The 72,089-nt window shown below is 45.9% G+C and overlaps 1 protein-coding gene across 1 annotated transcript; it reads left to right on the top strand.

Moving 5' to 3' along the window:
* The first annotated feature begins 40,209 nt into the window (after window positions 1-40,209).
* Window positions 40,210-70,245, top strand: LOC129707359 (potassium channel subfamily K member 9-like). Its single transcript, XM_055652339.1, has 2 exons — window positions 40,210-40,492; window positions 63,030-70,245. The coding sequence occupies exons 1-2, from the start codon at window positions 40,210-40,212 to the stop codon at window positions 63,935-63,937; spliced, it is 1,191 nt and encodes a 396-aa protein (XP_055508314.1). The 3' UTR covers window positions 63,938-70,245.
* Window positions 70,246-72,089: the final 1,844 nt, after the last annotated feature.

Here is a 72,089-nt window from a genome sequence, read left to right as displayed (position 1 = left end):
GGGTAGGTTGACCATCGTGAGCAAGGTGGACAGTCGTCAGCGTATGTGAACCGTCACCAGAATGTGAGGAGGGGCCGACGAGAGCTATCCAGCAGCGGGATGTTGAGAACAAAGGGGGAGGGGAAGGGGCAGACAGGGTGGGGGGGAGGGGTCGCCGAGAATGAGGGGGGGCCCGGGGAGGGGGGGCTTTTTAGAAGGATGAGGGGGATCTTATAGAAACATATAAAATTATAAAAGGACTGGACAAGCTAGATGCAGGAAATATGTTCCCAATGTTGGGCAAGTCCAGAACCAGGGGCCACAGTCTTAGAATAAAGGGGAGGTCATTTAAGACTGAGTTGAGAAAATACTTTTTCTCCCAGAGAGTTGTGAATTTATGGAATTCCCTGCGACAGAGGGCAGTGGAGGCCAAATCACTGGGTGGATTTTAGAGAGAGTTAGATAGAGCTCTAGGGGCTAGTGGAGTCAAGGGATATGGGGAGAAGGCAGGCACAGGTTATTGATAGAGGACGATCAGCCATGATCACAATGAATGGCGGTGCTGGCTCGAAGGGCCGAATGGCCTCCTCCTGCACCTATTTTCTATGTTTCTATGGGGGGGCTGCTGCCATGAACAGGCAGAAGATAGGACCGTCTAGTGAACTTTTGTAACATTGTTGGCATCAGAAACATGGCGACACTTGTGTACTGCCAAGGTGAGGTCTGCTGTACGACTTTAGCAGGTTGTGTCCAAAGCAAAGCATTTCACTGTACCCAAGTACATGCGACAATAAAGTATCATTGAATCATTGTAGGTTCCAGCATCTGCAGGTCCTTATTCCTCCCATCCAGTCCAGTATCCTGCCTTCACCCCTCAAGGGTCTCTCTCAGATTCAGAATCCTATACCTTGTCTTCGACTTCCTCCACTGGTTGAGCTGTTTTCACCCTGCCTGCTCCAAGGTGTTGAGTTCGATTACCAGTCAACCTTCTGAGCTCTAGTATACATACTAGGTTTAGGCATTGTGCTTGATTTAAAGAGCACAGGGAAGACGCAAAAATTATTAAAGTATACAGAGAGAAAATGATAAGTAGAAAATAATTCCATGGAGGCAGAAATGAATTAAAGATGAGAACACCAAAATCAGATTTAAAAGCAGGATCAGATTGAGAGATATTTAATGAGCAAGATTTCAGAATGCCTGAATATGAATGTAATATTTAGTAAAGCACATGGAGTGTGTGTAGGTTTAACAAGGAATATATTTAAATAGCACAGCCAGAGACCATGAGGAATTGGTTCCTCTGTGTGTTATCTGTAACAGCACAATACCGTCAGTAACTACCATGTGGCTTCTGGATATAGTCCTGCATTGGGACAATGGTTTGTCCCCTGGTCAGATACAGAGACACCTGGATTTATCCCGAGATCGATATCAAGAAGTGGTTTTCCATTTGTTTCCTACAGTCACTGGACAAGTAGAACAACAACAATTTGCTCCTCTACTGTATATCTCAATATATTTTACAGGGGTTATGGGGAGAAGGCAGGAGAATAGGGTTAGGAGGGATATATAGATCAGCCATGATTGAGCGGTGGGGTAGACTTGATGGGCCGAACGGCCTAATTCTGCTCCTATCACTTATGGCCTCGTGACCTTACCCCACTACAATCAGTCTGAAGAAGAGCCCCAACACAGAACGTCACCAATCCATGTTCTCCAGAGATGCTGCCTGACCAGCTGAGCTACTCCGGCACTTTGTGCCTGACTTCGGAAGAAGTTGTTCCTGAGTCTGAGTGTTTGCAGTGACTATTGACCTATTATTCAGTTGTTCAGTCACTATACAATCCATGGTGTAGTAACATGGTTGGAATGGCAGCCTGATAACAGAGGGGAAGAAGCTGTTTTAGGAAGGAATTGCTCTCCGGACAATTTCATCCGTAGACACAAGTTCAAATTCCATCAAGCCAGCCAGCGTGGACGTATTGAATTCAACTACTCAAATCAGGCAAGAATGTTTTTTATTGTAAGACATAATTCTCAGTAATGACAAATGAAACTACCAGATTGTTATAAAAACCCATCAGGTTCATGGATGTAATTTGTAGAATGTTGCCATGGTTTATAGGTTTCATAAATGCCAGAGTTTCCAGTGATAGCCACCTATCAAGTAGTGACATGGCGCACAGCGGTAGAGGTGCTGCCTTACAATGCCAGAGTCCCGGGGTTGATCCTGACCATAAGTGCCATCTGTATAGAGTTTCTGCGTTCTGCCTGTGATCACGTGGGTTTTCTCCGGTGCTCCGATTTCATTCCACACTCCAAAGATGCACAGGTTTGTAGATGAATTTGCTTCGGTAGAATTGGAAATTTTTCCTAGTGCGTAGGATAGTGCTAGTGTACCGGGATCGTTGGTCGGCATGGACCCGGTGGGCCGATGGGCCTGTTTCAGCGCCGTATCTAAAGGTGCAAATAAAGCAAAGTTCAACGTTACCTCTTTAAACCCAAATTTAGCTTCAACCAGTGAGAGGAAGAGTAACAATATGTTTCTGCAGGCTATTCTGTGCAAATTTCCCCAAAGTATCTCACACCACTGGATGTTCTGAATAATTTAACACCAAACAACATCAGAAGAAGTGATCAAAACGTTTGCAGGAAGTAGGAAGTGTTTTCTTGAAAAAGGGAGATAGACTTGGCAATTGGGATACTCCAATGGTGGAGATATTAAATGTGAGAACAAGGAAAAGGCCAGATACATGGATAGGAAGGATTTAGATGGCTATGGGCCAAATACAGGAATGTGGGTCCAGCCCAGAATGCTAATGTGGTCGGCATGGATAAGGTGGACTGAAGATCCTGTTTCTGTGCCTATGGCTCCAAGCCAGGAGGCCTAGGGACACTTAATGCCCCTGTCCCACTTAGGAAACCTGAACGGAAACCTCTGGAGACTTTGCGCCCCACCCAAGGTTTCCATGCAGTTCCCGGAGGTTTTTGCCAGTCTCCCTACCAGCTTCCACTACCTGCAACCTACGGCAACCACCTGCAACCTCCGGGAACCGCACAGAAACCTTGGGTGGGGCGCAAAGTCTCCAGAGGTTTCCGTTCAGGTTTCCTAAGTGGGACAGGGGCATAATAAGGCAGCAACTCTGCCGCTGCACCACTGTGTCACCCTTCTGCACCACTGAAGCACCCTCAAGCCTCAGTTCACCATTACCAATGTGCTAAAGAGCCTCGAACAACTGCTAAGCGCAATCCCTGCTGAAATGTAGATCCTGAACCGTAATTTACCCTTTGGGTTTGTGAGTTATTGGCAGCGCGCAGGTCCGCCTGCCGCTTGAAAGGGCATTGATCATAAGTGGAACGTTTCTCACATAATGAAACAGGCAGCTGGGATCAGGGATCACCACCTGCTGCAACATTCAATGCTGAGCATTGCATTCCATTGCCTCCAGCCACGTGCAATGTGAATAATCAAGGTTTACGAATCTTGTGACTAGCATTGCATCGAGATAGTTAACACCCCGGTCTGGGAATGTGCGATGGGAGAGGCGTTGGTGTATACTCAACATTTGTTTATTTGTTCTGTAAATGAGGAAAGTCCATACTCTTCCCCGTTTCAGTAAATGTACATATTCTAATACTCCTTGGATTACCATTTTCTATTTATAAACAAAAAAGTCAGCAAATTAAGCAGCCTATAAGTACATGCAGCCAACATTTTTGGGCCGATAAGCACGTAGCAACCGAAAGGAACTACTCACAGTCAGAGTTACGCAGTTTGATAACCTTTGGCCCACCATGTCTAAGCTAACCTTTTTTTGTCCCGCTATACTAAATCTCGTTTGCCTGCTTTAGGTCCATGAGGATTGGAGGCAAAACAGCAAAGAAGGCTGTCAAAGGATACAGCGGGATATGGATCCAATATATCATATGAGATAATATATATCACATCAGATCAGATCAGATATATCACACATAGATATTATAGAGGGTGGCACAGTGGTGCAACGGTAAAGTCATGGCTTGATCCTGACTGTGATAACAGGTTTATCCCTGTTCCCATCCGGCAGATGGTGCAGAAGCTTGAAAACGAGCACTACCAGTCTCAGGAACAGTTTCTTCCCCTATGTTATCAGGTTTCTGAATGGCCCTTTAATAAGCTAGGGTGCTGTCTGATTTACCTTAACCCTAATGTGGGTATTTGAATTTGTCTCTGGAATTGATGTGCGACAATGCTGAAAACAATATTCTGCACTCTGCATCTTCCCCTTTGCTCCACCTATTATGCTTGAGTTTGAATTGATTGTATTTATGTATGGTATATCTGATCTGAATGGATAGTATGGAAAAGAATGCTTTTCACTGTAGATAGACACAAAGTGCTGGATAACTCAGTGGGTCAGGCATCTCTGGAGAAAAAGGACGAGTGACGTTTCAGGTCGGGACCTTTCTTCAGACTGAAAGTAGAGGGTGGGGGGAGGGCGGGGGTTAGGCGTGGTGGAGATGAAGAGCTGGAGGCGAGGAAAGACCAGGGCCGGCAACAAATGACCTCAGGCAGGGAGGTACCTGGTAGGTCCACTGTTGAGTAGGGATGGTGTGATCTCAAGAGAAACAATGTGGAGAACAGTGTGGAACTGGTAACACTGCCAGGTGGAGTATCTCAATACAGGTGACAATAATAAACCTAAACATAAACCTAAATGAAAACTAGGTAACTTAGAACAAGTCCCTTCTCAGGAAATTTTATTCTGGCAATAACTACATTTATCATTCACCCCTCGCTGACAAAGTTTCAGTTTTTGAGTTTGAGTTTTGTTTACTGTCACGTGTACCAAAGTACATTGAAAAAGCTTTTTTGTTGCGTGCAAAAGGGCAACAGTATGAAGGAATCGACGGATCAGTTGCTCTAAGCGGACCTCATCAATGGTTGGAGAGAACAATTAAAACAGTCTGAAAGAAGAGGTGTTAACTTCCGCCAAGTCCACATCACTGTGTTGACCTTTAGAAGAGGGGACATGTGCAGCAGCCTTGGCGAGAAGGTGTGATCTGACTTGCTGTGTGACATTAGCTGGATTGTCACACACAAGTATGTGGTTCCAATGCAAATTGTGAAACCAGGCAGTAACTTCTTCAAATATTTTGGTGTAAAGCTGCGAGTGAACTGGTTGTTTACACAGTTGAACGTGCCCGTAGACGGCACAGTGTCATTTACACACATAACATTTCTTCATTATTCTGTGCAAGGCTAATTACTGAAGCAGAGTGAGTCACCGCGGTGCTTTCTGCACCAGGGCCCTTACAACCTGAGGCAATATCTGCAGGTGTGTCTGGCCGAGGAAGCTTAAAACATTCTGGCAGTGGGCTTGATAGTGGTGCAAGCAGGCATGAGTGTGTGTGCGCGCGCGCGAGTGTGTGTGTGCGTATGAGTTTGTGTGAGAGTGTGTGCCTGTGTGTGTGTGTGTGTGTGTGTGTCTGTGTGTGGTGCATGTGTGTGTCTGTGTTGGTGTAAGTATATATGTGTGTGTGTCTGTGGGTGTAGGTATATGTGCGTGTGCATGTGTGTGTATGTGTGTGTGTCAGTGTGGGTGTCGGTAGGTGTTTATAGGTGTGTGCCTGTGTATGTTGCTTTGGGAGTGTGCATAGGCATGTATCAAACTGTATGTTTGTGTAATGTCTGTGTGTGTGGGTGTAGCTGTATATGTATAGATGTGTGTCTGTGTGTTTGTATGTCTGTGTGTGTGGGTATAGGTGTGTATCTGTTTATATATATGTGTGTATGAGAGTACGTTATATGTACGTAGGTATATGCAAGTATGCCTGTGCGTGTTTTTGTGTGGATACATGTGTGTCTGTGCATGTAGGCCTGTGTGTGTGTCTGTGCATGTAAGTATGTGTGTGTATCTACGCATATATATGTGAGTGTGTGTGTGTAGGTGTGTATGTTGTAGGTGTGCATGTAAGTGTGCAAGTGTGTGCATAGGTATGTGTGTATGTGTGTCTCAGTGTCTGTGTGTGTGGGAACATGATAGAGAATGAGAGAGAATATTAGCCAGGATTCCTGCTCCTGGAATGAAAGCAGAAAATGCTGTAAATTCCTAGCATGTAGGGCAGCATCATTGGAGAGTGAAACAAAGTTAACGATTTAGGTGAAAGAATCATCGGCTGGAAAACTTGATTCGTTCTCCATCCACAGATGCTGCCTGACCTGCTGAGTGTTTTCAGCCACTCCTGGTTTTGTTTCAGATTTCCAGCATGTGCCGTGTTTGTTTTTGCTTTTCACCCCTTGCTGCTTGCTGTTGGGACAGTTGCATCAGTATGCAGGCACTGGGAGAGGGAGAAAGTGGTGGGGTTAGCATTGTGGATCTCGATGGCCAAACATCCCAACACAGCCTGAGAGTAGGATGTAGAGTAGGCTGAAGATAGACACAAAATGCTGGAGTAACTCAGTGAGACAGGCTGCATCTCTGGGGAAGAATGGGTGACGTTTCAGGGTCGGGATCTTTCTTCAGACTGATGTCAGGGCAAAGGGAGAAAAGGCTGGTTGGTTGTTACTGGAGGGCTGTGGGCTTTGTGATGTGAATCTTACCCCAGACAATGGTTTTATTGTCACATGTGCAAAGTGCAAACACACGGTGAAATTATTTTCTTACAAATGAAGTACATGTAACCGGTAAACTTTTATGGAGTGTCTTTGTTGGACTAAGGACTTTGGGTTATTTGCACAACACCAGAGAACCGGGTCCAATCCTGACCTCGGGTGCTGCTTGTGTAGAGTTTACACGTTCTCCCTGTGACTGCGTGGGTTTCTTCCAGGTGTTCCAGTTTCCTCCCACTTACCAAAGACGTGCCAGTTTGTAGGTTAATTGTTGTGCTTATAGGCTTGTGCCCCTGTCCCACTTAGGAAACCTGAACGGAAACCTCTGGAGACTTTGCGCCCCACCCAAGGTTTCCGTGCGGTTCCCGGAGGTTGCAGGTGGTTGCCGAAGGTTGCAGGTAGTGGAAGCAGGTAGGGAGACTGACAAAAACCTCCGGGATCCGCACGGAAACCGTGGGTGGGGTGCAAAGTCTCCAGAGGTTTCTGTTCAGGTTTCCTAAGTGGGTCAGGGGCCTTACTATGCTGCTGCAAGTAAGAATTTCATCGTTCCGTTGTCGGTACATATGACGATTAAATACTCTTGACCCTTGCACAGAACAAAATAGAGCAATGAATATGACAGAAACACAAGATTGGAGGAAACACAGAGTGAATTCTTTTTGACAGAAAAATCAGTAAAAAAAAAACAAGAACTCCTCCAAGGCTTTCCTGCAACTTGGTTTAAGCAAGATTAAATTATTGATGTGGAAGAAATTTGGCCGAACCCTGGGGCTGGAAGAACCAAGAGTGTACCGGGAACAAGTGAGTAATTGAAATCATCAAGTATAAAAAGGGGAAATAAAACAATAAATTTAAAAGTTAGAGGAAAAATTGAAGCAATAAATCAAAATAAAAGTCGAGAAGAAGAGCACAAAGCGGAGCGGCACAGTGGAGCAGCGGTAGAGTTGGTGCCTCACAGCGCAACAGACCCGGGTTCAATCCTGGGACGACAGATGGCGCAATGGGCTAAGTGTTCGGCTGGCGACCGGAAGGTAGCCGGTTCGAATCCCGCTTGGAGTGCATACTGTCGTTGTGTCCTTGGGCAAGACACTTCACCCACCTCTGCCTGCGTGTGAACGTGTGTGAGTGACTGGTGGTGGTCGGAGGGGCCGTAGGCTCAGATTAGCAGCCACGCTTCCGTCAGTCTGCCCCAGGGCAGCTGTGGCTACAGAAGTAGCTCACCACCACCGAGTGTGACTGAGGAGTGAATGAATAATGCGATGCAAAGCGCCTTGAGTATCTAGAAAGGCGCTATATAAATCCCATCCATTATTATTATTATTATTAATCCTGACTACGGGTGCTGTCTGTACAGAGTTTGTACGTTCTGCCGATGAGTTTTCCGCATGGGTTTTCTCCAGGCGCTGCGCTTTACTCCCACACTTATTAATCCTGACTAAACGGGCTGCTGTCTGTACAGAGTTTGTACGTTCTGCCGATGAGTTTTCCGCATGGATCGAATTTGTCCCCTGGTCGAATTTGTCCCCTGCTGCCAGAGCTCTGGAACTCTGGCCCAGCCGCAGCCGACACAGATGCATTCTCATAGCAGACTTTCACGGCCAACTTTGTGGACAGGTATCTCAGCTCCTCAGCGGCCTAGGCAGACCATTCCGGTACCGTTGGACTCCTCTCGGAGCCCGTGATTTCTATTCATCTGGTAACACGGATCATCCAGAAAGGCTCTGGAACAATGGATGCCGGAAAATCGCTGGTGGAGCTGTACATTTATCATGTCAACTCTCAACATCCTTCACTCCAGGGAAAACACATCAAACCTATTTAGCTCTTAGGGCTAAAGGAATCAAGAGATATGGGGGAAAAGCAGGAATGGGGTACTGATTTTAGATGATCAGCCATGATCATATTGAATGGAGGTGCTAGCTCGAAGGGCCGAAGGGCGAACGGCCTACTCCTGCAACTATTTTTCCATGTTTCTATGTTTCTCTCCGAGCTCTTACATTCATCATAAAACAGTGCAGCACAGGACAGGCCCTTCAGCCCACAATGTTTGCACCAAACATGATGCCAAGTTAAACTGATCTCATCTGCCTACACATGATCCATATCCCTCTATTTCCTGCACTTCCATGTGACCATCTAAAGACCTCAAATGCTACTATTGTATCTGCCTTCACCACCACCCCTGGCAGCGTGCTACTGGCCCCCATCACCCTCTGTGTAAAGAACTTGCCGCACACATTTCCCAACTTTCCCCTCTCACTTCATAGCTATGCCCTCTAGTGTTGGACATTTCTACCCTGGGTATAATGTTCTGACTGTCTACCCTATCTATACCTCTCATAATTTTGAATACCTACCAACTCAAGTTCTCAAATCCAGGTAACATCCTACACATTTTCTACACATCTTGATTAATCACATCCTTGCTCAGGTTCTCCATGTTCTCCGTGAGCTGCTAAATTACTCCAGCACTTTGTGTCCTTCCCTGCACTGCGGTGACCACAACTACACATAATACTACAACTGCAGCATAGGCAGCTTAGTACAAGTGTAACGTGATATCCCTGATCCCTAACGTGATATCTTACTGTCCATGCATCGTATTTGCATTCTCTGGTTTGTTTTATGTGGGTGGTAGGCGGGAGGGGTCGGGGGAAACTTGTTTTCAATCTCTTACCTTTCCGGAAATGCAATTGTTTTCCGGATCGTATCTCCAGTCGCTCTGCGGCCGAACATCGTGGAGCTCGGGACTGACTTTGAGCCCCACCATGAGGTGTAGACTTACCATCAGAGCCGACTCCTTGCCTGGGATCGACGCTCCAACCGGGGACTTTAACATCAAGGAGCTGTCAGTCTCGGGTTGAGACCGACGTCGGGAAGTCCAAAAGCCGCACGACGTTCAACTAGCCCCGACCCGGGGGCGATCGGCAGGCGCGGGGGAGCTGAGAATCCCCCCTGATGCAGGTGCTTGATCGCCCCAACGAGGAGGCCTGCCACCGGATCGTGCCGTCAACGCAAGGTTGGAGGCCCCCGTCCACTGGAAGACAAAGAAGGGAGAGATTTACCTTTTTTTCGCCTTCCATCACAGTGAGGAATGTATTTTGTGTGTTCTGTTGCTTTTTATTGGTATGACTGTATGGTAAATGAAATTCCTCGTATATGTTGCAAAACATACTTGGCTAATAAAGTATGATTATGATTATAATTATGAAGGGAAACAGACCATCCCACCTCCTCACAACCTTGTGTCTGTGTTGCCACTTTCAGGGAACTATGTACTTGGACCCAAGGCTCTCTCTTCATCAAGGACCAAGGACCAAGGACCAAGGACCAAGAACCAAGAACCAAGAACACTCCCCCGGAACCTGCCATTCACTAGGTATCCCCTGCCCTGGTTTAAGTTCAAAAGGCACAGCATCTCACACTTGTTGAGTTAAATTCCATCTGCCATCCCTTTGCCCACTTTCCCAATTGATCTAGATCCTGTTGTAACCTTCTTCACCATCCACTAGACCACCAATGTTTGGAATCATCTGCAAATTTATCAATCATGTCACCTCTCATCCAAATCAACATCATAGATGACAAGCGACAGTGGACCCAGTACTGACCCCTGCGGCACATCACAAGTCACAGGCCACCGATCTGAAAAAACAATCTTCCAGTAACCCTTTACCTCCTAGCTCCAAACCAATTTGGCATCCAAATGGTTAGTTACACATGTAATCTAACCTTCCGTACCAGCCGATCATAGCGGATCTTGTCAAAGAAAGAAGAAGCACAGTGGCGCAGCGCCAGAGACCCGGGTTTGATCGCAACCACGGATGTTGTCTCTACAGAGTTTATATGTTCTCCCTGCGACCACGTGGGTTTTCACCGGGCGCTCCGCTTTCCTTCCACACTCCAAAGACTTGCACGTTTGTAGGTTAGTTGTCTTTGGTGAAAATGTAAATTGTCCCAAGTGTGTTGAATAGTATTAATGTACGGGGTAATGGCTGGTTGGCGGGGACTCAGTGGGATTTATGCCCCTGTCCCACTTAGGAAACCTGAACAGTCTCCCTACCTGCTTCCACTACCTGCAACCTCCAGCAACCACCTGCAACCTCCAGGAACCGCACGGAAACCTTTGGTGGGGCCCAAAGTCTCCAGAGGTTTCCGTTCAGGTTTCCTAAGTGGAACAGGGGCATTTAGGGCCTGTTACCACACTGTATCTCTGGTCTAAAATATTGCTAAAATCCATGTAGATAATATTTACTGCCCTGCCCTCATCAATCCTCTTGGTCACCTCTTCAGATGTCTGCTGCCCTTGTCCTCTGCAGTTTTGTGAGCCCAAGGGCTTTCTATTAATGTTTTGCCATTGAACTGAGATCTGCTAATGGCATTTATGGAGAATTTATGCTGAGGTTATTTACCGTCAGTAAATCAGCCGTAAAATATTTTCTTTTCTCAATGTATTCAAAACAAATTCATCTATTGTGCGACAAAGTGTATTTATTGTAATAGCTTGGCTCAGGAGAATTGGCCAGCAGAATATGATCAAAGTCAAACGTCCTAACTCTCTGTTCTTCTTTACATACCAGCTAATGGAACAGCAGTGAAACCTCATCACTGAGGTGAAAATGTTCTTCTTTCTTTTCTAATCCATTGAATTATGTTTCCACCACAAGCAGCCATTTTTGGCTCTCCCCACCTTGAGATCTGTTCCATTCATTTTAACTCTCCCTCTTCATCAGTGTAAGAGATGATGATGTCCTTTCAACTGCATACAAAGAAACTTCAGCTTATAAATCACTCAAAGAACCACCTCATGCCTCCCTCCTCACAGTCAAGTGATAGAGTGGTCTCTTGGACATAGAGTCATACAGTATGGAAACAGGCCCCTAGGCCCAACTCATCTACCCATTGTGCAGGAAAGTACTGCAGACACTGGTTTAAATCGAAGGTAAACACAAAATGCTGGAGTAACAGCGGGACCGGCAGCATCTCTGTCAGCATTCTTCAGTCTGAAGAAGGGTCTCGGCCTGAAACGTCAGGCAATCCTTCTCTCCAGAGATGCTGCCTGTCCACGGAGTCATCTACCCATTCATGGGTTATGTACAGTTAGAAAAGTAATGGACTTGGCATTATATTTGGCACAGACATTGTGGGTTGAAGAGTCTGTTCTTGTGCTGTACTGTTCTCTGTTTAAGAAGGAACTGCAGATGCTGGTTTACACCAAAGATGGACACAAAATGCTGGAGTAACTCAGCAGGTCAGGCAGCATCTCTGGAGAAAAGGAATAGATGACGTTTTTCGGGTAGAGACCCTTCATCAGACTGTTCTGTTCTATGTTCATCCATGCCGACCAAGATGCCCCGTCCAAGCCAGAACCATTTACCAATGTTTGGCCCATACATCTCTACGCCTCAGTCATTTACTCTCACTCGTTCAATGTTATCTCTTACACATCCATTCCTTACACACTAGGGGCAACTTACAGAAGGCCAATTATCCAACAAACCGCACGTCTTTGGCATGTGGGAGGAAACCGGAGCACCCGGGGGAAACCCACAGGGTTACAGGGAGAATGTGCAAACTCCACACGAACAGCACCCGAGTTCGGGATCGAACCCGAGTCTCTGGCGCTGTAAGGCAGCAACTCTACCAGCTGTGCCACTTTGCCACAATGTCATCTTGGGCTTCCAGGACTTTTCTGGCAAGCTTGCAATCGATAAATGGCTGAACCCCCAATAAAAAGTCACACCCAGGTGCCATGGAAAGACTGGACACACAAGAAGCCTCTTCAGACTTTCTATCCTTTGATATTCTAATCGAGTCTCCGCATTTTGAGATGAAATATCTACAGCTGCTTTGCATTCTATTTGAAATGAACTATTTTATGTGACCATAAAAGAGTTACAATCAACCTAGAAGTCCATCTCCTTCACTGATTTTTTATTTCAATTTTCGACCCGTAATGAGCGCCCACTTTTACATTAATCTTCACAAGGTGTTGTGTGGGTTTAAGTTAATTGATGAGAGTATCAAGGATTTTAAGGCTTGGTTATTTTGAAACATGTGGTATGTAAATTACAGTATCATGATAAAGCAACACCCTCTAATTCAATAAAGATAAAGGGAAAGGAAACATCTTGAATCACTGGGTTGTTACAGCACAGAAGAAAGCCATTCGGCCCATTGAGTTAATGCTAGCGAAGTCCCATCAGTCGCATTCCCCACACATGAAAAATGCCTCACCATCCACCACCTAGCCAAGGGCCTGATTCCACGTTGCATCTTTAGACTTTACTTTAGAGATACAGCGTGGAAACAGGCCCTTTGGCCCACTGAGTCTGCGCCGACCAGCGATCACCCCCGTACACTAGCACTATCCTACACACTGGAGACAATTTACAATTTATAGAAGCCAATTATGCTACAAACCTGGACATCTTTGGAGTGTGGGGGGAAACTGGAGCATCCAGAGGAAATCCACTCGATCACAGTGGGGGGACGTGCAAACCTCACACAGACAGCACCCGAGGTCAGGATCGAACATGGTTCTCTGGTGCTGTGAGGCAGCAGCTCTACCAGCTGCGCCACTGTGCTGTCCCAATAACGTACCCGACCGAAGCTGCGCCAAAGGCTTTGTAGCGCACATTATTCATTGGTCATTTCACATTATTCATTTCACCAAAGGATCAAGTGTACAATACTTGTAAAAGCAAATGTGCAGCAGGATTCTGTAAAATGCATTACCCTGCAATACTGTCTAGAGACTAATGATTCTAGGAACCTATCTGTTGTGATCTGCTCCCTATATCCGACTTAATTATTCCATAAGTATGGGTTGCGTATTTCAACATAGCGTAATTCAATTTATCTGAAAATAGCTGCTTTAAAAGAATCCAGGGAACAACCAGTTTAAAATTCCAGATAGTAGCTCGAGCGAGAATTCAGCTTGAGTCTTGCTAGTGTGGGATTTGACAGGGTAAAGATCACTGTGACAATACATTCTACAAGGTGCAACCAATTACATTTTCTGTGCCAATGCTTTGAGTTCTAAAACTAACATGTTTTATAAGCAGCAGGACTGCTGTGAAGATTCACTTATTAGAGAGTGCCTGATACATATTTAGATGTACAATTTGCTTCAATTTTCACGGTAAATGTTGGTTGTTTTATTTGGTCATACAATTATGCAGTTGACTTTTGATGTACGGCACGGAAATAGGCCCTTTGGCCCACTGAGTCCACACTGACCAGCGATCACACTGTACACTAACACTATCCTACACACTAGGACCAATTTACAATTTTTTTACCAAAGCCAATTAACTTACGAACCAGAGCACCTGAAGAAAACCCATGCATGTCACAGGGCGAATGTACAAATTCTGTACAGACAGCACCCTTAGTCAGGATTGAACCTGGGTCTCTGGCGCTGGAAGCCCACTTTGCCATTGCCCCACTGTGCCGCCCTTAGTCTATGTGAAATACCTGACAAAATAGTGTGGTGCAGCTGGTAAACCGAGGTTCAATCCTGACCTTGGGTACTGAGTGTGTGGAGATTTGACCAGGCACATTCTCCCTGTGACCATGTGGATTTCCTTTGGGTGTTCCAGTTTCCTTCCCACATCCGAAAGACATGCAGGTTCGTACGTAGATTAAGCTCTGTAAATTGCCCCTTAGCGTGAAGGGAGTGGGTGAGAAATTGGGATAGCATAGAACAAGTGTGAACGGGTGATCAATGGTCAGTGTGAAGTCAGTGGGCCAAAGGGCCTGTTTCCATGCTGTATCTTTCAATTCAATTCAAATATCTCCCAATATGAAGAATGCCGTGATGCTGTTTATCATCCATATGTATGGTTGTTGACCCCATGGTTAGAGAGATTTCTTTGGTTACCAGGGTCACAAACTGCAGAGGTGCCTTCACAAGAATGACCAGTGTGAGGATAGGTCTGCTTACCATCCTCCTGAAAGAGAGATGTGTTAGTGAGATTCACTGGAGTGGTAGAATTTTGAACCTTTGATCCACGGGCAATAAGTTCACATCTCACCATGGCAACCGGGGAACTCAAGCTGAAATAATCGTGATTTTGTTCTGGGAAGCTAATGTCAGCATCAGGGACCATAATGCCACATGGAGCATTGTTACAAAGCACCTGGTTCACCAGGTGCAGGGAACTCTGCAGGTTCTGCAGGGAACTCTACCATCTATCTCCAGTATGGCCTATATGTGACTCCAGACCCACCAATGTGGTTGACTGTTTGGTTCAGATGCAGTTAGGGGTAGCCAATACATGCTACTGTAGCCTGTAATGTCTTCATCATATTAACTGTGTAAATTAAACACCTATACGATGCCATCTTTATATCCTGAATCCCTGGTTTATAAGAATGAGGGAAGAAGTGATTGAAAACATATAAAATCCATGCGTTTGACAGGATTGATGTTGAGATGTTTTCACTAGTTACAAGATAAGGGGCCTGACATTTAAAACTGAGGTGAGTAGCTTTAGACTTTAGACTTAAAAGATAATGTGGAAACAGACCCTTCGGCCCACCGAGTCCATGTTGACCAACAATCATCCCATACACTAACACTAACCTACACACTAGGAACAATTTTACATCTTACCGAAACCAATTAACCTACAAACCTATACACCTATAGAGTGTAGGAGAAAACCAGAACACCCAGAGGAAACACACGCGGTCACAGGAAGAACATACAAACTCTGTACAGGCAGCGACTGTAGTCAGGATCGAACCCGGGTCTCCGGTGCTGCTCTATTGCTACGCCAATGTGCAGCATTTTTTTTTTAGAGCTATTTTTTTCTGAGAGGCTGGTGAATTTCTCAAATTCTCTTTCCCAAAGGGTGGTGGATGCCAGATAATTGGATAGAAGTTAGAGATAGATAAATATTTGACAGATGTTATCATACTATACATGAGTACAGTCAACCCATATACAATTACAACAGGTAGAGCAAAGATAAAACTACCAGAGTGAAGAATATAGTGTTACAGAATTATAGCATTACAGTTCCAGAAAGAAGTGCAAGGTCTGCAATAAGGTAGGTTGGAAGATTGGGACTGCACCATTTTGTAGTCTGATAGCAGTAGAAATAAGCTGTTCCTGGCGGTGCATTCTTTCAACTTTTGTATCTTCTGCCTTATGGGAGCTGGGGGAAGATGGAATGATCGGGATGAAAAAGGTCCTTGATTATCTTACCTTTACGAGCCATACACAACTATATCCGGTAGTGCAAAGAGAAACATATCAGAGTGTGGAATATAGTGTTTACAGTGTTATAGTGTTACAGTTTGAAAGAAAATGTCTAAGGTCTACAATAAGATTGAGACTACACCTTAGCTTATGGGACTGACACAGATGAGGCCAGCGTAGATCAGCCATGCTAACTCATGGGACAGGCTTGATGGGCCGAGGGGCCTTCTCCTGCTCCTGTAGTCTAGTTTAGTTTAGTATAGAGATACAGCATGGAAACAGTATTTAAGAAGGAACTGCAGATGCTGGAAAATCGAAGGTACACAAAAATGCTGGAGAAACTCAGCGGGTGCTGATGATGCTGCACCAGCATGGAAACAGCATCTTCGGCCCACCGAGTCCATGCTGTCCAGCGTTCCCTGCACATTAACACTATCCGACACACACTAGGAACCATATATATTCATAGAAAGTCAATTAACCTACAAACTACGTCTTTGGAGTGTGGGAGGAAACCGACGATCTTGGAGAAAACCCACGCGGTCACGGGGAGAAGGTACCAACTCCGCTGTCGGGATCGAACCTGGGTCTCTGGTGCTGAAAGCGCTATAAGGCAGCAACTCTGCCACCTTGCCGACCCCTTCTGACACTCCTCTGCCTTGTGTTCTTCTGATCTTGTGGAAAGAAGAATTACTCCAATCATGGAAATTGTTCTTGAGTGGTGACAATAAGAGTTGATTGAACAATTTTTGGGGTGGAGTTCGGAGTCTAGTTTTGCATAATTTTGAGTTGCATTTTCTCATCGCAGAGTCGGTTATGGAATGGCAGCACTTGAGCCAATTCCCTGGCACAATGTGATCCCCTAACCAGCCAACTCTGCCCTGGGAACGAGGTGGAGGGGAGCTCGTCTAACTCCAGTGACGTGCCAAGTAAAACACCAACTTTTGGATCTCTCAATGCTTGGCCACTAATTTTATTGAGTCATTCTTATCTTGGCAGCTGGAATAAGTTATGGACTGATGTTGTTGCTTGAATTTCAAGTGATAAATCCCCAACTAAGGAGAAGGAGAAATCATTAAAAGAAGCAACGCAGGTTAACAAGGGCATAAAAAATGCAAACAAAGTGCTGAGGAGAATTTTACCGAGAAATAACATTTCGGAAGCGGTGGGATAATTGTAAGCTTGGTAAGACTGCATTTGATGTAGTCGGAAAAGTTGAATTTAGTTACGTTTAGCTTAGTTTAGTTTAATTTAACTTAGTTTGATTTAGTTTCATTTAGTTTAGAGTATGGGGCGGCACAGAGATCGATGGTCAGCGTGGTCTCGGTGGGCCAAAGGGCCTATTTCCATGCTGTGTCTCTAAATTTAAAACTGACTGTATTCGAGGCTTATACAGTTTCAAGAGATTTATGATTTTCGGTGAACCAGGGAACTTGGGGAATGGGACAGAAATTATTTTGAGATGATCCTATGCAATGGTGGAGCAGGTTTAAGGACATGAATAGACACTCCTTCTCCCATCCTTTATGACAACAGCCTCATGTTTCATTTACAATGTGAATTAAAGAGGGAAGAAGAGTTATTTGGGTTTGTTTAGAGATACAGCATGGAAACAGGCGCTTCAGCCCACCGAGTCCACGCCAACCAGCGATCAACCGGTTACTCGAGTTCTTTGTTATCCCACTTTCCCTACACACCAGGGGCAGTTTACAGAGGGCCAATTCACCTACAAACCTGCACATTTTTGGGTTGTGGGAGGAAACCGGAGCAACTGGAGGAAACCCACACAGTCACAGGGAGATCGTGCAAATTCCATACAGACAGCATCGGAGGTCAGGATTGAACCTGGATCTCTGGCGCTGTGAGGCAGTGGCCTATGCATCACTGCCATGTCACCCAGAGAGACAAGAGGAGGAGGAGGGGAAATGGAGCGAAGGAAGGGATGGCGGAGACAAGAGAGGAGATGAGTAGAGAGCAAAAAGTGAAAAGGAGAAGAATGAGAAGAGTTAAAGAGGAAGAGCAGAAAAAGAAATAGGTAGGAGCCTGAAAACTCGAATATCCAGTGTCCGAAACATCAACTATTGATGTTCTCCAGAAATGCTGCCTGACCTGCTGAGTTATTCCAACACTTTATTTAACCAGAAAAAATCAACACATTGTGGTTGATTTCTCTTTGCTAGGTTCTATTAAGTTTGTAGAATCCCTTCGCTTAGACTCCCACTATAAGGTCACCTCACATTACCGCTGGGTGGTCATGGATTTATTGAATTGGAACGGTTCTAATGAATCCAATGTTTATTTAAAGTAGATCCAGCCACAACATGGACATATGGTTCAGCAGAAATCCATTGGTGAAAGTTCAAAAAATTAATTAGTTTTGAAACAAATGCTGCAGCTACAGAGAGGTTGGAATGAAAGTGAGTGCAGAACACAGTGCCAAGGAGTCAGGAGAATTTACTTAACAGTGCTCTGGGGATTGCGGATGAATAGTGTGGAATTTCAGACCCATGAGGACAGTTGACATTGATTGGGTAACCTCTCTCTTGCCAACTGAACGAGTTCTCAATTTTAATCCACTCCACAGCACAACAAGAGAAGAGGGAGGATCCTTCTTTACAGGATGTACTTGCAGGTTGGATGGGCAGTACTGAGGGAGCGAGCACTGTGGGAGGGGCAGTAGTGAGGGAGAACCACTCTATGGTGGAGCAGTACTGACAGAGGAGCGCTGCACTGTTGCCAAACCAAGCTGTGTTGCATCCCGATAGGATACTCCCTACAGTATATCTGTAGAGGTTGATAAGACATGGTAAACTTCCTAAAGGGCCTGTCCCAGTTTCCCGAGTTACTCACAAATTCTCCCCTTGATTCAAACACGGAGATGCCAGCTGTACGTACTCGGGGCTATTTATTTTGACTCATGGACATTTTTCAACATGCTGAAAAAACGTCCCGACTTACCTGATGCTCCGAGTACCTACGACTGGCATTACGAGCTACTACGAAATATCTAAGGACTCCTACGACCTCATACGGACTCGCTACGGACATTCCCCGAGTTTGAATCAAGGGGAAAACTCGGGAGAATTCGTGAGTAACTCGGGAAAGTGGGACAGGGGCTTAAGTCTTCTGAGAAAGTAGATGTGTTGGTGTGCTCTCTTGACCATAGCGGTTGGTCCAGGACATATAATGGATGATATTTACCTTAGGTACTTGAAGTTCTCCACCATCTCCACTTCAGTACCATTGATACTGATCAGGGCATGTGCATTACCTTGCTTCCTGAAGCCACAAACTAGCTCATTTTGCCTTGCAGGTGTTGAGGGAGAGGTTGAAGGTGATATTCACCACAATTACTCCAGGGAGGAAGTGTTTTGTTGTGGCTGGGCTTGGGAGATGTGGGGTGTTCTCCTTGGGCCGGGAAGGGTTGCTAGGGATCTGATCAAGGGATGTAACGTTGGGAATGATTTCTACTGAGTAACCAGTTTCAGGATGGAGGCATCAAGAACATACAGGCCCCAGAATGATGTGATGAGAATGTAATTTACGCTGTGAGGGGTTAGGGTCAGTAGTGAACTGATGATAAAATCAAAAGGGGTATGTACTGTATAGACTGGATAAATTCTCCGGGAGAGAAGTGGGGCAGATCAGGTGGGTATCTAAATAAAAAGTATTTGCAACGTCTGAGAAGGAGGGGTGGGACTCGGGAATGACCTGGATTACTACAGCTGACAACCAGTACGAACCCAATGGGTTAAATGGTCTCTTTCTGAGCTGTAGTTATTCTGGGATTCAGTGAAGAATATAATGGATTATGTGCAGAGGGATGATTGCTGAAATCTCATCCAGTGCCTTTTTGACAGCGTAGAGCATACTGCAGTAAATGGGTGAGTTGATACAGGCACTGTATATCTGGGAACGAGAGAGCAAGTGTGTTTACTTGTTGTATGCTCCAGATATGAACCGGAACTATGACATTCTTACTTGCTGCAAAGTTACAGCAACATTAGACACAACAACAGCAGTACGTACACATTCAATGACCAGCAAATCTAAATAAACCACAGCATGGTCGTGGAAAACCAAAGTACATTGGTCAGGCAGTCAAAATCTTTCTCCTAATATGGAAAAGTGCCATATCAAAGAGTATTGCTTTATGGTGAGAGGGGCAAAGTTAAACAAGAGCCACAAAATGTTGGACTAACTCAGTGGGTCAGGCAGCATCTTGGGAGAAGAAGGATAGGTGACGTTTCGGGTTGGGACCCTTCGAGAATAATCCAGCACCTTGTGCTTATCTTTGGTATAAACCAGCATCTGCAATTTTTTGTATCTGAAGTTTAAAGGAGTTGTGTGGGGAAGCGTTTTACACAGAGGGCGGTGAATGGCTGGAACGTGCTGCCTTGGAGTGTTGGTGGAGGCAGGTAAGTTAGTGGTGTTATATGCAGGGAATGGAGGGATATGGGCTATATGAAGATAGATAAGTGATAGTCTTGGCAACATGTTCAGCACTGACGTTGCGGGCTGAAGCACCTGTTCTTGTGTTTTACTGTTGTGGAGCCTTCACGCCTACGTTGGTTTTGCATACACCGTTGGCGACTCGCCAGCAGCCACACGCGAAGGTCCAGCCACAAGACCTCAATAACAACTCCAAGGTCAAAAGGTAATTGGCCTTATCTGCACATTGGTTATGATTGGTGAGAATATAGGTAAAAGGAGCTTTTGGAATAAACGTGACACAAGGTGTCTGGCTCAGCTAATGTCATTTGGCCTTTGCTTTCTGTTGTGGGATTCAGTAGATCCTACAACTGGTGACCCTGTTGCTACACGTTACCTTCCAACTTAGGTTTGGAAAATCGTCTTCAAAGAAACCATTGTGTTTACCCAAGGATGCAGTGCAAGCCTTCAACGCCTCTATACAAATATGCTGGTCTATCAGAAGCCCAATGGCTTATTTTCACTCACCACTGATGCTTCCGTCAACACAGTGGGAGCCGTCGTGGAACAGCGAGCCAATGGCAGGTGGAGCCTTGGCCATTCTTTTCAGCAAAGTTATCACCCACTCAGATGAGGTTCGTTCGGGCGAGAACTTTTGGCTATGTACCTCGACGTCAAGCATTTCCGCCATCTGTTGGAAGGTCGTGCCTTCACTATTTATATGGAGCACCAATCGCTCACATACATTACTCGTACAAGTGTGGGGAGCTGTTCACCGTGGGAAATCCGCCACTTGGACTTTGTTCTGCAATTCTCCAGTGACATCAGGCACATTCAAGGAAAAGCAATTCCAGTTGCCGAGGCCCTATCAAGACAGAGGTGGATGCTCTGAATGCGACCACACTCATCGATCTTTATGCCATGGCCCGCACGCAGCATACTGATCCCGATCTCAACGATTACCACCGGATGACTCCAGGACTAAAATTGGAAGAAGTACCTAATGGTGACACGAGAGAAACCATCATATGTGACACTTCTACTGGCAAACCAAGGCCGTTTGAGCCGAGGATAATGTGTCGAGAAGTTTCAGCGCACAGTACAACTTATCACATCCGGGCAAGAAGGCTACGATAAAACTATTCTCCAAACGTTTCATCTGGCCTTTCATCAAGCATGACATTGGATTATGGGCGAAGACCTGTCTATCTTGCCAACAATCCAAGATCTCCAGGCACACCAGGACCCCTTTCGGTGAGTTTCCTGCACCGAATACCATTTCCAGCACGTGGACCAGGACTTGGTCGGCCCCCTCCCACCGTCAAGAAACTACACGTATCTGCTCACTTGTGAAGACCAGTTCACAAGATGGCAAGATGCTGTCCCAGTCATCAACATCAGTGGAAACAATAGCCTGCGCTTTTGTTGACCGATGGATTTCGGCCTTTGGTACGATCATCACAACAGACCGTGGACCTCAATTCAAGTCTGAGCTGTTTCAAACACTAACCGACCTCTTGGGTACGAACCGGATCGGAATGATTGCGTATCAACCACAAGCGAACGGCCTGAGTGAACGGTTCCATCGCCATTTGAAGCCGCTCAGGCAGCCGGAGGAGACGCATCGCACTGGAGTGAACGGTTGTTCCCGGTTCTGTTTGGCATTCGTACGGCGGTGAAAGCAGAACTAGGATGTTCGTTGGCGGAAATGGTTTATGGCACAACTCTGAAGCTGCCCGGCGAAATTGTTGAACCAATCCCCACAGACTGATCCAAGCAGGTATGTCGATCGATTACGCAAACTATGCAGCCCCTCAGGCCAACACCAACACGTCGAACACGCCGACCTCTTCAGCAAGCATTCGATGGCTTCATACCAAGTCATCCAACGCCTAACTAAATGTTTCATGATCTATCAGAACAAAAAAACTGACACCGTATCCGTCGACCGGTTAAAGCCAGCATACGTCGAGAACCAACCGTCTACCTCAACCACCGAACCGGCAAAGTCACAAAACCCCAACACTTCCTGTCAAAGACCTCCCACACTGCAGTACCAAACACGATCAGGCCTTAAAATCATCCCGCCAGACCGGAGCGGGGCAGGTCAAAGCCAGGTAGTCGCCACCTTGTATGACTCGGTGGCTGAGGGAAGGAGCTGTTGTGCCTTCACGCCCACGTTAATTTTGCATACAACCTGTCCCCATTGGCGACTCGCCAGCAACCCCATGAAAAGGTGCAGCCACAAGAGCTCAATAACAGCCCCAAGGTCAGACGCACTAATTGGCCTTTTCTGCACACAGCTAAACGTTGTTTGTCCTTTGCTTTCTTTCGTGGGATTCATTAGATCCTACACTGTTCAATGTGACAATGGGCCCTCCTGATTCCTGGCTTTTTAAACTTTACTTTATACTTTAAAGATACAGCATGGATACAGGCCCTTCAGCCCATCGAGTTTGCGCTGACCACCAATCACCCCGTACACTAGCACTATCCTACAAACTAGGGACAATTTACAATTTGACAGAAGGCAATTATGCTACAAACCTGTACATCTTTGGAGCGTGGGAGGAAACCGAAGCACCCAAAGAAAACCCACGCGGTCACAGGAAGAAAATACAAACTCCGTACAGACAGCGCCCGTAGTTAGGACTGTACTGCTGCACCGCTGTGTCGCCCTTCCACTCTTCCACAGTCTCCTACTCCCTGGTATTTAACAGTCATTGTGGGCTGAAGGGCCTGTTTTTGTGCTGTATTTTGTTCAATGTTCTATGTACATAGAGCAACCATACTGCCCTACTTTCACAAAAGGAAGCCACTGACTGAGGCGTTTTCTTGTAAATGAGGAAAACGTGTTTTTCTTTCAGCTCTCTGTGATGGAATTTCTTACTTCTCTGGTATGAATATTTTCAAATTGTACTCAGAGAAGAACTTATTGTGTTCACCATTGTGTCGAGCATATCTCAAATACCCTAAAACAAGCAATGACTCAATTTTGACAAAATTGTCAGTTGCTTCCTTCCAAATTAGGGCAGCATAGCAGTGCAAAGTCTGTAGTAATTTGGTGCTGAGGTAGGGTTGTGGTTGGCGTTTGCAGGGTGGTTCAAGATTGATTGATTGCTTGAAAGATGCAGCATGAAAAATGTTATTGGACTTTTGTAAATGGAGCCAAAATATGGCGACTTATGCAAAAAGATTTCACTGTGCTGTGCAAACTTGACAATTAAAAAGCATTGGAAATGGGCTCTTCAGCTCCCGCCGACTATCAATCACCCGTTCACACAAGTTCTATGTTATCCTATTTTCTTACTCACTCCCTTCACACTAGGGCCAATTTAATGAGGGCTAATTAACCTACAAATCTACAAGTCTTTGGCGTGTGGGAGGAAACCGGAGCACCTGGAGGAAACCCACATGGTCACAGGGAGAACATGCAAACTCTACACAGAGAGTAGCAGCAAGAGGCCATGTTGTGGGCCTTTGATGGTATCAGCTGCCTTTTTGATGGGTGCCTTCTTGATCCATGTAAGAAGGCAGTCTCTCCAAGGCATGCAGTGACTGTGTCATAAAGGCAATTTATTTTTACAAAATGCTTGCTTACAGATCCGTGCAGAGTAAGCTGATAACAGACTACAAGTGCCAATTGGCTCCAGCTTCACGGGCAGACTTATTGCTGTTAATCTGTCAGCACAGAGCCTTGCTTTAAACTGATAGTCAAAGCATGGAAACAGGCCCTTCGACCCAACTCCTTCATGCCGACCAAGACTCCCCATTTAAGCTCCATCCCCGCCTGGCCACATTTGGCCCATATCCGTCCAAACCTTTCCTATCCATGTACCTGTCCAAGTGTCTTTTAAATGTTGTTATTGTACCTGCCTCAACTACACCTCAGGCAGCTTGTTCCATATAGCCAGTGTCATACAGCGAGGAAACAAGCCCTTCGGCTCAACTTAAAGTGAAAAAGTTGTCCTTCAGGTTCTTATTAAATCTGTCCCCTCTCACCTTAAATCTATGCCCTCTGGTTCTTGATTCCCCTACCCTGGATAAAAGACTATGTCCATTCACCCTATCTATTCCCCTCATGATTTTATACACCTCTATAAGATCACTCCTCAGCCTCCTGCACTCCAAGGAATAACGTCCTAGCCTGCCCAACCAAATGCTGTCATATTATCTGCCTCAACTGCCTCCTTTGGAAGTTCATTCCATATACCTCCCACCTCCTGACTGAAAAGTTGCTTCTCTGGTTCCTGTTAAATCTTTTTCCTCTCACCTTAAACCTATGTCTCTGGTTCTTGATGTCTCTACTCTGGGTATAAGTCTCTGTGCATTCTCCCCATCAATTCCTCTCATGTGTTCATGTGTGGGTCAGGCTCCGGGTATGATGCAGTGTTTGCTTAGTCACCCTTGGACAACGACCCAGGCAGGAAAGGAGAGAAACCCAACAGGAACAATTATTTTGTGTAAAAGGGTTGGTGAAATCTTCTCTGCTCCCTTTCCAGCTTGATAACATCTTTCCCATCACATGGTGCCCAAACTGAACACAATTCGGAGGCTGCAACTGCGGGTCTGGCGGACGGCGGCACCGGGTCCCTGGAGGGAGACCGCTTTTCAGGGCTCCCACAACGGCGACTTCTCCCGCGCGAGTTGCGGGGTTGAAGAGCTCTTGGAGCGGGGCCTCACATCACCGCCCCGCGCGGCTTGGAATGGCCGCGGGACTCTGCGAGCGCACGCCAGGGGCTCCAACACCAAGACCCGGTGTGCGACCTTGCATCACCCGGCGTGGCTTTAATGGCCGCGGGACAATCGCCATCGCCAGCCGGGGGCTTTGACTTTGACTCTGGCATGGGGGGGGGAAGAGTGCAGTGGAGAGATAAGTTTTTTTGGCCTTCCATCACAGCGATGTGATGGATGTTTATGTAAATTATGTTGTGTCTTGGGTCTATTTGTTTGTAATGTATGGCTGCAGAAACGTCATTTCGTTTGGACCTCAAGGGGTCCAAATGACAAATAAATTGAATCTTGAATCCTGAATCTTGATTACTCTAAATGTGGCTCTATTAACATCTTATATAACTGCAACATAAGCTGCCATCTTCTATATTCACGTTTATTTTGTGTAAAGGGTTGGGTGTCAGTGTTAAAGAATGTGTATGGTGTGCTCATCTTTAGTGGTCGGGGCATTGACTTTGAGTAGGTTTCCGTGCGGTTCCCGGAGGTTTTTGTCAGTCTCCCTACCTGCTTCCACTACCTGCAACCTCTGGCAACCACCTGCAACCTCCGGGAACTGCACGGAAACCTTGGGTGGGGCGCAAAGTCTCCAGAGGTTTCCGTTCAGGTCTCCTAAGTGGGACAGGGGCATTTTTAAGGGGATGTTATGAGCAACTTTATAGGACTTTAATTAGGCCATATTTGGAGCATTGCGTGCAGTTCTGGTTGCCCCATTGCAGGAAGGATTCTGAGGCTTGGGAAAGGGAGCAGAGGAGGTTTACCAGAATCACACTGGATTGAGGGTATTAACTATAAGGAGAGGTTGGACGGATTTGGATTGTGTTCCCTGGAACATCAGAGGTTTAGAGAAGACGAAAGAAATATATAAAATGATGGGGCATTATAGGGTAGACAGTCACCAGGATACTGGAGAAAATAGCTTTGATGTGAAAGGGGAAAAGTTTAAAGGAGATTTGCAGGGAAGATTTTTACACAGATTTTTACACCACCAGTGCTTCTCTCCACTTACCTCTAACCAATTTTCACTTGTTCAAAGTGTGTATAGATGAGAAGGGTGAAGGGCCTCCTTCCGTGCTGTATGACTCTGTGGCTCTACGTTCAGCTGCTGCACTTTTATTGTACGGTATTGGTTTATTGTGACATGTGCCAAGGTAGAGAGACACAGCATGGAAACAGGCCCTTTCGCCCACTGAGTCTGTGCCGACATTGATCTCACGTCACCTACACATTAGGGGCAATTAATCTACAAACCTGTGCGTCTTTGGAGTGTGGGAGGAGCCTGGAGCACGTGGATAAAACCCACACGGTCACCGGGAGATCATGCAAACTCCGTACAGCCAGCATTTGCAGACAGGATTGACCCTGGATCCCTGGCGCTGTGGGGCAGAAGCTCTACCGCTGTGCCACTATACCGCATAATTAACGTGTGGCAAATTGGCGCAGTCGATAGGACTGTTCAGTACTTTTGTAACATTGTCAACACAAAAACATGGCAATACTTATGTACGGTCTAGGTTGTATGCAAAACAAAGCATTTCACTGTCCCTACAGTAGGTACATGTTCAAAGAAAAAGTCCAGTGTCTGCAATGAGGTAGGTTGGAAGATCAGGACTATACCCTTTCATGAAGCACTTTGGGCCAGCTTTGCTTCAGAAGGGGGCAATGTAAATGTTGAATATTGATGGTTAATTAAAGCATTTGTAACACAGTTTCTGTGTTGATTCTCACTCAGCCATGATTCACCTTGCTGCCTGCTCCCTACTGTATGGGCCCCATGCAGTGTGACAGATGGTGGCAGGTGAGCGGAGGATTCATGCATTCCCACCGACTCTGCTGCTCTGCATGGACCCCACTGGGATACCGGGCCAGGACATCGTCAGACCATCTGACCAGAAGAAGGGATCAAACCGTGAACATTCTCATTGGCTTGTTGGTCAATGCATTGCAAGAAGCAGAATGAGTCCATTCAGCCCTCCTTAAATTCCCAGCCCTCTGTATCCAGCTTAAGTCTTGGTCTTAAAGCAGTGATCCAGCATGGAAACAGGTCCAACAGCCCATCAAGTCTGCGCTGACCAGCGATCACCACGTACACTAATACTATCGCACAATGAGGGATAATTTACAAGTTTATCAAAGTCAATTAACCAACAAACATGTACATTTTTGGAGTGTGGAAGGAAAATGGAGCACCTGGAGAAAACCCATGCAGTCACAGGCTGAATGTACAAACTCTGTACAGACAGCACCCTTAGTCAGGATCGGATCCGGGTCTCTGGCGCTATAAGGCAGCAGCTCTACCGCTGCGCCACTGTGCTGTCCTAAAAGTAATTTGGATATGCAGGGAATGGATGGATATGGATTGTGTGCAGGCAGGTAAGAGTTTGTTTTGTGTCAGATTGATCCCCAATATTTGCAAAATGGTCAGCATCTTTGCACTCGGACCTACAGATGGAGCTGATTTATCAGGTGTTGAGTCAAGGGTACGCAGTTAATCCCACCACTTCTCAATGCCAGACCTCTTCTGTCCTGGGTTTACAATTCTCCAAACACGAATCAGTGCGTGGAATGTCATTTTATCAATTCGCCCCCCCCGCTTCTCCAAGCCCATCTCTCACCACTTGTTCTGAACCCGATGAACATAATCATGGACAATTAACATAGAACATATAGTCATACATAGACCTTAGACAAAGGACATAGAACATATAACATAAAACATAGAACATAGAACATAGAACATAGAACATAGAACATAGAACATAGAATATAGATCGTAGAACATAGAACAGTTCAGCACAGGAACAGGACCATCGGTCCACAATGCCTGTGCCACACATTATGCCAAGAACAACTAATCTCTGGCTGCATGCGATCCATATCCCCACATTCCCTGCACATCCATTTATCTATCTAAAAGCCTCTTAAATGTCACTGTTATATCTGCCTCCACCGCCACCCCCGACAGTGTGTTCCAAGCACCCACACCCTTTGTGTTAAAAAAAACTTGCCTCGCACATTTCCTTTAACTTTGCCCCTCTCATCTTAAAGCTATGTTCTCTAGTATTTCATATTTCTATCCTAGAAAAAGGTTCTGACTGTCTACCCTCTCTATACCTCTCATAATATCATACACTCCCATCAAGCCTTCCTCAACCTCTGGCATCCCAAAGGAAACAATACAAGTTTATCCAATCTCCGTGTAGCTAATATCGCTTCATCCAGGCAGCATTCTGGTAAACCTACTCTGCATCCTCTCCAATACCTCCACATCCCTCTTGCAATGGAGAGAGCAGAACTGCACGCAATACTCCAAATATAGCATAACAGAAGACCAATAAAGCTTCATCGTGACTTTCTGACACTTATACTCAATGTCCCGACCGATGAAGGCAAGCCTAGCCTACATCTTCTTTGCCATTCTGTATTGTCAATTTCAGGGAGAAATGTTTGTTTGCAGGCCAATATTTTCTTAAATGGCCACACGAGAGATTAGCAGTGATTGGATTGTTTCGAGGCTGAAATAGACAGAAAGGCTGACATATATTTTTGATGGGATTGCCAAGTCAATAACTGCTTTGAGTGTATGAAGCTGGCATGCATCTCCCTTCCAGAGAGGACTGGTTTGTTCTTCTTCACAATTACATCTCAGCTGCATTGGGACGAGCACACTTGTTGAAGGTTGTCGACTGGAACTGCCAGTACCATAGAGAAGCCCTCATGAATAATTGGCCAGCGTTATTTCGCAGAGGCAGCAGCATTCCGTTACTGCAATACCTTATCGACTCAATAAAGAAATATCAAAGATAGACATAAAATGCTGGAGTAACTCAGCGGGTCAGGCAGCATCCCTGGGGAAAAGGAATCGGTGACATTTCGAGTCGAGACCCTTCTTCAGACAATGAAATATCGTTGGCTTTGTAGCGGAGACAAATTACTCACTGGTGCAATCTAACGAGGTCCATCAGGACTGTAGCATGGAATGACGTCAGCAATCAATGGCAGACTTGCCATCAGTAGACTTTTGGATATGAGCATAATTGTAAATTTCCTCTCGATCCAAAACCCGGGATATACATTTTCCAAACTGGGTGACTGTCCACGACAAACCCTATTCTGCTGACTCCCATAAGAATACTGAAGCAGATCCTGATCCAAAACGTCACCTATCCCATGAACAGTCTGAAGAAGGGTCCTGACCCAAAATATCTTTGGTTTAGTTTACTTTATTGTCACGTGTACCGAGGTACAGTGGAAAGCTTTTGTTGCATGTTAACTAGTCTGCGGAAATACAACACATGATTGCAACCACACCATCCACACTGTACAGATATATGATAAAAGGAATAACGTTTAGCATAATTAAAACAAGAAATGCTCGTGTTGGAGTAGAAATTTCAAAGAGTGGAGCAATTGTAATACGCGCGAAGCATCGCCTAAATTGGGCACCATCTGTCTCTGTCCAGTTTGAAGACCCTGAATGTCACCTATCCATATCCAGCCTGAAGAAGGGTTCAAATCTGAAGCATCACCTATCCATGTTCTCCAGGGAAGCTGCCTCCCAAATTCGAGAGACATGCAGGTTTGTAGGTTAATTGGCTTCTGTATATCGGCCCGAGTGTGTAGGATAGAATTAGTGTGAACGGGTTATCATTGATCGGCGTGCACTCAATGGGCTGAAGGGCCTGTTTCCACGGTGTATCTCTTAAACTAAAACTGAAAACCTGAACCAGATTATCGATCTCCCTCCTGTACTCTGGCTCATTGGCTATTGGCAAATTTAAAGATGGTGTAGGAGCTGCACAGTCACAGGTGTAGAGAGGGAAGTGGATGACAAAGCTTGTCCAAACATTCCTGAAGGTAACAAGACAACACATTTACAAAGATTTGTGGGGTTCTCTTCATTGTTGGACTGGAAGCAGAATGCAAGATTAGGACCAAAATGATAAAACTGAATAAAACATTAGTTAGACTGCAGTTGGAATATTGTGTACAGTTCTGGGCAGCAAGATGCTGCATAAAAAACAATAGAGATGATATTTATGGGGATAATGCCAGGACTGTGAGTTTCAAAAGAGGTAAGTTCAGGTAGCTTGTTCTTTGTACAATATGAGACTGAGGCATGATTTAATTGATTGATCAATTGAAAGATACAGCATGGAAACGGCACACAAAGTCCACACCAACTATCAATCATCCATTCGCATTAGTTCTATGTTTCCCACTTTCTCATCCACCCTCTTCAGAGGGCCAATAAACCTAAAAACCCGCACGTCTTTGGGATGTGCAGGGAAACCAGATCACTAGGAAACCTATGTGGTCACAGGGAGAACGTGCAAGCTCCACACAGAGAGAACCCAAGTACTAGTGTAGGATGGTGTTAGTATATGGGGTGGTCGCTGGTCGACACGGACTCGTTGGACGGAAGGGCCTGTTTCCGTGCTGAATCTCTAAAGTCTAAAGTCGCCTCCTGACCCACTGAGTTACTCCAGCATTTTGTATCATTTTTTAGATAAATCAGGAGGTGGCAATGAAAGGGGGCAATGTTCTAGATTTGATAACAGTTGCATGAAGTAGATTGAAATATTAAGAAGTGGTTGCAATAAATAGTAACTTGATGATAATATAATCTAAGGATCCCCAAACCTGGGCCAGAGCAAAGTTCAAGGAATTGAGTTCTGCAGTTTGAGGTCTTGAAAAAGTAAAGAAAAGGTTTATCAAATGCAGTTTATCAAAAGCAGCATCTGTGGAGAGAATAGACAGACTCCTTACCTCACTGAGTTATCGAGTCATAGAATCTTACAACATGGAAACAGACCCTTCAGCCCAATTTGCCCATGCTGACCAACATGCCCCATCTACACTGCCTGCCTGCATTTTCCCATATCCCTCTAAACCTATCTTATCCATGTACCTGTCCAAATGTCTCTTAAAAGTTATGATAGTACCTGTCTTATCTACGCTCCAACGGCAGCTCGTTCCATATACGCACCACCCTTTGCGTAAAAAAGTTACCCCTCAGGTACATATTAAATCTTTCCCCCCTCAGCTTAAACCTATGTCATCTGGTTCTTGATTCCACTCCTCTGGGCAAACACTGTGCATTCACCCTGTCTATTCCCCTTGTGATCCTATATGCCTCTAAAAGATCACCCCCTTGTCCTTCTGTGCTCCAAAGAATAAAATCCTAGCCTGTCTAACCTCTCCCTGTAGCTCAGGCCCTCGAAACCTAGTAATATACTCGTAAATCTTATCTGCACCTTTTCCAGTTCCTCCAGAACTTTGCATTTTCTTGGAGGTAATGAAAGGTGTTGACATAGAGCATTCTCATAGGAAAGTGCAGAGTGAAGTAGTGAAGTAGTGAAGAAGTAGTGACATCCCCCCATCTAGATGTAGAAATACTTCACGACAGCATATTTAAACTCTCTCCTCAGTTGTGGAGCTTTTGGTCCAATTTTCTACCTCATCACTAAAACCCTTCACTAAAATTACTAACTTCTCAAAGTCCAACTACAATGAGTAAAAACTAAGTCAGTGATGGACAGATGAAGATGAATATATGTAATTAACTACACAATCTCACACAGACATTTAGCCAGGTTTATATTATATTATATGCATCTACGCATATTGTCGAGTTACTTGTCCCCTTCTAGGTCTCTTGGGGTTATGACAAAAAGAACCAAGGATTCTGCTGCAGTGTTTGTAGCAATGAGCGTTATTTAACTCCAGAGGCATCGCTGTGTAGTAATCCTGGCTTCTCCCAGTTCTCGCTAACAAGACTTTTTTTTTGATTCAGTAACAGTCAGAGTACAATAATCAGGAGCAGGAATCCAGCAGATCATTGCTATCACTAATGTTACTGTCAGTAACACAAATTGTAACACCAACACTCTCAGCTCAGCAGTAATCAGTAGACACAGCATGGAAGGTGGAAGAAAATAGGGTTCTCTCTCTCCCTCTCTCTCTCTCTCTCTCTCTCTCTCTCTATCTCTCTCTCTCTCTCCTACTCTATCTCCCTCTCACTCTCCCCCCTCTCTCTCCTTCATTCATATTCTCACTCTCTCCCTCTTTCACTCTCTCCCACTCCCTGTCTCTCTGTCCCTCTCTCATTCTCCCCCTCTCCCCCCCCCCCTCTCTGTCTCAAGTGGTATATGCCACAGTATATCTTCTCTTGCCACCAATTATTTGTTGCAGTGATTGCACTATCTACAATCAATTTGTGCTCTTCCATTTTAAGCATAATGAATACTGTGTTTTTGATGGGTCAGCATGGATCTATAATCTAGCATCAGTCGCTTAGATCATAGAACATTGAAAAGCACAGGACAGGCCCTTCAGCACAATATCCATGCAGAACATGATGCCAAGCTGAACTAATTTCCTCTGCCTGCACATGATCCATATCCCCCCATTTCCTGCATATCCATGTGCTCATCTAAAAGCCGCTTAATTGGCATTATTGTATCTGCCTCCACCACCACCCCCAGCAACACATTCCAGGCACCCACCACTTCCCATGTAAAAGACTTTCCCCCACATCTCCTTTAAACCTTGCCCCCTTTCACCTTAACGCTATGCCCTCTATTATTTGATATTTCCACCCTGGGAAAAAAAAAGTTCTGATTGTCGTCCCTATCTGTGCCTATCATTGTTTTATATACTTTTATCAGGGAATATTTATCCCATGCTCTCTCATTGTTCCGACTGAATTGACTTTGACTGTCCTTTGAGACCGGCCGCAGCATATCAGAACAATTCACTACATTCAAACTATCTCCCTTCCGGTCCTTGTTGCAATTATGTTAATCCAATTAGCTTTGTTACATAAGATAGACGCAAAGTGCTGGAGTAACTCAGCGGATAATGCACCATCCCTGCAGAAAAGGGGTTGTGCAGCTTTACCCAAGAGCTGCCCTGTCCGACCTGCTGAGTTACTCCAGCATATTGTGTCTATCCTTGGTACAATCCGGCATCTGCAGTTCTTTCCTTGTACATTTTAGCTTTGTTATATGAACTCAGTTATTGGAGATTCCTATTAAATCTGTCCCCTCACTGTTACAGTATCTGCCTCAACTACTTCCAACATCCCCCATCTATGCTAGTCTCATTTTCCAGCATTTTGTTCATATCCCTCTAAATCTTTCCTATCATGTACGTTCAAATGTCTTGTAAATGTTGTTCTAATATCTGCCTCAACTACCTTATGATTTTTTTTAATATGCAATGCATTTTTTATGTAATGTTGCCCCTTGTCTGGACCTCGAGTCCGTAATAAAGTTTATTATTATTATTATTATTATTATTATTATTATTATTATTATTATTATTATTATTACCTCCTCTGGCAGCTCATTCCATCCACCCACAACACTCTGTGTGAAAAGGTTGACGCTCAGTTTCGTATTAAATCATTCCCCTCTCACCGTAAACCTATGTCCACTTGTTCTTGATTCCTCTAGCCTGGGTAAAATACTCTTTGCATTCACCCTATCTAATTCCCTCATGATGTTATACACCTCTGTATGTTCACTCCTCAGCCTCCTGCGTGACAAGGAATAAGGCCCTAGCCTGCTCAACCTCTCCTTATAGCTCAAGCCCAAGAGTCCTGGCAATATGCTCCATATAGCTCAGGCCCTTGAATCCTCTCTTTCCTATCTCCACATCTTGAACTGATCAAAGAGGTATTAGAATTAGAGGTATAAAAGGAGTTGGAGGTTTTTTTTAACGGTTTGCCTTTATTCTATTTCTGTAAGGTGAAGCAAAGATCAACATCCACTAACTTTACATCATTATAGCTTGTTTGGGCTTCACATTAGTTCAGTTTTAGTTTATTGTCACGTGTACCGAGGTACAGTGAAAAGCTTTAGTTGCATGCTAACCAGTCAGCGGAAAGACAATAATTGATTACAATCGAGCCACTCACAGTGTACTGATACATGATAATGGAATAACATTTAGTGCAAGACAAAAGCAAGTAGAATCCAATCAAAGATAGTCCAAGGGTTACCGATGAGATAGATAGTAGTTCAGGACAGCTCTCTAGTTGCAGTAATAGGCTTTGCTTTCACAGATATTTTCATCGCCCCTTTGAGTGATATGTTTCATCGGGATTCTCAGCAAATATCACAGCAGGCCATCTAATTATTAATATTTGTAGAGCTTAAGCAGTGATTGTGACTGGGGGGGAGGGGGGGGGAGTGAGAGAGCAGGTGAACAGTGTGCTGATGTGATCCAGAATGCTATGCCCTGATAAATGATTGGAGGGTTCAATAATATCTTCCAAAAAATAGTTGGATGATGGCTTGAAAAAGTAAGCACTGCTGAGCTTTTAACATAGTGCAGGGCTGATGGGAGGGCCTTTTCAGAGGATTGGCAAAAGCACATGAGACGTGTACCCTCCGAGCCATGAGGTTCTGGGATAGTCCCTCCTAGATACGCAAGCACAGGCATCTAATCAGAGTCTGCACCACTGAGAATGCTGTCTTTATGGTGAGAAGTTAAATGGACTCTTCTGTCAGACGGTCGTAAAAAGAAATCTCATGGTATCAATTCAGAAAAGAATGTGGATATTGCCCCAGTACAGAGGAATTATCCTCCATCAACATCATAATAGCTTCTCTGGTCATTATGATTGTGGAAACCTGCTGAACAAAATTAAGCTCAGTGAACACCCATATACACTAATCCTGCAGCAATCCCATTATGGGGACACAAGGAACTGGAGATGCTGGTTTACAAAAAAATACACATTGGTGACGTTTCAGGTTATCCGGGCTGAATGAAGGTGATCTGAAACATCACCTATCCATGTTCTCCAGAGATGCTGTGCTACTCCAGCACCTTGTGTCTTATTTTTTGTAAATCATCATCTGCAGTTCCTTATGTCTTCAGAATTTTCTACAGTCTTCTACAACCACTAGAGCACTTTGTACGTATTCTATTTATTTCAAATCCCTTTGGCGGAGGAAGGCGCTAAATCGATGCATGAACAGAAATCAGTAGGTGGCAGATGCTGCAAATTGATTGATTGAAGATACAGTATGGTAACAGGCGCATGGGACCTCCGAGCCCACGCCACTATCGATCACCAATTCAACCGGCAGACGTATCCCAACCTGAAACATCACCCATCTTTTATCTCCAGAGATGCTGCCTGACCCGCTGAGTTGCTCCTTGGTGTAGACCAGCATCTGCAGTTTTTTTGTTTCTACGCTTTCATTCTAATATAGTTTTACGTGATCACATTTTCTCATCCGCGCTCTACCTAATAGGGGACATTTACAGAGGGCCAATTATCCTATAACCCCGCATATCTTTGGGATATGTCAGGAAACCAGAGCACCCGGAGGAACCCCACGCGGTCACAGAGAGAACGTGCAAACTCCACAGGGTCAGGATCGAACCCGGGTTTGTGGCGCTGTGAGGTAGCGGATCTAGCACCTGCGCCACTTTGGGGATGAAAGTCCGGGTCGCGTTGGCCGCTTAGGTTGGGTCTGCGGTTGTGTTTAACAGAAATTACTGCTCTTTAAAACATGTCTGGCTGGTGCACAAGCGAAGCTGGACGCTGTCCCGGGTACTGAATGGCTTTGCTCGGGGCACTTGCGTTGGACTGTGTCTTCAGCACCGTGGACAGCTCTAAACTGAACTGTGCGCTACTGCTTATTGGATCTTACCAGTGGAATCTATTTTTAGCCCACCGCCGAGCAAAGTAAATTTGGTGCCAGTAAATTGCTGAAAATAATTTTTAAAAAGAGAAGCAACTGGGAAAAAAAGCAATGAACAATTCAGGTTCTTGAGATATGTTGCAAGTGCGAAAACTCATTAAAAAACCGCCTGTCTATTCTATTTTTTATCTGTCACTTTTATCTGTTAAATGTAGCGTGCAAAATAGTTTACACCACGCACCCAATGCAAACCTATCTTGCAGTATCCGGAGAAATATCCCCAAAATGCTGCGGTTTGTTACCACCCTCGTTGATGCCTAATTAATATTTAGAACCGTGTTAAAGTCTATTAGAGTGGGTGGGTGCCCACGGTGCAAATGAACTCCGCCATTTATCTGATCGTTTTTATTAAACAACAACATAAATCAGCGCCGACTTACAAGGCTTGGAAAATGATCGAAGCGTGACTAAGTATCGCGTACAAGGTGATACTTCCCACCAACCGCTGCCCAACAAGAAGTGAAACTGGTGGTCATATCACTCCCATCTGTCACTGACGGAGAGTCGCTGGTCGGGTTCAAATGAATCTATTCTAACCGTGGGGTAAATTAGATTGCATGCAACACATTACCGCGTAACGATAGGCAGGCTGAGCTGGCTCAGTGAAGGTTGGTAGATGTGGATGCATGTGTGTGGCTGACTGTGCATGAAGGTGCGAATGTTGTACCGCATTTAGCATTGAATGTTACATACTAATAGCCCATGGTGCGCACACATGGGTATACACGTGGCTATATCTCACTGTAGTATACGTGTAAAATATTGTCTGGTGGAACCAAACTGACACGCTAATGATATTGTGTCAGAGTTTATGAGCGGTGTTCGGAATAAATGTTGTGTATGACAGCAGATAAATCCATGTGAGGGGGTTGATTGATGGAGCGTTTGGTTAAGCGAGTGCGACTAGGTGAACAAGACTATATAAGCATGGATGGGGAGGAAGGAACTGCAGGTGTTGGTTTATACCGAAGATGGATCCAAAATGTTGGAGTAACTCAGCGGGCCAGACAGCATTTATAGAGAAAAGGAATAGGTCCATTGAGTTACTCCAGCACTCTGTGTCTATCTATGTATGTTATGTATGGACGTGCGTGCGGTTGGATGCACGCAGATAAATAAGTGTGTGTTTAGCTGTGTTGTATAATGAAGCGTCATCATATGTGTATGAGTGAATGTTTAGTGGCCTAAAGCCAAATATCCTTCAAGGTACAATTCAATGTGTACAAAACACAAAATGCTGGAGGATCTCGGGGCGGAGGGGCGGGGGGGTTAGGGAACATCTGTGGAAAGAAAAGGACAAAGGTCGTTTCGGGTCATCGGCATTTAAAGAGTACATGGCCAGCAGCCAGTGTAAAGAGACGGGGGTGGGGGTGAGGGTGAGGTTAGAGTCATCAAGCGATGGGTGGAAACAGGCGAGGATGGTGTTGATTGAGAGATTGGGGGTCAGGGGTGGAGAAGGGGTGGGAGTGTAGATAGCGTCACGGGCTGGAAGGTGGGAGATGGTAACGAGAGAGGGCGGGGAGGGTCGGATGTGGAAGGGAGGGAATCCAGTGCGAGTTATCTGTATGATGGCAGATGGTGGGGTGAGGGAGCGACAGGGTGAAAAAGGGAAGATGGGGGTGCATGAGCGAACTGAGGTAATTAGGAGAAATATAGGGGCGGGTAGATACCTGAAATTGTAGATGTCAGTGACCAAGCCATTTGGTTGTAGACTACCTAAGCGGCTATGGGGTGCTGTTCCGCTTGTTTGTGTTTGGCCTCACCCTGGCAGTGGGTGGGGGTGGGGGGGGGGGGGGGGGGGAGACCGGGGATTGGTCGGTAGGGGGATGGGCGAGAGGATTTAAATGGCTGGATAGGGCGCAGGTACTGGGCAAAGCAGTCGCTTGGTTTGAGTTTGTCTCGCCAATGTAGAGGGGGCCACGTTGAGAGCATGGCATGCAATAGGCAAGGCAGGAGGAGGTCTAGGCGAATATGTGTGTTACCTGGAAGAGCTGCTTAATTCCCTGGAAGATGGTTTGGGGACAATTGTTACACCTCCTACAGTTATAGGGTTAGAGGGGTGGTGGGAAAGGATGAGCTAACCGGGGCTCACGGAGAGAGGTGTGCTTGCATTACAGTGTGTGAGGAAAAGATGTGACTGCTGGATTAATCACATTAAGGCAGGTGGAAATGTTGAAGAGTGTTATGCAGGTCGAAGAATGGTGCGGTGAAAGGCGGGGACTAAGAGCCTCTACCTCTGCTATATCTGGTGGTGGGGGGTGGGGGAGCGAGGCAGAAAAAGTGTGGAATACGGAAGAGATGCGGGTGACTTCGGCTGGGGGGGGGGGGGGGGGGGGGGGGGGGTTGTCATGTGGGCTCCTCTATCTGCTTCCAGAAGTTTCGAGATCCTGCAACTTTGATCTCTTGCACATCCACGGTTTCAGCCACCACACCACTGCCGACCCTCAGCGGGGAACTCCCTAACTCAGGGAACTTCTTCCCAAATCTTTCTGCCCCTTAAACTCCCTTCTGCTGCCCCTCCACACCCACCTGCCTTGTTGCTCCCTCGTGGGCCTTGGTGACAGGTGGGCTGCCCAATACTGCAGTCTTGGGATGTTGTGTGGTACTAGTGGCGCTTTGTATTGCAGTCGAGTTGTGTTTGGTTTGTAGTATGTGAAGGCGTGGTTATGTGGATGTAATTGTGTGGAATAATATTTATGTAATTCCACGTGCAAACCTGTGTGCGATTCTGACTGTCCCTGACACCGCCTGCACTGGTTTGCATCAGTGTGTGACTGTACTTGTGTACCTAACTGTTTTTGTATATCGGTGTGTGTGTGTGTGTTGATGCGTCTGTGACGGCCATTGCCTGCGTTTTTGTAATTGTGTGTGTGTGTATCTGTAATAGTGTGTTAGTCTGTGGGAGCTTTGTACCTGTGCAGTTGACTGTGTGTGTTGACTGAACACGTATCTCCTCAAGCAGCGCGGGTGAGCGAGTACCTCCTCACTCCAGACACCTCCGATCCTCACGCAGCTCGGCACCAGGGTACCGCAGAGTGAACGTTGCTGGGGCTCGGCGTTAACTCTTTGCGGGAGCGCCGCTGCCGCCTCGGGCCACTTGTGGATTGCAGCGGCGGCTTGCGGGCGGACAGGCGGACGGGCTCCGTGCACCGACTCTGGGCTCTCCGCTCCGCGGGGGAAATGCGGAGAGCAGAGGGAGCGCGGGACCGTGACCTCTGCTTGATTTGCCCCGCCCGGAGCACCTGAGTCATGGGTCTACACCCGGCTGGATCCCGGCACTTTGGAGTCTCACAAATCTGGAGAGAACAGAATGAAACACTGGCTTTTTATATCTGCACTACGGCGCGGGGAAGGCGAGAGCTGGGCTCGATCCAGGACGCCGGGTGCAAGTTGGACCCCTGCGGGAGAGTAGCACCCGTGGCCCGGGGTGTTCGGTCGCGATAAGGGAGCTTCCTGAACAGGTTTACCGTCAACCGGGAGAGAACAGCTCGCAATAACCCATCTTGATCCAGGACAACCGACTGACTCGGTTCAAGGGGCGAGCGACGCAATCCATACTCCAGGGGTTGAACTACACACAAAGTTAGAGCGTGGAGCCGCGGCCGGCACCGTCCTCTCGGGGAGTTGATTCGGGGGAAAGGTTGGACTTTATTTGCTCTGGGAAAGGCATTCTTGGGATCAGTAAACCTGCCAAGGCCCAGGTTGTAAATGCTGGACTGGAGCAGCCCTGTAACCCGACTGTGGGTGGCGGGGGCGGGTGTTGGAGAGGTAAGTGCCCCCCACGGGGTTAAATCCAAAGCAAGCTACAGTGATCCCATCGTATCCCAATCCAAACCCACCAAAGCTAAACCTTCCCATTCCAATCCAAACCCACCGACGTAGGACCAACCGGACCCAACCCTAGAGCTCCCAACACGACCAATACTAACCCTACTCAACATATTCCGATCCACGTCGACCTGCCTGTGACATATCCAACTCGCCCCAATTCAACCCTAAACCTCCCGACACAACTCGCACGAAATCTACACGACGATCCCGGCGCACACGGACCTACCTTAGACCAACCCAACTCAACGGTAAACCTCACAACTCACCCCATACTAAACGTAAACCCTGCATAACCCAAGGCCATCCAGTGTAGACCAAGCAGACCCACCCTCCACTTTCCTAAACCAAACCATCACAACCGCGGACACTCCAAACCAACCAATCCTCCCAATCTAACACGGCCACATGACCGAGATCCATTCAAGGGAAAAGGAAATTGAGGCTAGTCCGGGCCATCCAACTCCGTCCAAACTGACCCAACTTAATCCAACTCAAGCCAACCTCTGGGTGGAGGGGAGGGGTAGAGGGGGGAGGTGTTGGGTGCCCCCATCCCTACTTTGAGACTCCTGGGCCGTGCAACTAAGCACTCAATTGAACATTACTATAAGACGCGTGCACGTCGCCGGGAGGAGCGCGTCCCCGCGGCCGGAGTACCCGGGGTAGGGGGAGGAGGGGATGCGGCGAGCAGGAGCCGGGCTCCGGTGGCCATGAAGCGGCAGAACGTGCGGACTCTCTCCCTGATCCTCTGCATGCTCACCTACCTGCTGGTCGGCGCCGCCGTCTTCGACGCGCTCGAGTCCGACTCCGAGACCTCCCGCAAACGCCGGCTAAACTCCAAGCGCATGGAGCTGAAGAGCAAGTACGGCATGAGCGAGGAAGACTACCGGGAGCTGGAGTGGGTGGTTCTGCAGAGCGAGCCGCACCGCGCCGGACACCAGTGGAAGTTCGCCGGCTCCTTCTACTTCGCAATCACAGTCATCACCACCATAGGTGAGAGAGGGGGGGGTGAAAGATTTGGAAGGGGTGACAGGGATTGGGGAGGGGAATTTGGGAGGGGGGGGGGGGGGGGTTGGGAGAGGGGTGGAGGGTAATAAGGATTGGGAAAGGGAGAGGAAATGAAGGGGAGAGTAGTGGAAAGAGGTGGTGAGAGTGATCGAGGAGGGGGTGAGGGGGGGCGAGGGGGTGCCAGGCCTCGAAACCCACATTTACGACATTTGGACAGATATATAGATAGGGGTTTAGAGGACCATGGGCCGAATGCAGGCGAACGGAGCAAGCCCAATATGGAATTGGTTGGCATGGATAAATTGGGCCGAAGGGCCTGTTTCCGTGTGGCACAGCTCCATGACTGTGACTTGCAGTGAGGGGCGGCCAAAGTTTTATCCAAACAAATGTCCTGAAGAAAGTCCACTTGGATTGCAGTGGTTGGGATCAATTGCGATCGCGATCGATTGTAATAATTAGTCACCGATATCTCGACAATTCCTTCAGTCCAATGTCATTAATCCCTGATGCAGTGGATGGGCGGCTGGGATATAATGCTGTCCCACCCCCTGCCCAGCGCCAATGCCCCCTTTATCTCTCCTTTCCCCTCCCCCTCCGCTTGGGTCAACAGAGGCCCGACCCGCTACCAGACCAGGAGTTCTCAGGGCGTCTGCAGTTCCAGCACATACACCCCTCTCCTGCCCCCTCCCATCTCCAACGTTATCCGATAATGGGGCAACCCATTAAAGCCGCACTCTCGCTGTCCGCTGGTGCCAGGCGACCCCTTGCCGCTGAAAGTTGCCGGCACTCGGTGGATGGATGGAAGGGAGAGGGGTGAAAGGAAGAAAGATGAGGGGGAGGGAAGGAGAGAGGGGAGGAGGGAAGAGGGGAGGTGGGGGGCAAAGGTGGAAGGGAGGATAAGAGGTGGGAAAGTGAAGACGGGTGGAGATGGGGGGAGGACAGGCAGTGAGGTGGGGGAGGGCTGGAGAGCAGGGAGGAGGAGAGGAGAGGAGATGAGAGGGTGGGGAAGTGGGAGAAGGGGGAAATTCCATTTGCCCACCCACCCACGCAACCCGGATGTTTACCCAATACTGTCCACAGTTCAGTGTAGGAAGGAACAGCAGATGCTGGTTTACACTGAAGATAGACATAAAATGTTGGAGTAACTCAGCGGGACAGGCAGCATCACTGAATAGAAGGAATGGGTGACGTTTCAGGTCGAGACCCTTCTTCACTCTGAGATGATAATGTCGGGGTTGCTGCAGAGTGAGCCAAGGACTGTATGTTCAGAGGGGGAGAGGTTAGATTAGGTAAGGGGAGTGGAAAAGTTGATACGGTTTATGCCACACCGGCAGTTAGAAGCACAAAGGTCTAAAGAGGGTGGAAGGCCGTCCGGGGGAGTCCAAGAGGAGGGGGGCCATTAGAAGGGGTCGGCGCTGGGTGGTGAGGACTCACTCCTTCCCATAGAAAAAGGCACGGAGGCAGAGGCAACGGAATAAAAGCTCACTTCGTGGCGAACCCGGAACTTGTTGAGGAGGGGGCGGAGGGGAACGATGATGAGGCCTCTGTTGAGGACAGACCGTTCTGTATGGGAAAGGGGGAGGTCAGGTGGGGGTGGCGAAGACACCACAAGGGTGGGGGTTGGGGTCAGAGGAGGGCAGGTGAGGTCTGGTGGAGGGGGTTCAGAGAGGAGAGGGGTATGAGAACCTACGCGTGGGTGGGAGTAGCTGCTGGGGTGGGAGTAGTTGGGGCCATCTGGTTGAAGGGGGGGGGGGGGGGGGGGAGGTGAAGACCTAGTGGAACCACCACTGAGGTTCCTTATAGGGGGGGGGGGGGGAGCAATGGGAGCCAGGAGAGTCGGACCCCACAGAAAAGGAACATGCAGCGTGGAGGCTGTGGGCTGGTGCTGAGCCTGGAACCCAGGTGAGGCGGGCAGTGGAGAGGCAGGGGTTGGGGGAATTGCTGGTGGGGGCCCGCTAGGGGACGAAGGGAATCTAAGGAAGAGTCTCGACCTGAAACGTCACCCATTCCTACTGTCCAGAAATGCTGCCTGTCCCGCTGAGTTACTCCAGCATATTGTGTTTATCTTCCATTCGCAGCTCAGTTCATCAAACTTGATGAATCCGAGCTTCTAATATACGAGCGGGGCAGTGAATTAGACGGGACGTGGAGTACAAGGCACTTTGCCGAGATCGGGGGTCAGTGCCAATGCAGGATCTTGAGGGGCCCAGAGAAATATCACTGACACCTTAGTGAGCCTTACCACTGAGTGAACGTAACTCGGGTCACAGAGAACATTATAATCCAGGGCTGTCCACAGGAGAGTGGGAGAGGCCGGATAACTGGGAAAGAACGGGCCATCCCTGTAAATTAGAGAGATAGCATGAATTAAATCAGTCAGCGGTCAACTGCATGGGAGATTAATTGCATTGGACTGCTGGATCGATTAGTATTAACAAATTGGAGAGTTGATTACATTGCACTGTGGGATGAGTTACCTCGGCAAGGGATTAATAATAGCAGGCTGTGGAATCAATTACAACAGATTTGGGGATTATTTACTTCAAACTGTGACATTAAATGTATCAAACATTGTGATTAATTGCATCATAGCAGGAAACTGTTCACGTCATACAATGTTAGAAATGTGACAATTCTGCATTTGGCCCTTCGTGTCTGCTAGTTCAGACCACTCCCAAGCATTGTCACAACCTCCAGCACTGAACATAAATCAGTGCAGCACCAACAACAGGGCGTTTGGCCCACAATATCTGTGCCAAACATGATGCCGAGTTAAACTACTCTCCTCTGCCTGCTCGTGATCTATATCCCTCCATTAGCTGCCTATCCTTCGGCCTATCTGAAAGCTTCTTAAACATCACTATAGCATCTGCCCCCACCACCACCAGCAGTGTGCTCCAAGCACTCACCACCCTCTGCGTAAAAAAATGTTCAAACGTTTAAAATAAATTACCCCTAACATCTCCGTTAAACATTGCCGCTCTCACTTTAAGGCTATACCCTCTAGTCTTTGACATTTCTACCCTGGGAGAAAAAGTACTGATTGTCTTTTCTATCTGTGCCTCTTATAATTTTACATACTTCTATCAGGTCTCCTTTCAACCTCTGACGTTCCAGGGATAATAATCCAACCTCTCCTTGAAGCTAATGCTGTCTGAAGAAGGGTCTCAACCCGAAATGCCACCCATTCCTTCTCTCCAGAGATGCTGCCTATCCTGCTGAGTTACTCCAGCATTTAGTGTCGACCCTGCCTAATCCAGGCAGCATTCTGGTAAACCTCTGCACCCTCTCCAAAGCCTCCACATCCTACCAGTGATGGGACGACCAGAATGCTCTAATGGGCCAATAATCCTCAGCTCACTGCTCTCCGTGCTCTCCCAGAAGGTGCTTAAATGTGGAGACAGTTTCTGATCTCATCAACCTTTCAGGCAATAACTCCTGAGCCTCACCAGCCTCAGAGTGGAAACAATGTCTTCATCTCCTCTCTGATCTTGTGTGAGAAGGAACTGCAAATGCTGGTTTATAGCAAAGATAGGCACAAAATGCTGGAGTATCTCAACGTGTCAGGCAGCATCTCTGTCTATCCTCTCTGATCTTTCCAGTTAATTTAATTCTGCACCACCTGTACATTTGTATCCCTCTGATATGAGAACAACATCCTTCCTATTGACTTTGCTTGGGTCCCTCATAATTATATATTTCAAAATTAAATCTCCTGTCAGTCTCCCCTCTACCAAAGTAACCCTCACAGCACCCAACCTTTCCTCTCAGTTAGGTTCCCAGTCCTGGTAAGCGTCTTATAAAAGTCTCCTCTGCACCCTCTCTAATGCAGTCACTAGTGTAACAAGGCCATAACTTTACTCAATGTACAAGATGTAGTCTGACCAGTGTTAAATACAGTTTGGGTGTTGTGTGTACGGAATTTGTACATTCTCGCTGTGACCGCATGGGTTTTCTCCAGTTACATAGAAACATAGAAAATAGGTGCTGTAGGAGGCCATTCGGCCCTTCGAGCCAGCCATTCATTGCGATCATGGCTGATCTTCCCCTATCAATAACCTGTGCCTGCCTTCTCCCCATATCCCTTGACTCCATTAGCCCCTAGAGCTATGTAACTCTCTCTTAAATCCATCCAGTGACTTGGCTCCACTGCCCTCTGTGGCAGGGAATTCCATAAATTCACAACTCTCTGGGTGAAAAAGTTTTTTCTCACCTCAGTCTTAAATGACCTCCCCTTTATTCTAAGAATGTATTCTAAGTTGCTCCAGTTTCCACCCATACTCCAAAGGCTTACAGGCATGTACAGTAGGTTAATTGGCTTCTGTAAAATTGTAAATTGTCCCTAGTGTGTGGGATAGTGCTGGTATGTGGAGTGATCACTGGTCATCACATACTTGGTGGGCTGAAGAGCTTGTTTGCACACTGTATGTTTAGTTTAGTTTAGACCCATCAGCCCGCTGAGTCCACACCAACCAGCGATCCCCGCACACTAACACTAGTCCTACACACACTAGGGACAATTTACAATGTTACCAAGCCAATTACCCCAAAACCTGTACGTCTTTGGAGTGTGGGACGAGTAACCAGAGCGCCCGGGAATAAACCAACAAGGTCACAGGGAAAACCTTCTTCCACCAAGCCAGTGTCTATCCAGTCAGCTAACTCTCCTTGGATCCCATGCAATGTAACCTTCCAGAGCAGCCCACCATGCGGAATTTTGTCAAACGTCGAAACTACATATATACACTTCAAAACACTGAAATGCATATATACGTAAACCATCTACCTCTCTGCCCTCATCAACCTTTTTGATCACATCTTCATAAACTTGAGAATGAGTCACCTCTAGCAACTCACCATTTTCACCAGTCAAGTCAGGAGTGTCTGCATGCAGTCCACATGGATTTTGACAAGGCCTTTGACAAGGTCTCACATGAAGACTGGTCAAAATATAAAGGCTCATGGCATCCAAGGTAGATATGTACATTGGATCCAAATTGGCCCTGTGGAAGAAAGCAAATGGTCGTCAGGTATTTGTGTGACTGAAAGGCTGTTGCCAACAAGGTTCCATTGGGCTCAGAACTTTGTCCCTTAGAACGTAGAACAGTACAGCACAGAAACTGGATCTTCAGCACACAATATCTGTGCCCAGTATGATGCCAAGTTAAACTAATCTGCCTGCATATGATCTATACCCTCCCCCCTTCCATTCCCTGCATATCCACATGAAAGTCTCTTAAAGGGCACTATCGTATCTCCCTCCCACTACCACCCCCACAGCATGTTCCAGACACCCATCACCCTATGTGTCTGATAATAATTTTTAAAATTGTCCTGCCCACCCCTTTAAACTTTGAACCCCTCACCTTAAAGCTATGCCCTCGGGTACTGTATTTGACATTTCCACCCAGTTGAAAAATGTTCTGACTGTCTACCCTGTCTATGCCTCACATAATTTTATATTTCTATTCGGGTCTCCCATCGGCTTCAAATTTTCTGGAGAAAACAATCCACATTTGTCCAACCTCTCCTTATAGCTCGTACTCTCCAATCCATGCAGGATTCTGGTAAACTTGCACCCTCTCCAAAGCCTGCACTTTCTTCCTGTAATGGGGTGACCAGAAGTGGTCTGGAAGGTTTTTGATTTTAGCTTTAAGTGTGGAAGCATAATGAAAAAAAGTTTACAGATGACACAAAACTTGGCAGTGTGGTTGTAGGTGAAGTGATGGTTTTAGATTGCTTGAGGACAGTCATTGGGCAGAGAGATGATGTCCATCAGGATCAAGGATTGTACGGATCCAAAACCAGGATTAATTACGTAAAAATATGCCATAATAACATAAAACAGATAGTAGCAGGAGTAGGCCATTCATTATGATCAGAGCTGAAATGGTAAGAAACCATCATATCAGATGTTGGGTGTAAGTAGATCACATTCTCCTATTTAATACACCAGATTTTACATCACACTGGAAGATTAATTAGATCTGCCTGTGGGACCGATTTCAGAAGATTATGAGATTTGAGTAGATCAGAATGTGTCATTATTTGCATCTGGATGCGGGATTAATTGTTACACGTGATAATAAACTGACCTTTGAACCATTGAACCTTTAATTAGTCACATCAGACCAGGATTCACACAACCAGGCAATGCACTGAATTATAAATAAAATACTGCAGATGCTGAAAATCGGAAGTAAAGAAACAAATTCTGGGATCAGTCAGTCAGGCAGCATCAGTGATGGGGAAAAACTCTGTGAACATTCCAGGTAAATTAGAGACACAAAAAACTGTGGACGCCGGAATTTTGAGCAAAAAGCACAGTGGTGGCGGAACTCATCGGGTCAGGCAGCATCCGTGGAGGGAATGGGCAGACGACTTTTCAGGTCGGGACCTTTCCTCAGACTGATTCAAACAGACAGTGTATCGTTCAGTCTGAAGAATGAGCCCCCGGCTCAAATTGTCATCTGTCCATTCCCTCCACAGATGCTGCTTGCCCCATTGAGTTCCTCCAGCACTTTGTGCTTTGAGCCAGTTACATTACACCAGCCTCTGGTAAATATAGATCAAACGGAGTGTTTAGCTGGTTGTGACTATAAAGGATGAATTATCTATGACTGTAGGATGAATTACATTTGAGGGTGAGTTTTTCCTGTCAGGCTGATGCATCAAACTGTACCTTGACTTAATTCCAAAGCATAGGATTAAGTGCATAAACAAAAAATGACAGAAACACTTAGCAGGTCAGTTAGCATCTGTCAAGAGGGAAACAGAGTTAATCTTTCAGATTCATTAGAGGTTGTTGCGAGGACTCGAGGGCCTGAGCGATAGGGAGAGGTTGAGCAGTCTAGGACTTTATTCCTTGGAGCGCAGGAGGATGAGGGATGATCTCTATTGAGGTGTACAAAATCATGAGAGGAATAGATTGGGTAATCACATGGTGTCTTTTGTCCTGAATAAATTAATTAAGGACCAGAGGACATGGGATTAAGGTGAGGAGGGAAGGTTTTAATAGGAACTTAAGGGGTAACATTTTTACACGAAGGGTGGTAGGTGTATGGAACGAACTGCTGGAGGAGATAGTTGAGGCGGTTATGTTGGTCGGCATGGGCAAGTTGGGCTGAAGGGCCTGTTTCCATGCTATACGACCCTATTCCCTCAGAACAAAAGTTTTAAATCGGAGCGGGGGTAGAGGAAGGATACATTGGTGCAAGGGTACATTGCTGATTGAGTAAAGACAGGGTTTCTGTGAAGATAAACTGTGATACTAGTCTAACATCGGTAGTGGGGAAACTGCTAGAGTCAGTTATTAAAGATGGGATAGCAGCACATTTGGAAAGTGGTGAAATCATTGGACAAAGTCAGCATGGATTTACGAAAGGTAAATCATGTCTGATGAATCTGATAGAATTTTTCGAGGATGTAACTAGTAGCGTGGATAGGGGAGAACCAGTGGATGTGGTGTATCTGGACTTCCAGAAGGCTTTCGACAAGGTCCCACATAAGAGATTAGTATACAAACTTAAAGCACACGGCATTGGGGGTTCAGTATTGATGTGGATAGAGAACTGGCTGGCAAACAGGAAGCAAAGAGTAGGAGTAAACGGGTCCTTTTCACAATGGCGGGCAGTGACTAGTGGGGTACCGCAAGGCTCAGTGCTGGGACCCCAGCTATTTACAATATATATTAATGATCTGGATGAGGGAATTGAAGGCAATATCTCCAAGTTTGCGGATGACACTAAGCTGGGGGGCAGTGTTAGCTGTGAGGAGGATGCTAGGAGACTGCAAGGTGACTTGGATAGGCTCCAAATCTGAGGAAGGACATTATTGCCATGGAGGGAGTGCAGAGAAGGTTCACCAGACTGATTCCTGGGATGTCAGGACTGTCTTATGAAGAAAGACTGGATAACTTGGTTTATACTCTCTAGAATTTAGGATTTTATAGAAACTTACAAAATTCTTAAGGGGTTGGACAGGCTAGATGCAGGAAGATTGTTCCCGATGTTGGGGAAGTCCAGGACAAGGGGTCACAGCTTACGGATAAGGGAGAAATCCTTTAAAACCGAGATGAGAAGAACTTTTTTCACACAGAGTGGTGAATCTCTGGAACTCTCTGCCACAGAGGGTAGTTGAGGCCAGTTCATTGGCTATATTTAAGAGGGAGTTAGATGTGGCCCTTGTGGCTAAGGGGATCAGAGGGTATGGAGCGAAGGCAGGTACGGGATACTGAGTTGGATGATCAGCCATGATCATATTGAATGGCGGTGCAGGCTCGAAGGGCCGAATGGCCTACTCCTGCACCTAATTTCTATGTGTCTATGTTTCTATGTGATGAATCAACCTACTAGATAGAATAATAAGAGCAATTAGAAAGTGAAAATAATAAATCGCATCTAAAGGTGTGAGATTATCTGGTCGGGTTAATGGGAGCAATTAAAGGCCGAGATCATCAGTAAAATCGATGGAGTTTTACAAATTCAGAAGGGGATAGATTAGACTGAAGGAGGCAAGTGGAAGAACCAATGTAAAACATAGAACAGTATAGCACAGGAACAGGCCCTCAGCCCACAATGACAATGACGACCACTTGTGCCTACCTGCACATAATCCATGTCCCTCCATTCCCTACATATCCATGTGTCTAAACAAAAGTCTCTTGAATGGCACTATCGTAGCTGCCTCCACTATCGTAGTGCCTTCGAGGCACCACAACTACTTAAACAATCCACTCTAGTATTAAATTGTTTTCATCCTGGGGAAAATGGTTCAGACTCCTTTTGGGTACCAAACTACAGCTTCAATGGCTCATTTCTTCCATCTGTCTCAAAACTGTCCATTTAAGATGTAGAGCAATAATCTGTGACATCAGTTCACATCTTCTGTCTCCAGCTAGGATACTGTCCAATTTGCCTCAACCCCATTGAGGACATTGGACTTTGTCTATGGAACTGATGCACTACTGGGAACTATTATCTGCAATATGTATCTTTCCCTTTATTCTACCTATTGTACTCGAGTCTGACTTGATTGTATATTTTTTGAGTCATACAGCATGGAAAGTGGCCCTTCAGCCCAACTTGCCCACACTAACCAAAATGTTCCATCTACACTGGTTCCACCTGCCAGCGTTCAGCTCATATCCCACTAAACCTGTCCTATCTATGTACCTGTCTAATTGTTTTTTTAATATTGTTATGGTCCCTGCCTCAACTACCTCTTCTGGCAGCTCGTTCCATACAGCCATCACCCTTTTATCTGATCTGTTTGGAGAGCAGGCAAAACAAAACTTTTCACTGTTCCTCACTATACATTTTTAAAGCCGAGATTGACAGGTGCTTGATTAGTAACAGTGTCAAAGTTTATGGGGAGAAGGCAGGAGAATGGCATTGAGTGGGAAAGATGGATCTGCCATGATTGAATGGCAGAGTAGACTCGGTGGGTCGAATGGCCTAATTCTGCTCTCATGACTTATGAACATGATAATAATAAACCTAAGCCTTAACTTAAATGAGCGCAGCCTGACCTGCTGGGATGTTCCACATCTCTGTATTTCACAGCTTTTTCATCCCTTTGTGTTTTCACTCTTTGTTGCCTTCGTCCCTGAGTTGATTTCATTTTATTCTCTCCATACCTTCCCCCTCAATCAACAGATGACCTCCAAAATGTATCCTTGAGGCAACCCTGGCCTTTCCCCACCGCAGGCATTTGTTTTGTCCTCCCTACTTCCGCAGATGACAACTAAGTGAGTCTCTCCTTCCCAGTTCCTCCTTCGAGGAATCTTTTGCCGACAACATTGGTTTCTCTCTCCACACCTGACCCGCTGAGTCTCTCCAGCATTTTCTGTTTGTCCTGAACATTTGCAGCATCTGATGCTTGTTGACTTTCAGTTGCTGATGGATAGATCAGAATGTGGGATTAACTACATCAGACCAAGACACTAATCTCTATCAAACTGCAGGATTCATTATGATAGATTCAGAAGGAATGGGATAATTTAATTATAGAAAATTGGGAGATAAATTGCATCAATCAAGGAAATTAATTATGTCCAACTGTAGCATTGATTACGGCAATCAGTGATTTTGGGGTCCAAGTCCATGACTCCTTGAAAGTGGCAACACAAGTAGACAGCGGTAAAGAAGGTGGTAGATGGATTTGGTACAAGGATCAGGAAGCTGGTCTTGGCATCATGTTCAGCATAGACATTGTGGATCGAAGGGCCGTTTCCCAGTACTGTAATGTTCTACCACACCAAATTCTGGGATTAATGCTTAATTAAATTATGATGCGAGCTGGAAAGGGTGCAAACAAGATTTACGAGGATGTTGCCAGGACTTGAGGGTCTGAGCTACAGCGAGAAGTTGGTTTAGGCTAGGACTTTATTCCTTGTAGTGCAGGAGGATGGTTGATCATATTGAGGTGTATAATATAATGAGTGGAATAGATTGAGTAACAGACTATGCATACACTCTGAGTAGGGGAATCAAGAACCAGAGGACATATGTTTAAGGTGAGAGGGGACAGATTTCATAGGAATATGAAGGGCAAACTTTTCACACACAGCGTGGTGGGTATATGGAATAAACTGCAAAGGAGGTCGTTGAGGCAGGTACGATAACAATATTTAAAAGACATTTGGACGGGTACTCGGAAAGGAAAGGTTCAGAGGGATATGGGCCAAACACAGGCTGATGGATCCAGTGTAGATGGGGCAGTTTGGTGGGCATGGGAAAATTGGGTCGAAGAGCCTGTTTCCATACTGTATGATTATGACAATTAATACCATTAAACTGTGATTAGATTGCATTAGATTCTAGCATTAAATACTCCAAATTGTACGAGTAATAACATCGGATGGGAGAGATAATTAAATTAAACAGTGAGGTTAATCATGTCAATCTGTGGGAATAATGTTACTGGATTGTAGTATCAATTACTCTAGATTATGGGATTAATTACACCAGATGGCGAAATAAAATACTTCAAAGAATGCAAATTAATGTTATCGGTGTAATCATATCAGATTGGCAAGGCTTCGAAACAGGCTCTGCGATAATTATAACAGACAAGGAGATTAATTGCACCAATTGATGGGATTAGATACTTCAAAGTATTGATTATGCTAAACTGTGGGTAATTATTACTCTGGGCTCAGGGATTAATGATACCAGATGTGCTTTTGTTCCATCAACTGTGGGATTAATACCATCAGGTTTTGTGATTTATCACATCCAATTGCATAGTCATTATGCCAGGCTCTTGATTAATTAACAAAGATTTATGATCAGTAATTACCCAGGGTGTGGTAACAATTCCATCAAAATGTGAGAGTAATTATCTCAATTCACTGGGAAGGAGTGGGTTGAATAGTAAAATAACACAGGACTGGAGCAACTCAATGGGTCAGGCAGCATCTCCGGAGAACATGGGTAGGTGAAGTCCAGGGTCAAGACACAAAAAGTCACTTATCCATGTTCTCCAAAGAAGCTGCCTGACCCACTGAGTTATACCAGTACTTTCAAGCCTTTTGTGTATTAACCAGCATCTGCTGTCTTTGTTTCTTCCAGTGGGTTGATTAAATCAGACTAGGAAGGGTAAATTGAGAATAACTCCATCAAGTGAGGTATTAACCATATCAGATTGTAGTATTAATCACATCATACTGTGAGGTTAATAATATCAAACTATGGGATTAATTATATCTGATTAAGGGAGTAATTTCACCACAGTGTTGCCTCGTTATAACAGATTATAACAATGATATTAGACTTCTGGATTAATTACATAGCTTTGTGGGATTAATTACATCAGGATAATGCAATCATATTACAGTATTAATTACACCACTGGTATTATTATGTAGTATTGCAATATTAATAACAGCAAGTTGTGGTATTAATTACACAAGACCATGGAGTTATTACACCAGGCTGTGGTATTAATTAATACTGTGATATTACGAGTGGTATTTGCCAGGCTGCACAGTGGCACAATGGGTAGAAGCAGTGCCTCACATCACCAGAGATCTGGGTTTGATGCTGTTGGTGTGGAGTTTGCACGTTCTCCCTGTGATCGCATGGGTATCATCCGGGTGCTCCGTTTTTTCCCCACATCCCAAAGATGTGCAGGTTTGTAGGTTTGCATCTCTGGTGAGAAGGAATGAGTGATGTTTCGGGTCAACATTCTTCTTTAGACTGAAGAAGGGTCTCGACCCGAAACGTCACCCTTTCCTTCTCTATAGAAATGATGCCTGTCCCGCTGAGTTACTCCAGCATTTTGTGTCTACCTTCGATTTATACCAGCATCTGCAGTACTTTCCGAGACAGATTTGTAGGTTAATTACCCTCTGTATATTGCCTCTAGTGCATAAGGCGTGGATGAGAAAGTGGGAAGACGTCGAACTAATGTGATCGATGGTCGGCGTGGACTGAAGGGCCTGTTTCCATGCTGTATCTCAAAACTAAACTAAACTAAAAATGATTATGTTATATTGCAATATTAATAACAGCAAGCTGTGGTATTAAATGTACCAGACCATGGTGTTATTACACCATGCAGTGACATTAATGAATACTTTTTTTTTGTTGGTCTTTTTTGTATCAAAAATTATTTATTTCATTTCAACACGATACAAAAAACAAAAACAAAACAAAAACTGTGGTGACATACTCACCACCATGTTACAAAATCATCAAACAACTATGTTACAAATATTCTAATAACTACTATACAACTCCGGTAAAGGGGCAAGCATCTGGCTCGGGCAAAGCCCTCTTCTGCCTGGCGTCATGACTCGCCGATGGCCAGCTTGACCAGGATGAATTAATACTGTGGTATTATTATGCTGTACTGTGTAACTAATTATACCAATCTCTGGTAATAACTACATCAGAGAGAGGTATTAAATGCATCTGATTATGCATTACAATACAATACAATAATACTTTATTAGCCAAGTATGTTTCGCAACATATGAAGAATTTAATTTGCCAAGTCGGTCATACAAATAAAAAGCAACGGAACACACAAAATATATTTAAACGTAAACAGCCACCACAGTGACTCCTCCACATTCCTCACTGTGATGGAAGGCGAAAAAATTTCAATTTCTTTTCTTCTTTGTTCTCCCGCGGTCGGGAGTCTCAAACCATCCATTGACGGGACGATCATGAGTCCCGTAGCCGGAGGTGTTTGGGCCCTCTGTGTCGGGGCGAGGGGTGGATGTCAGCTCCCCGAGCCGAGTGATCGGACCCGGGGTCGGGGCTGGTCGTTGGAGCGTCATTGGAGCTCCCGACATCTACGGTCTCTACCCGAGACTGTGAGCTCGCGATGGTAGAGATGGTAGAACCGATCCCAGGCAAGGGATCGGCTCTGATGTTAAGTCCACGACCCGCAGTGGGGCTCAAAGTCAATCCAGGCAGGCCTCCACCTCCAGGATGTTAGGCCGCAGAGCGTCCGGAGATACGATCTGGAAAACAATCGCATCTCCGGCAAGGTAAGAGATTGGAAAAAAAAGTTTCCCCTGAGAAACCGGAGAACATTTACACAAACTTTTTAAACACAATAAAAATAACAAAAAAAGACGTAAAAACAGACTTTGTGGGATTAAACATATCAGATAATGGTATTTAATACTTCAGATAGTAGTTTTAATCCCTTTAGAGTGGGATTACTAACTCTTCTTTGAAAAGTTCACATCACAGAATCGTAGAAATGTTGTCTGATTTGCGCTCTTCATGAAAAGATATCAGGATGAAACAGAAAAGTACCAATTTGTTATCTTAAAATTCATAGCATGGAAATGAATGAAGGATGTGATATTAAGATTTATCAAAACTAATCACAGCCCGAGCAGAGTCAACATAGACATGAGCTGGGAATCCTGTTTGAATAATGTTAGCTCATTTTGCTATTTCAGAAAGACAGCAGGAATAAATAAAGTGGCGTTCAGGCCAGTGAGCTTTACATCAAGTTAGGGAAACTATTGAACAAAAAAGGGTAGGATTTGTGTACATTTGGAAACCCACATACTGATCTGGGATATGGCTTGGCATATTAAATCTTGCCTCGCTAATTTAATTGAATGGTTTTGAGGAGGTACCCAAGAAGATTGATTGGAACGGGTGTCGAGGGTTACGGGGAGAAGGCAGGAAAATGGGATTAGGAGGCAGAGATCAGCCATGATTGAATGGCAGAGTAGACTCGATGGGCTGAATGGTCTAATTCTACTATAACATGAACTTGTAAAGATTGATGAAGGGAGGGCCATGGACATCATCCATATGGATTTTAATAAGGAACTTGACAAGGTTTCACGTGGTGGCCTGTTCCAAATGGGATCCAACATGAGCTAGAAAATCTGATCCAAAATTGGCTTGGTGTTGAGTTGCATCCCATAGGATGCGTTCTCTGCCCCTTATTATTCTCTTGATACATTTGTGAATGTGGTGCCAAATTCTAACTCTAACTACAAAGGAGACAGAGGGACATAGTGGGGGGTCTGTGACCCGTGTTGCAGTGCAAAGTGCAGTGCAGGGTCCCTTGTTATTTGTGGTATATATCAACTACTTGTAGGAGAGCGTGGGAGGAATGAGCAATAAGGCTGCCAGACATAAAATTGGTGATTTTGTTTAGAGCAAGAACAGTTATCTAAGGGTACAGCAGGATATAGATCAGATGGAAATTTAGATGCAACTTTAGAATTTAATCCCAACAAATCCGAGGTGATGCTATTGGGACAAAAATGGAGCAAATTTACAGTAAATGCTAGGTCATCAAGGAATGTTGATGAACAGAGGGGCCTTGGGTTCAAGTCTATCAATTCATAAAATGGCAACATCGAGTCAAAGAGTCGTACACCGTGGAAACTTTTATGACTTGTCCACTTGCTCACATCAACCAACATGCCCCATCTACACTAGTCCCACCTGCATGTGTCTCCTAAAAACCTGTCCTATCCATGTACCAGTGCAACTGTTTCTTAAATGTTGTGATAGTACATGCCTCAACTACCTCCTCCGCAGCTTATTCCATACTCGCATCTCTCTTTGTGTAAAAAAAGTATCCCTCGGGTTCTTCTTAAATCTTTCCCCCTCGCCTTAAACATTTGTCCTCTGATTCTTGATTCTCTTACTCTGGGCTAGAAACTGTGCATTTACCTCTCAATTCCTCTCATGATTTTGTACGATCAATTCCTCTCATGATTTTGTACATCTCTGTAAGATTGCCCCTCATCCTTCTGCATTGTGGATAGGGTGGTAAAATGTCACCCAGCATGTTAGCCTTCAGAGGTCAGGATGTATGTATCCTTCTTCCTCATGTCCGGCCATCTTCTATATCACGTCTTTCCGGTCGGTCAGTGACGGTTGACGGTCGGCGGTTGCAGAATTGGCTACTTCAGTCAGTCACTGTGGGACAGTTTCTGTCATCAGCGTTGCCCGGGATGCGCCACGTGGAGGCTTCCGCTTGCATCCCAGATATATGTATGAAATCAAAGGAGGCATAAACTTGACACTTTCGAGATATAGCATGGAAACAGCCCCTTCGGCCCGCCAAGTCTGCACCAACCAGCGATACACTAGTTCAATCCTACACACTTGGGGCAATTTACGGAGATGTGGGATGTGGGAGGAAACCGGAGCACCAGGAGAAATCCATGTAGTCACAGGGAGAAAGTGCAAACTCCATCCAGACGGCATCCATAGTCAGGATTGACACACAGGTCTCTGGCACTGTAAGGCAGCAACTCTACCACTGCACTACTCTGCCGCGACATAAAAACAGGCAGTCATTTCCTTTATTAGAGAATACAAGAGCAGGGAGACTCAAGGAACTGCAGATGTTGGAAGTGCTATTGAAACTCAGTGGGTCAGGCAGCATCTGAGGAGGGAATGAACAAGCGACATTTTGGATTGACTGATTGCAGACTTCAGAGCAGGGAGGCTTTGAAGGACCAAGAACAAAATACTGAAGATGCTGCAAATCTGAAATGCAAACGGAAATGGTGGAAGCTGTGATTAGGTCAGGCAGCATCTGTGCAGAGTGAGAGAGACGGGGTTAATGTTTCAGCTCAACAAACTTCAATCAGGACCATCCACTCCAGTCAAATACATGAGACCATGGTACTAATTTAATGCATGTTTAGTTAAACCTGATGACAAGAATAATTCAGGGGATTAACAACATAAAAATGTGGAATTGATTATCTCAGACTGTGGGGTTATTTGCATCAATCCATGGATTCATTACATGACTCTGGGATTAAGTCTATTTGAGGATAGCTTTATTTACATCAAACCATGGGATTAATTACATCAGACCTGGCGATTAAAGAATCTGGAAAGAGTGAACAGTTTGCGTTCCCTGCCTTCAGAAGTAAGACCCAGTGGCAGATATGAAGAATATACTTGCGTATATCAGGTGCATGGGAAAGATATGTCCATGGAAAATACTTTGAATACAAGAAATCTGAACACAATTTCTTCAAATACTCAGCACATATAGCAGAGTGCATTTCAACATTTCTGCTGTTTTAGCTTAGTGATGCAGCATGGAAACAGGCCCTTCAGTTCTAGCCTACAAACTAAGGACAATTTACAGAGGCCAATTAACCTACAAACATAGAAACATAGACATAGAAACATAGAAAATAGGTGCAGGAGTAGGCCATTCGGCCCTTCGAGTGCACCGCCATTCAATATGATCATGGCTGAGCATCCAACTCAGTATCCTGTACCTGCCTTCTCTCCATACCCCCTGATTCCTTTAGCCACAAGGGCCACATCTAACTCCCTCTTAAATATAGCCAATGAACTGGCCTCAACTCCCTTCTGTGGCAGAGAATTCCACAGATTCACCATTCTCTGTGTAAAAAATGATTTTCTCATCTCAGTCCTAAAATACTTCCCTCTTATCCTTAAACTGTGACCCCTTGTTCTGGACTTCCCCAACATCGGGAATAACCTGCATGTCTTTTGAATGTGGGAGGAAACCGGAGCACCCAAAGAAGACCCACAGGGAGAACATGCAAACACCATACAGACAGCGCCCATGGTCAGGATCGCACCCGGGTGTCTTGGTCGTGCAAAGCCTCCCTGGCACTGTAAGGCAGCAACTCTGCCACTGCGCCATGTCTGGAGGCTTTACTTTTCTTGCAATTCTTATGCATTGTCAAAGTAGAAGGTGTGAGGTTGCTGGTGCCAGCAGTTGTCATGCTTTTCGCTCCTGCTTTGAGTCACGGAGGCTTCATGTCGCTGGTAATTCAGAGAAGAGACACCTTTAGGATGCAACCCAACACCCAGGCATCACTTGGTGTCACTTGGTGTCAATCTCCCGTCTCCAAGTCCCCTGGTCACTGCTCCAGATAGTTAAGGCATGATCCAGGCTGATTCTTCCGTTTAGAGTTACAGCGCCCTTCGGCCCCCCGAGTCCACGCCGACCAGCGATCCCCGCACACGAACGCTATCCTAGGGGACAATTTTACCAAAGCCAATTAACTTACAAACCTGTACGTCTTTGGAGTGTGGGAGGAATTCAGAGCTCTCGGAGAAACCCCACGCAGGTCACAGTGAGAGCGTTCAAAATCCATGCAGACAGAACCTGTAGTCAGGGTCGAACTATGGTTTCTATCTCTGTAAGGCTGCAACTCTACCGCTATGCCACTGCGCCTCCCCAGTGTGGTTCTGAGAGGGGGCTGTAATGTTGGAGAATCATGCAGCACAGAAACAGGCCTTTCAGCCCATCATGCCTATGCTGCCATCACGTACCCATCCAATACTAACGTCATTCACCAGTTCTGGGTCTGTAGCTTGCCACGGTATATCTTGTCAACTCATGTGATTCACGTGAGTTTGTTTGCCTTGGAGTGGAAGAAGTTGAATGCTGACCTGATAAAGGTGTTAACAATAAGTTACAGTCAGAGATAGACACAAAATGTTGGAGTAACCAGGAAAACATCTCTGGAGATCATTGATAGGTGACATTTTAGGTCAGGATCATGCTTCACTCTGAAGAAGGGTCCCGACCTGAAGCATCACCTATCCATGTTAGCCAGAGATGCTGCCTGACCTGCTGAGTTACTCCAGCATTTATCTTTATTATAAAACAAGCATCTGCAGTTTCTTTTTATAACAATTAGCCATAGTTAGATAGCAAGGAAACAGGAGGTAGTTGAGTTAAATCCAATGACAAAGGACAGGTATATGGATAGCTAAGGTATATGGGCTGAACACGGGTAAATTGTACAGGCTTAGAGTCTTCAGCTTAGAGACCTTCTTCAGAAAGGTCAGAAACAGTTTATCCACATTCTCTAAATACAGCCTCACCCACTGAGTTACTCCAGCACTCTGTGTCTTTTAACATATTCCAAATCCTGATGACAAGAGAAGGCAGATGCTGGAACCCGGACCAAAACATAGTGCTGGAGGAACTGTGGGGGGAATTGATTGATGACGTTTCGGGTGGGATTGAAGAGCCCGATGAAGGTTCCTGATCTGAAACGTCACCTGTCTATTCACTCCACACTGTTCTGAATCCAGCCTTTTGTTGCATAGTAAACTATTCTTCTCCTCTGGTCTTCTTATTATTCTTCTTAAGTCTAATTGACAACAACTTCTGACTTCCCCAGCTTCCCTTGACTTAATCAACCTAATTGCATGTTTTTAAACTGCTGAGAGGTCAATGTTTGTAGTCCTGGTTAGAGTTTGTTCTTGGAGCATTCTCTGCTTAGTGGACAACCACAAGTGTATGACGTGTGTGTGTGTGTGTGTAGGATGTTGGTTTACACCGAAGATAGGCATAAAATGCTGGAGTAACTCAGCGGGTCAGGCAGCAACTGTGGAAAAAATAATTAGGTGACGTTTCGGGTTGAGACCCTTCTTTAGACTGAGATTCAAGGGAGAGGGAAACTAGAGATGACAGAGGAATGATAAGAATCTTCATCTTCAGTCTATCTTCACAGTTGCATAACTCGACCAGTGCTGTCTGGGTTTTTTTTCACGACTATTAAACAGAAGTTCTGGCTTGGAAGAACTGTTAAAGCAAATATGTGAATGCACACAACAGATCTCACCAGTGTTATTTTATGCTCGCTGTGATATTTTTGTTACAATCACCAGTTCAATTACTACTTCAGTGTGTTAAAAATAATACATTAACCTCCACTTCAAATAGACTTTGATCCGACAAAATCCAAAAACAGCTGCCATGGCAACCCTCCCAAACATCTCTGGTTGTCTAAGGCAGTGGATGACAAACAAAAAATCCCTTAGAGTTTTAAGGTGAGAAAGGCAAAGTTGAAAGGAGATGTGCGGGGGCAAGTTATTTTTCTCACGGACGGTGGGTGCCTTGAATGTGCTGCCAAGGGTGGTGGTGGAGGCAGATACAAACATGGAATTTAAGAGGCTTTACATGGGCACATGGATATGCTGGGAACGGAGGGATATGTATCACGTTCAGGCAGATATGTGTTGGCATCATGTTTGGCACAGACATTGTGGACCGAAAGGCATGTTCCTTCGAGGAGGTCGAGTGATGATCTTATAGAGGTGTCTAAAACCATGAGGGGGATATATATGGTGAATACATTAACCTCCACTTCAAATAGACTTTGATCCGACAAAATCCAAAAACATTTCCCAAAAGCTTTTCCCACTGAGAGTAGGGAAGATTCAAACAAGGGGACATGACTTGAGAATTAAGGGACTGAAGTTTAGGGGTAACATGAGGGGGAACTTCTTTACTCAGAGAGTGGTAGCTGTGTGGAATGAGCTTCCAGTGAAGGTGGTGGAGGCAGGTTCGATTTTTTATCATTTAAAAATAAATTGGATAGTTATATGGATGGGAAGGGAATGGAGGGTTATGGTCTGAGCGCAGGTATATGGGACTAGGGGAGATTATGTGTTCGGCACGGACTAGAAGTGTCGAGATGGCCTGTTTCCGTGCTGTAATTGTTATATTACATGGTTACATGGAATACCTTTTGCCCACTTTAAGGGCATCAAGAACCAGAGGACATAGGTTTAGGGCGAGAGGGGCAAAATTCAATAGGATGTATTTAATAAGGTACTGCAGATGCTGGAAAAATCGAAGGTACACAAAAAAGCTGGAGAAACTCAGCGGGTGCAGCAGCATCTATGGAGCGAAGGAAATAGGCAACGTTTCGGGACGAAACGTTGCCTATTTCCTTCGTTCCATAGATGCTGCTGCACCCGCTGAGTTTCTCCAGCTTTTTTGTGCACCTAAAATTCAATAGGAACCTGAGGGGTAACTTTTCCGCACAGAAGGCGCTGAATATGTGGAATAAACTGCCAGAAGAGATAGTCAAGGTAGATACTATAACAACATTTAAAAGACATTTGGACAGATACATGAATGAATGAGTGACTGAATGAATATTTTATTGTCACATGTGACAGGTCACATTGTCACAGCGAAATTCGTTGCTTGCACCCCCAAGGTATGCAAATAGTCGCCCCTAAAGAGCGCTTACAAAGTTACAAAGTATCCCACGCCAGGTTCTTCACCCCCCCCCCCCCCTCATGATGCCCCCCCCCCCCCCCCCCCCCCCCCCCCAGCTGGGTCCTCCTTTGTCCCTTACGTAGGGGGAAGCAAGGTTTAGAGGGATATGGCCCAAACCCGGTCAAATGGGTTGCTTAGCTTCGATGGGACTGGTGCTGCAAACGCTGGTTTACACAAAAAGACACAAAATGCTGGAATAACTTAGCAGGGCAGGCAGCATCTCTAGAGAACATTCATAGAGGTCATGTTTCAGGTCAGGGCTCTCCTTCATACTCCCGGACTTCTTCAGATTTCAGACTCTCTGCTGCTGCAACAAGATTCTCACCGTACTTGTGCCTGACTGTACTCGCACATATGCCAATAACCTCGACTTAACGTGTGTTGACTTACTGGGTAGTATCTGGCCACGTCACAGTCTTTACCCCTCTAGAACCACCAGTCAGGGTCATCGGCTGACTTCCTCAGCCCATTTGTCACGAGACCATTTGTGAACCCCTGCCAAGTTCTGTCACTAAGAGTTGGCAACACAAATCCCGGAGTTTGAGGTGTCTCCCTGTGTGTTTGTGTCCTGGGTGACACAGCCTTGGTGGATGTCTTTGTCTTTCCCCAAGTAATATTTCCACATGTTTACAACTTCTGATCTGTGCGTGTCTCAACTGCGCCCTGGAGATTCATTTACAAAAGCCATCCTGGGAACATTATTAAATCTGTTATGAGGAAATACAACTGTTCGCAGGTAATGAAAGCGCTGACTGGCAACAGTGTGGAGTGATGTCATTTACACTCTGACACACCATCCTCTAGCGAGGCTGATGCAGCAGATATGATTAGAAGGGTCGTAATTCTACTCTTGAGAAATAGTAATTGAGCCGTACAGCATGGAAACAGGCCATACGGCCCATCATGTCCATGCCGACTGCTTTACTTATCTATACTAATCCCTTTAGCCACATTTGTCATCGAAACATGATACAGCATGGAAACAGGCCATTCGGCCCATCAATACTGCTTTACTTATCTATACTAATTCCACTTACCCACATTTGTCATTGAATCATAGAGTCATACAGCACAGAAACAGGCCCTTCGGCCCACCATGTCCATGCCAACTCCTCCACTTATCTATCCGTACCATCTGCACACAGTTTTCATAGAATCACACGGCACGGTCTTCTACAAATGAGGGGTGGTTCTGATAAGCAGATGGTTGGACGAAGGCCAGAGATGAGGAGTGTGAGATAAGGTTAGAAGAGTCAGAGTATAGCCAGAGGAAGGAACATAGGGGGAAGTGGGCAGGTGGAGAGGAAAGGGGAGAGTTGTGTGTACATCCACGTGGGGCACAGGGAAGAAAATGAGGGGGGGGGGGGGGGGGGGGGGGGAAGAAAAAGGATGGGGAGGTTAGTAACCTGAAATTGGAGAATTCAGTGTTCATACCCTAGGATTGTAAGCTCGTCCAGTTTGCGAGGGGCCTCGCTCTGGCAATGGAGGAGTTCCCGGACACAAATGTCAGTGTGGGAATGGGAAGAGTTAAAATGGGTAAGCAGCCAAGAGATGCAGCAGGCCTCAGTGGATCGAGCAAACTTATCGTTATTAGCGAGTCATAGTCATAAACATGAAAACAGGCCCTCCGGCCCAACTTGCCTGCCCACCAATACTAGTCCCACCTATCTGCGCTTAGCCCATATCCCTCTAAACCTACCCGATACGTGCACCCGTCTAACTGTCTCTTAAACATTGTGATAGTACCTGCCCCAATTACGTCCTCTTACAGCTCATTACATATTCCACCACCCTCTGTGTAAAAGGTTACCCATCAGGCTCTTATTAGATCTTTCACCCCCTCACCTTAAACCTATGTCCTCTGGTTCTCGATTCCCCTACTCTGGGTAAGTGCATTTGCCCGATCTATTCCTCTGATGTTCTTGTACACCTCTATAAGGTGACCCCTCATCCTCCTCCTTGTTCTAACTGTTGGCCTCTTGTCTCTTCTCCACTGTAGGCTATGGTCACGCTGCCCCAGGTACCAACGCCGGCAAAGCCTTCTGCATGTTCTACGCAGTGCTCGGGATTCCACTCACCCTGGTGATGTTCCAGAGTCTGGGTGAGCGAATGAACACCTTTGTTCGATACCTGCTGAAGAGGATAAAGAGATGCCTGGGCATGAAGAACACGGAGGTGTCTATGGAGAACATGGTGACTGTGGGCTTCTTCTCATGCCTGGGCACCCTGTGTATTGGAGCCGCCGCCTTTGCACACTTTGAGGATTGGACCTTCTTCCACGCATATTATTACTGCTTCATTACCCTCACCACCATCGGCTTTGGGGATTTTGTGGCCCTGCAGAACAACGAGGCCTTACAGAAGAGCCCTCCCTACGTGGCGTTCAGCTTCATGTACATCCTGGTCGGGCTGACGGTGATCGGAGCCTTCCTCAACCTGGTGGTCCTGAGGTTCCTCACCATGAACTCGGAGGATGAGAAGAGGGACGCAGAGGAGCGGGCCGGGAACAAGGACCACCTGGCCATGTCGGTGGCCGTGGACAGTCCGGGCCGGAACGCCACTCTCCTGCCAGGAGAGGCGGGCAGACGCAGGAGCAACCTGGTCTCTCTGGTGAAGGGGGAGGTGGAGATCAGACGTGACAGCCCACCGCAGTCCATCTCGGACGTTGAGTCCCTTTGCTCCTGTATGTGCTACCGGTCCCAACACCTCGATAGTCCCACCAGATCCCACCGTGATTCCTTCAGGGCCCATGCCAACCCCATCTACTTCAACTCCATTTCCTTCAAGGTGGACGAGATGTCGCTGAGCACGGGGGACAGGGTTGTCTTCTCCTCCCTGGGCAGCTGCAGCTCCCTGGGGAGTCGGGGCTTTAGCCAGCACCCTCGAACCCGACGGAGGTCAGTGTGAGCTCACTGCATGTGCACCGGCTGGGATTAGCTCATTGCATTGGCAGCTACAGCATGGCAACCAGTGCCAACGACAGATAGCATGGCTACTGCACACACAACGCTCGGTAAACAGCTAGTCTGTGCGACTGCGTGAGCCCGGAGCGAATGGCCAGAATGTCCAAAGGGGTATCTGAACGACGCACAGCCACAGAGTTAGCCGGGAGTCACTGAGATGATCCTAGCTCTTCCTAGCCCAAGACAAGATTAAGACTGATTTCCCTGCGACCATTGGGATGATGGTCCATGGTTCGTTGGCGTTCCCTCCTGCCCTTTGGTTTGCCTGCTCACGGGAGCTGGCAATCAACTCTTGCCGCTGGGGAGGGCATCACAGTGGTTACATTACTGAATCGGGGGATGCAGGGCAGGGGCTGGAGGCAAAGGTTGGTGAGGTGGGAGGAGATTATGTGCAGCTGGAACAGACCATTTTACATATGACCTCAATGCTTTGGTGACCAACAACAACTGTTTAGGTTGTGTTCCAAAGCTAATGGTCTGGAGACAAAAGTTCGAATCCCACCCCAGACTCAAATTCAACTAGTTCTGGAAGTCTGTAGTGAAGGCCAGTCCCAGCAATCATAAACCTGGAGACACCAGATAGTCATAAGCCCTCACAGGGTCACTGGTCTCCCTCAGAGCAGAAGTCCTGCTGTCAACGTGGCGGTTCCGAGCTGCCCTCTGGAATAACTGAGCAAGCCACTTTGTTGGTAGTTGGAGGTAGTTGGGTGTAAACATAAGGAACTGCAAATCTTGGAATCTTATGTAGAACACAAAGTGCTGGATTAACTCAGCAGGAGAGGTAGCATTTATGGAGGACGTGGATAGGTGACATTTTCGGTTGAGTCTGAAGGGCGAAGCTATCCCTGTGCTCCAGAGATGCTGCACAATATACGCTGAGTTACTCCAACTGTGTGTGTTCCGCACGGCTTTTGGGGATGGGCGCGACATGTTGGTCTTGCCAGCACTGACAGTGGGTCATGACGGATAGCAGAGGGGAAGGTGTGGCTGTTCCAGCAGGTCAAGCTTACTCCAACACTCACATTGTTTGCCCCTCGTTTGTTTCTCAGTGTCGATCCTCACCGTTTAGCCACAATTCACCCCCGAATACCTTGCACGTCTGGTCCTGGCTTAGTCTGAAGATGGGACACAAAATGCTGGAGTAACTCAGCGACTCGGGCAACATTTCTGGAGAAGGACAGGTGGCGTTTCGGGTCATGACCCTTCCTCAGCTGCCTGACCTGCTGAGTTACTCCAGCATTTTGTGTCTATCTTTGGTGTAAACCAGCATCTGTAGTTTTTTTTGTTTCTACATTTTGGCTTATTCCACTGTGAAATCTCCTCTGAGCGTTGGAGAGGGTCCAAAAGAAAGATCCCAGGAATGGTTGGGTTAACATATGATGAGCGTTTGAAGGCTCTGGGCCTGTACTCGCTGGTGCTTAGAAGGATGAAGGGGAACCTCATTGAAATTTACCAAAGAGTGAAAGGCCTGGATAGAGTGGATGCGGACAGAATGTTTCCACTAGTGGGAGAACTTAGGACCAGAATAAACCAACGTACCTTTAGAAAGGAGATGAGGAGGAATTTTTTTAGCCAGAGGTTGGTAAATCTGTGGAATTCATTGGCGGTGAAAGCCAATTAAATGGATATCTTTAAGGTGGAGATTGACAGCTTCTTGATTAGTAAAGGTGTTGGGAGTCTTGAGGAGAAAGCAGGAGAATGGGGTTGGGAGGGGAAGATAGATCAACCATGATTGAATGGTGGGGTAGACATGATGGGCCAAATGGCTTAAATCCGCTCCTAGAACTTATGAACTTATGTTGGGTGATGGGTTCAGTGTTGATGGGCTACAGGGACCTTCAAGGCAGTGCAGAATCTGGGTTAGTTGCTGGAAAACTGTGGATCATGTGTAGGAAATTGACAGAGACCACAAAACAAGAAATCAAGATGTTTAAAGGATTATTTTGGAGTTTGAACACTGCGAAGGAAGGCTGGGATTTATTTTAGCTATGAAAGACCATAATCACAAGCTAACCTGGTATAAATAATGTAATAGGAATTCGAGGGGCAACTTTTTTACACAAAGGATGGTGGATATATGGAACAAGCTGCTGGAGCGGGTAGTTGAGGCAGGTACTATCACAAAGTTTAAGAAATATTTGGACATGTACATGGATAAGTTTAGAGGGATATGGGCCAAACGCAGGCAGGTGGGACTAGTGTAGATGGGGCATGTTAGTCGGCGTGGCTAAGTTGGCCCGAAGAGCCTGTTTCCATGCTGTATGATTCAATCACTTCTAATTCTGCATGTACATGAGTTTTAGGGGCAGAATTAGGTAATTCAGCCCATCATGTGTACTCTGCCTTTCAATCAGGGCTGATCTGTGTTACCCTCTCAACCCCATTCTCCTGCCTTCTCCCCATAACCACTGACACCCGTACTAATCAAGAATATATCAATCTCTGCCTTAAAAATATCCATTGACGGCCTCCACACCTTCCTTGGCAATGAATTCTATGGATTCACCACCCACTGATTAAAGAAATTCCTCCTCATCTCCTTCCTAAAGGTCCGTCCTTTTACTCCGAGACTATGGCCTCTGGTCCTAGGCTCTCCGACTAGTGGATACATCCTCTCCACGTCAACTCTATCCAGGCCTTTCTGTTCAGAAAGGACTTGGAAATGTACACATCGCAAGTCCAATGAGGCTGCAACCAAGCCTAAATGTAGTATGATCCAGTGATCTAAATTACAAGAGTTTCACTGGCCGCCAGTAAATCACAAGTGGCATTTTCAGCGGTGAAATCCTGGCCAGATTCGAATTCATAGTTGTCATTTGTAACTGCCAGTGATTCAGATGGAGCAGGGGAGACTGTTCACAGGATGAATCGTTTGTCAGGTTTGAAGAATGCGATAGGGTAGACACAGGATGGCCCTCTCTTGAAACAGATCCCTTTATAATTGTTCCAAATCCAAAACAGTTGTTGCTTTGATTTTGTTTATTTCCAGCCTCGGCCCCTTTGACACCTCTCTCTCCGCCCCAGAACATTGGGGGAGTGATTAGGGGATGGGCCCTTCTACTGACGATCAATAAAGTCCAAGGAACTAGACTGTCAGGCAGGCAAGCCATTTCTCCTGACTATCCTCATTGATCACAGAACAGTGCAGCGCAGGCGGCCCTTCAGCCCACCATGTCTGTGCCAACCCTGATGTCAACCTAAACTAATCTCATTGCATCTGCAGTTCCTCGTGTCTTCATTTTACTGCTCCCCTGCAAAATCTCCTTAAGGTATGCCTGCTTTGAAGAAATTCTCCTTCTCTCTCCGATGGGAGTTCTGTGAGATACTCACTGACTGCTCCCCCCTCTGTGATTCTTGCTGCCAACCCACACATGTTCTCCAGAGATGCTGCCTGACCCGTTGACTTATTCCAGCACTTTGTGTCTTTATTGGTAAACCAGCATCTGCAGTTCCTTGTGTCTTCGTGCCATTATTGTCCAACTCCTCCTCATGGTTAATCCAATCCAATCCAAGTGATGGGAGTGGAGGACAGGATAAACTGAGGAAACGTTCTTAATGCAAACAGAGAGTGCTGGAAACAGCAAGTTGGGCAGCCTCTGTGGAGAGAGAGACTAAGTTGATTAAGGTCAATGACCCTTCATCTTTGCTCTAAACTTTGGAGACGAAATGAAGCACGTTTTAATTTATGGAGAAGAGGGGGAGATGAAGAAAGGGTGTACATGAGACACGGGCAAATGGAGTCATGATGTAAGAGAAATAAATGATAAAGGGATGAATTAAAAATACACTTTAGTCAGGCCCAGCTTTAAAGGAACACAAATTAAATGAAATTAAAATAGAAAGTGCTGGATAAGGTCTGCAGGTTAGGCAGCGCCCATGAAGGGAGAAACAGGGATGAGACTTTCGGCAGATGACCCATCGGAAGTGGGAACAATGCAAGATCAAATAGGGAAGAGAGTGGAGGTGAGAACAACTACATTCCCAGTTTCTCCACAGATGGTTGCAGATCTGCTGCGTGCTGTGTTATCTGTGTTATTTCAGTTTTTCAGCAGAAGAAGTTATAGGGTCATAAGGGGTTATACATCATGGAAACAGGCCTTTCGACCCAACTTTCCCACGCCCACCCACATGCCCCCTCTACACTAGCCCCACCAGCCTGCGTTTGGCCCATATCCCTCTAAACATATCCTATTCACACACCTATCCTAATTTTTCTTAACCATTGCGATAGTACCTGCCTCAATGACCTCCTCCGGCAGCTCATTCCATACATCCACCACACTTTCTGTAAAAAAAAATGACCCCTCATGTTCCTATCTTTTCCAAATCTTTTCCTCTTCAACTTAAACCTATGTCCTCTGGTTCTCAATTGCCTTTCTTTGGGCAAGAGACTCTGTGTGTTTACATTCTAATTTCCTCTCATGATTTTGTACACCTCTATAAAGTCACCCCTCATCCTCCTGCGCTCCAAGGAATTGAGTCCTTGCATACTCCACCTCTCCGCATAGCTCAGGCCCTCAAGTCCTGAAGGTTAAAGAATCTCCTTCAAGGATCAGGAAAAGGTGTGGGTGTTGGGGAGGTCCTCCTGTCTACGGGAAGCATTCACCTTGCTATTAGCAAAGGAATAATAGATTATTACTGGATCACGTTATTGGAGCATAGAAACTGAAACACATGTATTTTTCCTGCCAGTTAGGTAAACTGTAATGTTATTTTGGAAACAAAAGCAGGGTAATTTTGATACACAGAGCGTGGTGGGTGCCTGGAATGCGCTGCCTGGGTTGGTAATGGAAGCAGATACAATCGTGGCATTTAAGCGACATAGATATGCAGGGAATGGAGGGGTAGGTGGTCATGTGCAGGCAGAGGTGATTTGTTTAATTTGGCATCATGTTCGACACCGACATCATGGATTGAAGGACCTGTTCCTATGCTGTACTATCATAGTCATAGAGCTGCGCAGCTTGACAACAGGCCCTTTGGCCCATCTTGCCTGTGCTGACCAAGTTGGCATTTTGGGCCTCTAAACCGTTCCAATCCATGTATCTGTCCAAATGTTTTTTTTAATTCTTAATTTTGTCCATATGTAGAACTTCCTCTAGGCTCATTTCAGATACAGACTGCACTCTGAGTGACAAAGGTTGCCCTAAGATCCCTCTTAAATCTCTCCCCCTAATCGTATGCCCTCTACTTTTAGAATCCTCTACCCTGGGAAAAAGACTGTGAGCATTCACTTTATCCATGACCCTTATTGAACTTGTATGTGTCAATAAGGTCACCCCTCAGACTCCTGCACTCCAAAGAATAAAGTCCCAGCCTATCCAACCTCTCTTTATAACTCATATACCCACCACCCTCTCAGTGGAAAATGTTCCCCCTCAGGTTCCTAGTAATTATTCCCCACTCACCTTAAACCTATGTCCTCTGGCTCTTGATTCCCCTAAAAGCATCAACACCCTGTATATTCCCCTTGTGATCTCGTGCACCTCTATAACATCAGCCCTCAGCTTCTTGCTCTCTACGGAATAAGGTTCTTGTCTGCCCAACCTCTCCCTATAGCTCAGGCCCTGGAGTCTTAACCACATCTTTGTAATTCTTCTCTGCACTCTTCCCAACTTAATGACCTGCTTTCTACAGCAGGATTAACAAACCTGAACACAATACTCCATCAGACTGAAGAGGGGACTTGATCTGAAGCGTAACTCATCCACATTCTCCCGTGATGCTGCCCGCCCTGCAATGTTACCCCAACACTGTAAACCAGAGAAATCTGCAGTTACTTGTTTCCACACAGTACTCTAAATGCCACATCCATGTGTTGTACTAGAACATAATGTCCCAACTTGTATAATTAATACCATGACAAAGTTGACCCTCAGGTCCTTATTGCATCTTTCCTGCCTCACTTTAAACCGATGTCGTCTGCTTTTTGATTCCCTACTCTACCACTTCTGGGCATTAATCTGCATCTTCCAGAGTTTCATCCACGAGGGGAATGAAGTCTTCGATCCTTGGAAACCCATAAATGTCCTTTTGATTTTGATAGAAAGACCAGCCAGAGAATAGTGAAAGGCCTGGATCGAGTGGCTGCAGAGAGGATGGTTCCACTAATGGGAGAGTGTTGTACCAGAGGGCACAGCCTCAGAATAAAAGGACGTACCTTTAGAAAGGAGATGAGGAATATCTTTAGTCAGAGGGTGGTGAATCTGTGGAATTCATTGTCACGGGCGGCTGTTGAGGCCCTCATTGGGTATTTTTAAAGTGGAGATTGACATAATTTTGATTAGTACAGGTGTCAGGGGTTAAGTGGGGAAGGCAGGAGAATGGGGTTGAGGGGGAAGGATAGATCAGCCACGATTGAATGGTGGATTAGACTTGATGGGCTGAATAGCCTAATACTGCTCCTAGGACCTATAAACTTAAGAGAATATCTGAGTGTCCTGGCTACAATAACCCATCTCCTGAGCTCTACATTGCACGCCCTGGTGTATTGTATATCTTACCCGTGTCGATTGGGTTTCACAAGATGTATAACAGACTTTATATGTTCAGTTACAGAGTGCCGGCTTCAGATTGCACTCGCATGTAACAAGCTCAGTGAATACATGACAGCTTCATAGATCCACGGACAATTTCCCTCGCAATACATCCTGATAAAATCAACAGATGTTCCGGTACCTTCCTCTAGGCAATGCTTAGCAACCAGAATGTAGGTTGTAAATTCATTTTGTTCTTATTGTTCCTCAGAGGTGTGTATACCAACTTCCAAACAATCTAAAAATAAGTCTGTATTTTCCAGCGATTATGTGCCTAGAAAATGAGGCTAGGAAAACAGCTGTGGGGAAACGGGGAATTACGCAGATATAAAGCATCAGTCTATACAGTACAGGATACTATAAATACCAAAAATACAAGGGAAGAATGAAAAACAATCAGAGACTTAGCATTGGCCAACGGGGCTAAAGGCTGTCGGCTCATTCTGGCTCCTCTGTGTTCGCAGACACCGAGAAACATAGAAAGGAGGTCTGAGTGACTGTGTTTCTGTGCCACTGGTGATCTCCCTCTCCCTCTCCCTCTGGGTGATCTGCCTCACAGCAGAGAGTGGAGGTTGACGACAGGACTAGGTTTTACAGTGAGGTGATTTATCAGTGAGCTCTTCCGGATGCTCCGATTCCTCCCCGGATCCCAGAGAAGTCGGTTGCTTGGCCTCTGTAACTTGCCACTAGAGTGCGGGTGGCTGGGGGAATCTGGGGGTGGGGGGAGTTGATGGGGATGTGGGGAAAATACAAAATTAAATTAATTTAGGATTAGTATTAACGGGTGGTCGGGGGGCCAGCATGGACTTGTTGGGCTGAAGGGCCTGTTTCCATGCTGTATCTCTCCAAGGATCTGTCTGTGTCATTCAAGGTTGAGTTTTAGTTTTAGTTTTACAGCATGGACACAGGCCCTGCGGCACACCGAGTCCTCATTGACAACAATCCCAGTAAACTCGTTCCATCCTGCACACTAGGGGCAATTTTACAGAATACTATTAACCTACAAACCTACACGTCTTAGGAATGTGGAAGGAAGCCGGAGCACACCAAAGGAAACCAAAGCTGTCACGGGGAGAACATACAAACTCCGTACAGACGGCACCTGTAGTTAGGATCAAACCCGGGACTCTGGTGCTGTAAAGCAGCAATTCTACTGCTGTGCCAATGTACCGCCCAATGGGTGGATAATATCTTGGACACTGAGGGAATCAGAGGATATGGGGACAGGGCAGTAAAACTAACAAGGCTGGGGATCAGCCATGACCTCAGGTCCACGTGTAGCAAAGCAAGCTAGTTGCCTTTGGGAGAGCACACAGGGAGATAGATCCCACAGAGCCAATGTGTCCACTCTAGCCCAGCCTTGGGCAGTTAGAGCGGTGTGATCCAAATGCAGGCAAGTGTGACTAGCCCTATGTGCCAGCATAGAACATAGAACAGCACAACACAATAACAGGCCCTTCGACCCACAATATTTGTGACAAACATGAGGCCAAGACCCGCATCTTCCAGCTCATCATCATAATCATAATCAGACTTTATTAGCCAAGTATGTTTTTCAAC

This window comes from Leucoraja erinacea, chromosome 21, assembly GCF_028641065.1.
Source record: "Leucoraja erinacea ecotype New England chromosome 21, Leri_hhj_1, whole genome shotgun sequence".
Classification (NCBI taxonomy): domain Eukaryota; kingdom Metazoa; phylum Chordata; class Chondrichthyes; order Rajiformes; family Rajidae; genus Leucoraja; species Leucoraja erinaceus.
The sequence above is the reverse complement of the archived record's forward strand: the minus strand, read 5'-3'. Positions and strand labels throughout refer to the sequence as shown.

Coding starts and splice junctions, on each gene's coding strand:
- LOC129707359 (XM_055652339.1), top strand. CDS start 40,210: ATGAAGCGGCAGAACGTGCGGACTCTCTCCCTGATCCTCTGCATGCTC. Junction 40,493..63,029: donor CACAGTCATCACCACCATAG/GTGAGAGAGGGG, acceptor TCTCCACTGTAG/GCTATGGTCACGCTGCCCCA.